Below are 72,089 nucleotides of genomic sequence, written 5' to 3'. Positions count from 1 at the left end.
GCACTTGAATCGGCCTGCTATCTGTTAAATAGGGTTCCAAGTAAGTCTTTAATTAAGACTCCATATGAGATATGGATGGGATGTAAGCCAGCACTTTCACACCTTAGGGTCTGGGGGTGCCCGACCTATGTCAAACGATTAGTCACAGACAAACTTGGACCCAGGTCTGACAAATGCTCATTCATAGGGTACCCCAAAGAGACAAAAAGATATTTTTTCTACCATGCTGATGAACAAAAGGTGTTCGTCAGCCTTAAGGCAATCTTTTTAGAAAAGGAGTTCCTTGGTGAAGGAACCGTTACCTCTAAGGTTGAACTTGATGAAGTTCAATAGGTAGAAGGACCGACACCAATAGCTAAACCTGAGTCAGATTTGATTAGATCAGATCTGGAGCCCAATATACCTGCATCATTAAGGAGATCTGATAGAGTACCGCATCAGTCAGATAGATACTACGGTTTCTTGGTCTGAGACGGTGATCCCATCAAACTTGATGAGAATAATGAGGATCCGATCACCTATATGGATGCAATGCAGAGACCTGATTCTGAAAAATGGCTTGAAGCCATGAAATCCAAAATGGAGTCCATGAAGGTCAACGATGTATGGACATTGGTTGACCCACCTAAAGGAGTTAAACCCATTGGGTGTAAATGGGTCTTCAAAAGGAAGAGGGGCACAGACGGAAAGGTGGAGACCTATAAAGCCCGTCTGATCGCCAAGGGGTATCATCAACGTTATGGTATTGACTATGACAAGATATTTTCCCCTGTGGCAATGCTCAAATCCATTCAGATAATGCTTGCAATAGCTGCCCATCTAGATTATGAGATCTGGCAGATGGATGTAAAGATAGCTTTCCTGAATGGAGAGCTGATCGAAGAGGTGTATATGATACAACCTGAGAAGTTTACATCCACAGATGAGTCCAAGGTGTGCAAGCTTCAGAGATCCATTTATGGATTGAAGCAAGCTTCTTGGAGTTGGAACATGCATTTTGATAAGGTGATCAAAACGTATGGCTTCATTAAGAATGGAGAAGAGCCCTGCATCTATAAATGGGCAAATGGTCCAGTTGTGGTATTTCTTATTTTGTACGTAGATGATATTCTCTTAATCGGGAATGACATCCCCGCATTATAGAGAATAAAAGTTTGGTCGTCATCACAGTTCTCCATGAAGGACTTGGGTGAAGCATCCTACATCCTAGGGATGAAGATCTATAGGGATAGATCTAAAATGATGCTTGGGTTGTCCCAGTCCATTTACATAGACACTGTGCTGAAGAGGTTCAGCAAGGAGAATTTCAAGAAGGGCTATCTACTGATAGGCCATGGAATTTCTCTCTCTAAGAAGGATTGTCCGACAGCTCCTGAAGAGAGAGAGCGTATGAGTAAAGTCCCATATGCTTCAGCCGTGGGATCTATCATGTACACCATGATATGTACAAGACCAGATGTGGCATACTCACTAGGAGTAGTGAGTAGATACCAATCTGATCCTGAAGAAAATCACTGAAAAGTGGTTAAAGCCATCCTTAAGTATTTGAGAAATACAAAGGACCAATGGTTGGTTTATGGTGAGTCAGATCTGAAACTTGTGGGGTTCACAGACTCTAGCTTTCAATCTGACCATGATGACAGCAGGAGCGTGTTGGGTTATATCTTTACTCTGAATGGTGGAGCCATCTACTGGAAGAGTTCCAAACAGCATACTGTGGCGGACTCTGTTTGTGAAGCGGAGTACATCGGAGCATCGGATGCCGCAAAGGAAGCTGTGTGGCTGAAAAAATTCATCAACGAGCTTGGAGTAGCACCCTCCCTCGATGGTCTGATCCTGCTCTACTGTGATAGCACTGGTACCATAGCTCAGGCGAAAAAACCTAAAGCACATCAGCGGACGAAGCACATCTTGCGCCACTTCCATCTGATCCAGGAGATCGTGGATCGAGGTGACGTCGACCTTCAGAAGATCGACGGAAAGGAGAACCTGGCCGACCCCTTCACTAAAGTCCTGGCGATAAAGGAGTTCGACAACCACAAGTCAAAGATGGGTATTAGATACTATGCCGAGTGGCTTTAGGACAAGTGGGAATTGTTGGGAAATGTGTCCCAAAAAGCCAATCGTCAAGCTGTTGACGGTTGAGCAATCAAGTATTGTAATTGATTTATTAATAAATAAAATATATTTGGCATTTTCATCATAAGCTTTCATCTTCTAATGAACTCTGTTGTTATGATGAAGTCCTTAGGACTATTTAGATTCGATAAAGAGAGGATTTATCGATTAGTCCTTAAAATAGTTCATGACCAAATGATAGGCTGTTGGATGACAGCTTCTATCGAGCATAGGTCGCTGTAGGCCATATGGGTTGGTTGTCCTCTTAACCAAAGAGTGTGGAGATACTGGTATGGCATACAGGTATGATGTACTGATACATCATCATTGAACGTGACCAACTCCAGAGTATTCTGCTGTCAAGAATGTCTCTGATGGGATATAGGTATAAGTGTCCCTTAGACCTGAGATCGCCTCAGTGACTTGCAAGCAACTCACTATGCTTTGGTACTGAACTAACTGAATTTTTAATTCAGAGATAGAAGGCTTCTGGGCACAGTCAAGTACTTGCGAAGTCAGAGTGTGATCGAGATTTGATTGACCACTCCAAGAGTTGGAGAAGAATGAGTCGCTGTATTTTAATTTAGCAAAACCTTGGCTAGGAAAATCCATCAGATGGATTTGATATTTTGAAATACAATGTAGACAACCTGATCAGAGTTAACAGTTGAGCTCTGGGATGTCCTATGATCATTTTGGTCGAGGGGATGAATTATATGAAAACTATATCCGCATGGGTTCTAAGGATGTTGTTCTACACATTCGACCTATCCGGTCGTCGGGTATCATTGCTAGATGGTCACTTCGATTGGTACAAAAATTTATTCCTGTGCTACTGACTTAGGTTCAGACCTATGAGGTCACACATATTAGAGTTCATGATCCGATCAGATGGTTGATCAACGATTAAGAGTCGTTCTAGGGTTAAATGATCAATACGATTGACATTTAACCTAGTGCAAGTGTTGCAGGAGGATCGATTAGCAATTCGATTGCTAATTAACTTAATTTGATTAAGCCAATGGGCTGAGATTAAGTCTAATTAAATATAATTTAATTAGATTTGGTTTGGGCTTGATTGGATCAAGTCCAATTGATTTATTGGATAAGCCAAGTGCAAGGAAAAACTAGTCCTAGTTCAACTAGGACTTGGGTCAATCTAATTTCTAATTTGATTAGAAAATTAAATCAGATTTAAATCTAATTTAATCTTATTAAATTAGATTTTTAATTGGATTAAAACCTATTTTAATTAGATTGATCTAATTTTGTTTTGATTTGGTTTGAGAAACCAAATTAAAACAAGTCATAAGATAGAATCCTAGTAAGACTAGGATTCCACCTTGCGCCACATAAGCCTTCCCCACGCCCTCTCTCTCATTCAACGCCAATCTCCTCTTATTTTGTGCGACAAAAGCCCTCTCCTAGGACTCTCCCACGTTCTCAAAAGGTTTTCTCTCTTCTTTCTTACATGGAAGGTGGTTTGGATCAAATCAAAAAGGAATAAATTTGGATTTCGAATTCTATGAGATAGAGTTTTAGAAATCCAAAACTCTTTCAATTTTGCACCAAATCTATCCAAATTTTTTTTGGAATTTTTATGGCTTTTATGGTACATATTGTGTACCCTTTGCTGATAATCTATGCATGAAAATAAAGAGGAGGTGCTCAAGAGTTGGGCGCCCCTTAACTTGCCATGTTTGGATAAACCTTGACTAGGTATTTGACCTAGATAAGGACTCTATCATATCTCTCTATATAAAATGAGTTTCTTCATAAAATTTTTGAAGAAGATAGAGATTTGAGAGCCTTTGGGCCATCTAAAAATTAGAGAGAAAGACCTTTGGGTCGTGGAGATATAATAGACACAAGTTAGGGTGTCTAGAGAGAAACGAGAAGAAGAAGAGGGTCTTCTTCTAGGGTTGTTTGTTTTCATATCTTTCCTCCCTCCATCTTGAGTTTCCTGAGAGCATCTCAGATCTGAAACTTATCCTCCTACTTTTCATCTTTGGAAGAGTCCAAATCAAGAAGAAGGAGGCACCTGATCAACCATCAAAGAAGGATCAGCGCAGTACTAGCATACTGTGCTGATTTTCTGAAGCAGGACTTCTGATCGAGATTCGTGGGCTCGTGTGGATGACTCCTAGAGGCTGGATACGTGTGTGGCTTACAACATCATCCTCAAGCCCAGATCAGCGAGGTTAAAATGTCTAACTTACAAGGTAATAGATCTGATCTATTGTTTAAAACATACATTAGATGTAGTATAGAAACTTGTTGATATGATCAACATGTAGTTCATGCTATATTTCTATATTTTAATTTTTGATTTAATGCTATGTAATAATCATGTAATAGGATCTTAGATCTAGGGATTCTCTGATTTTAAAAAATAAATTTTGATTTATTTTAGTCTTCCGCTGTATAATCTTGAAAAAGTTTCAAGATCTAACCCTGAAATCCTAGATCTGATTCCAACAAAAAATTCATTGAACCAAATCTATTGAGCTCAATTCTCATTTTTCTTAAGAGCTTAAAAGCTCAAAACTATCATTCACATAATCAATACTTGGGTAAACATCCTTCTCTCAGAGTTTCAAATTTTTTCGAAATTGTTCCTTCCTTCTTTTGAATTTTTCTGTGCCATGAGTCGACCCCCAGGGTCGATCCTAGGGCAAACTTACAATTTTGTCAAAATCCTTCTGGTGCTCTCTTCTTATTGAGAATTTTTCTTTGAGCTGACTCAGCCCTTCATCTTCTTCCTCCCACCAAACTAAAAGCTCTCTATCTCTTCTCCCTCAAACCAAATATTTCTCTCAGATATCTCCTCTCACCAATTTTCACTCTTCAAATCGCCCGTTTAGGAACCAAGTTCTTCTCCTCTTCCTTCTTCATTTGGGGCAGTTCGAGCTTGCCCTAGAATCATCCCCTCTTCTCCAAACTGGTGATTTAACTCCTTAAATTCTTGCCTTTTTCCTTCCAAAATCCTTTCCTCTCTACCTCACATTTAGTCTTTTAAGCTCCTTTCAAGTCTCTCTTGACCTAATGGCTCCCAAAACAAAGCTACCGCAAAGAAGAAAATCCGTTCGCGGGTTGGAAGATAGTGTGCGTAGAAAGAGATTAGCAACCGAGCCCTCTCCTACTCTAATCCCTGCTCCAGGTCCTGCTTCAGCTTCCACTCAGTCTCCAATCAGCCCAAGCAAGGTACCTCTCTCTGATCGAAAAGTAAAACCTGGAAAAAATATTGATTTCAAGTTTTTTGAAAAAGAAAGATTCACTATTGGATCGAAGATTAAGTATTAAGGATGAAAACTTTACTGCTCTTTAAAAGAAAATACTTATGTCGATCTAGTCAGAGAATTTTACTTAAATTTGAGCTATAGCAATGGAATAGTGAAATCTACAATAAAAGGTGTTGATGTTATTCTTGATCCAGTCCTTTTAGGATAGATATTGCATTTGCCTTATGAAGGCTATACCAATATAGAGCTCCCTATTAAAGAAGAAGGAATTAATGTTATCTTAGGGAGAAGCTATACTGAAAGTCTAAATAAATTGAAAGCAAAAATTCTTTCTGTTGAGATGAGGCTGTTACATCACTTGGTAACCAAACTGTTTGTCCCTAGGAGTGGTAGACACGACCTTCTATTTGGTAGAAATATTTGCATTATGTACCATATGATCACACAGACCCCTCTGAACCTTCCCGCATTGATGTTTGAGGCCATGAGAGAGACCCTGAACAGGTCCAAGGCTCACTTGCCTTTTGGTATGGTACTCACCTTAATTTTTAGGAAGTTCGGAGTCAGTTTTGAGGGGGAGACAGCTGCTAGACTATCTCATTCTGACACCATCAACTACCACACACTGCATCGCATGGGTTTCTCTAAGACTGATGGCGGTTGGACAAAGGGTGTTGAGGAGAGAGAGGAGGATAGAGTAGAGGAGGAGGGACCATCTTCACCACTTCATGATCATAGAGCATCCCCACATATTCAGTTCATATTTGATCACGAGGTTGGTCCTTCAGAGTCTGTGAGGAGGCATGCTTCAGTTTCACAGTCAGAGAGCAGGGCAGATCCTTCAGAGTTCAGACTAGTAGATGATCAGATTGAGATGATGTTCCAGCATGTTGCCGCCATTCTATCTCAGCAGTTTGCCACTTCAGTCTTTGCATAGAGATCGACATCCTAGGATGATTCAGACCAGACTCTGATTCCTCATATTTCTTCTATTTTTAAGATGCTTACTGATCAGTCGGTATGTATTGAGCAGCTTGAGAGATGTATTTTGATATTGACAGGCAGAGTATTAGACTTGTAGGGGCAAGTATTAGCTTTAGCCTATCCCCAACCGTATGAAGATATCACTGAGGTCTCAGACCTAACTACAGATGTGGCTAGACTTCGAGGAGTCTTAGAGAGTAGTTTTGACTTCTTGAGGAGAGAGATCAGGGGCTTCAGTGAGAATGCTTCTACTCAGTTCAGTGCCCTGATGCAGTATGTATTGAGAGCCTTGGATCTTTTGGACACCATCAGACTTTCTCTTATAGCACAGTCTGTAGCTTCTCAGGCTCCAGGATCCTCTCACCCCTCTACTCGTGCTGGTACCTCTACCCGTGGTCGAGGCAGACACGGTCGAGGTCATGCCCGTGGACTTGATCCTACATCTCCTCACCCTATCTCTGATTCTTTAGATTCTGATCCCTCTAGCCATGACATCTATTAGATCTAGATTAGTTTGTCTCCTATGTCTAGAATCTATCTTATGGGCCTTGTATTTGTTGACTAATTAACTTTTGGATAGTTTCTATCTATGACTTTTGTATTTTGAGTTGACTTATGTGTATTGGGACACCTTTTGTATTCAATCACTTTTGAATATATATATATATGTGCTTTGACTTTTAATGAATGTCTATGAATGTGATCAAATTGAATTATTTTAATTATAAGATATAAAAAATAACTCATATTAGTACTGAAAAATACTATGAATTGCAATATCTTCTAGATGAGAAAGTTGATATATCCTTTATGTTTTCTATGTTGAGGGGGAGTAGAGAAATAAGCAATTAAAGAAGGGGGATAAAGAAGTAAAATATGGTATCAAAAAGGAGTAAAAAAAATATATCCTTTTTGTCATCTTTCTTTTCTTTTCTCTATCCTTAAAATCCCTTAAGATCTTAATTGATGCTATCAAAAAGGGAGAGTAAAAAAAATTTATCCTTTCAAGATCCCTTAAAAGGAGGAGTAGAGAATCTTAATTGATGCTGTCAAAAAGGAGTAGAGAATCAAAATCGAATTTGAGCAATAAGCAATAAAGAAATGAGCAATAAGCAATAAAGAAAAATTGTTAAGCAAATGTGTCAAAGAACCAAAATCGCCAACTCCTTTTTTATCTAATTTTCAAAGAAATAAACTTATAAATAAATTTTAAATTGATCTTCAAACTGCTTATGATGTATTTCGTTCAAATATTTGGCTATGATATTGAAGTGATGCATCTTCATAAATTTAAAATTCATGTTCAATGCTTTATATATGCTTTTGCTCAAGTATTTTGTCATCATCAAAAAGGGGAAGATTGTTGCTCCTTGAATTAATTTTGATGATTACAAAATATTTGAGGGGGTTACTAATGATTTTGATTTGAAAAAAGATTTATTGTATTTCAGGGGCAAAATCATAATTTTACCAAGTTCTGATTTGGAAGCCTCAAGAGGAAGAACACAAGATTTATAATCTATTGGAGGTAATTTTAATATTTTTGAATATGTGTTTTAAAAGAAAATTATGTTTATATATTTGAATCGACCCCATGAGTCGACTCATGGCAAAAGAGGCTGAACGGCACGCTGAATTCTTTGGCTGGCACACTCTGTGAGTCGACCCTATGAGTCGATCCCTGAGTATGAGTCGACCCTATGAGTCGACCTCTACTGCTGTGTAGGCCAAAATTATAGAACAGTCATTTTTTGTTCTGTGCCACAGAAGTCGACCCCATGAGTCAACTCATGAGCATGAGTCGACCCTATGAGTCGACCCCTGTGATGGAAAAGTTTCGCAATTGCTAGTTTTCAGCTCATTTTGGCTGCATTTAATGCCCATTTAATGTGCTCCAATGGCTCTATTTCAATCCAGATTACTCTCCATCATTATTTGAAGTTATAAAAGGTACTTAAAGAAGGGAATCAATAAGGTTTTGAAGAGGTTCTTCAAGCATTCATTTCAACCCTAAGCAAGAGCCCTCTTAAAAGTTCAAGAAGCTTTTATTTAGGTTCACCAACCCCTCAAGAGCTCATTCAAGTCTTCAACCACCTTGAAGAAAATTGGAAGAGCTTCATTCTTATTGTGTAAAGTGTATTTAAAGCTTTTTTAGCTCATTAAAGGAGCTACATCTGTATTTTCATGTGATTAACTATTATACTCTATTGTTGAGTTGATTTTTTATTTTGGAAGGATTCAAAATATGAAAAGATTGATCCGAACCTTAAATCAGATTATATTGGGTTGGTTTGTACTCAGGAAATAAGTATTCTAGCTTGGAATAGCTAGAGTCAGAGGTTCCGACGTTATATTCGGTTTGAATACGATTTAGTGGATTTGAATTCCCAAGTAGGAGCTTGGGGAGTGGATGTAGGTGCAAGGTTGGTACCGAACCACTATAAATCTTTTTGTTTGTGTTGTGCTTACTTGCTCTCCTTTTAAATTTTCTTATCTTCTTGTATTCTTGCATCCAACTTCTACACCTTGCATAAATTTCGCTCTTCACATTTATCCTGCTCATTGTTAAATAATTCTCATAGTTGTAAGTTAATTTTAAATTTTTAAAAAAATTAATTCATCCCCCCTCTTAGGTTGCATAGCTGGGCAACAAAAGCATCATTCAAAAATCTATTGGCATATGGTTACCGTATAATTCATCTTTTTGATCCAAATGTTCAAGGTGACTTTGGGTTTAACTATCAACCCTGATATGATCATCCACATTATATTTCAATTTTTAAAATTCATCACATGGATTATCTCAATCGAGATTTTACTGAATTGAAATATATTGATACATTAACTCCTACTTATTTGAAAAGGTCAATTCTATCTTGACTCACACACTGACTTTTTAAGTACTTAACTGTGCCCAGAAATCTTTCATTACTAAATTAAAAATTTAGATACTCTCACACCAAAGCACAGTGAGTTGCTTGTAAATCACCGTGGTAATCTTAGATCGAAGGGATACTTATATCCATATCTTTCGTGAGCTACTCTTGACAGCAGAGTGCCCAGTAGTTGGTCATGTTTAGTAAGATATACTCCTACATCTCACTTGCATACCCTGCCAGTGTCTCCACACTCCTTAATTAAGAGGACAACCAATGTACATGGCATACAACGATCTATACTTGATATAGCTATCATCTTAATAATAGTATATCATTTGGTCATGAACTTAAGATTTAAAGACTAAATGATATATCTTTCTATATCAAATCAAATGATCTTAAGGACTTCATCACATAACAAGAGTTCAAAATAAGATGTACATAGTGATGAAAAAATTAAATAATATTTATTAATTTAATAATTTATATATAATTATAATAATAAGCTCAATCTTCAACAGACTGACGATTAGCTTTAGGACATAATTTTCAACAACTCTCACTTGGACTAAAGCCAATCGGTACAGTATCGTACACCCATCTTTGATTTATAGTCTTCGAACTCGTTGACATCAAGGGTTTTAGTAAATGGGTCGGTTAAGTTCTCATTTCCATCGATCTTCTGAAGCTCAACGTCATCTCGATCCACGATCTCTCAGACCAAGTGATAGTGGTGCAGAATGTGCTTGGTCCGCTGATGTAACTTCAGTTCCTTCGCTTGAGCAATGGCACCAGTGCTGTCACAGTACAACAAGATGAGGCCATCAAGGGAAAGTGCCACTCCAAGTTTGTTGATAAATTTTTATGACCACACAACTTTTTTCGTAGCATCGGATGTCATGATATATTTTACCTTACAAGTAAAGTTGGTCACAGTGTGCTACTTGGAACTCTTCCAGCAAATTGCTCCACCATTCAGGGTATAAATATATCCTGACACGCTCTTACTGTCATCATGATCTGACTGAAAATTAGAGTCTATAAATCTCATAAGTTTTAAGTCAGATTTTCATAGATAAGCCACTGATCCTTAGTATTTCTCAAATACTTAAGGATGGTCTTTACGACCTTCTAGTGGTTCTCATTTGGATCGAATTGGTATCAGCTCAGTACCCTTAGTGAGTATGCCACATCCCGTCGCGTACATATCATGACGTACATAATAGATCCCACTATCGAAGTGTTGTGTCATATTCTTAGGTGTGTGGAGTACCTTCCATCAGGAGATCAATAAAAAAAACTCACTGGAAGGGGATGAAACCGTTGAAGAAGAACAGCCTTCGTGGTATCAGCAGCCTTGTAAATCCTATCAGTAGGATTTTCTTCTTCGATTTGAACCCCTTCTCCATCAGATCTAAAATCCACCTTTTGAGACCTACAAGCACTCTTGATGAACCTCCAAAAAATAAAAAAGTAGGACCTGAAACTCTTCTTAGGCAGCTAAGAGGGGGCGCTCAAAATAGGGGCGTGCACAAAGGGGGTGCTGGTTTCTAGCTTCTCCTTTCTTTCCTTTTTGGGTGGCAGCCAAGAAATCCTAGCTTTCTTGGTTCTAGGGCATGGAGAAGACCATAGAGAGAGAGAGAGAAAGGAAGAGAAAGAAAGTTTAGAGAGAAAATGATTTGATTGATTGAACCATTCATATAAATCCTAAATACAAAGGTATTTATACAAGGTCAATGTGACCCAACCACAAAACTCCCTTGGCTAACTTGATATGAGATTTGTGCTAACCCAAACCCTTGTACACCCATGATTTGAACAAATCTCATTTACCTAGAATTCAAATCTAGCCCAAAATAAGTTAGCGCCTTGAGGCTCAAGTCTCCTAAACCTCAAGACCAGAAAGGCTGACAGCCTTTCATCCTAGGGCCCAAACTAGCCCAAGAAACCCTATGACTACCTCATGGACTTTGGACCTTGACCTTAGTCTTAGTCCCTTGAGCCTTGAGTGCATCACATAAGGCCCAACAATCTCCACCTTGGTGCCCCAAGGCCTCAGCCAACTCCGTCCTATCCATCAAGCACATCAGTGTCACACATCTTCGAAAGCTGTCCCGTGGAAGAACCTTCGTTAGTGCATCCATTGGATTCTCCTTAGTGTGAACCTTCACCAGCTCCACCTCACTTCATTCCATAAGCTCTCTGATCTGATGATATCTAATATCAATGTACTTCATCCTTGCATGGTAAATAGAGTTCTATGCAAGTAACAGTGCATTCTGACTATCACAGTGCACTTTGACGACCTCCTGTGCAAAACCCATCTCCAACGCCAAACCCTTCAGCCATAGGGCCTCCTTCGCTATCTCTGTAATGCCAATATATTCCACTTCAGTGGTCGATAAGGCCATGATGGACTGCAAACATGATCTCCATGAAACTGAACCTCCAAACAGGCTGAATACAAAACCTGTCGTCGATCATTGAGTGCCCACATCTCCACCAAAATCAGCATCTACAAACCCTCCTATCAGCCCCCGAGCCTCCTTGGACATGTTGGAGAGTCCTTCAAAACCTCCTCATTGTCTGTAGCAGATGCCAACTCCAACAGTACCCACCAAGTACCTGAAGATCTCCTTCAGTGCTCGCTTGTGCTCCCTGCCAGGCTGCGCTATGAACCTGCTGACCTGGCTCACTGCGTGGGCGATATCCGGCCTACAACACACTATGGCATATATAAGGCTTCCCACACTAGAGGCATACGGAACCTTCTTGAGATAAATGTAGCACCTTCTTGGCTTGATCTCTGAATATTTTTATGCCTAAGATCTTCCTCGCAGGCCCCAAATCTTTCATTTCGAGCTCCCGAGACAAGGCTGCCTCAGTTCCTGCACAACCTTCCTACTCTTGCATGCTATAAGCATGTCATCCACATATAAGAGTAGAAACATCCTAGACTCATCCTCCAAAGATCGAATATAAACACAAGAGTCATACTCGCACCTAGAAAGCCCGATGCTCCTCTCATAGAAATCAAATCGCTTGTACCATTGCCTCGACGACTGCTTCAGCCCATACAATGATTTCTGCAGCAAACAGACCTTCCTTTCTGCTCTTGGCTCTTGAAACCCTGGTGGCTGCTCCATATAGATGTTCTCTTCCAAATACCCATGGAGGAATTTCATCTTGACATCCATCTGCTCTAGCTCCAAATCCTAAGTTGTTACGATGCTCCACAACATCCTGATGGAAGTATATCTGACGACAAGAGAGAAAATCTCGCTGAAGTTGATGCTTTCCTTTTGGGAGTATCTTTTGACCACTAGCTCATCTTGTACCTGATACCTCCTTGCTCTGAAGGCCCCTCCTTACGTTAGTAAACTCATTTGCATCCAATGGGTTTCTTCTCCTGTGGCAACTGCACCAATCGCCACGTCTTATTCTTGTGGAGAAATTGCATCTCCTCAAATATTGCTTGGACCCACCTCTCTCTATCCTGGCACTCCATGGCCTCCTCATAGGTGTAGAAATCACCATTCACTATCACGAGGGCATGTGACAACGTCTTCTCAAAGCCATATCATTTCGATTGCCTGACGTTTTTTTGGGCTTGTACAGTGCAACCCCGATGTCCATCCTAGGTCCAGCTTGCTCCTACTGGACCTCTTGACTTCTATCACCCATCTGAGCTCTCTTCACTTGTGGAGACACATCTGAAGGGTGCTCCACCTGAATACCAAGTCCTCCAGATGCACCTGCAAGAGACAAAAGAGAATAGGATGTAAGTTGACTAGCACTGCCCTGCTGGACCTCCTGCTGCTCCTCCATGCCATCTCACCTTTGGAGAACTGAATTTTCATCAAAGGTGACATCCCTACTAATGATGACCTTCTTCTCCAAGGGATCCTATAGTCAGTATCTCTTAATTCCTCATGGATACCCCAAGAACACCATCTTCCGTGACCTGGCATCCAACTTGGTCCGCTCACCAGCACCGATGTGCACATATGCCGTGCACCCAATCACCCTTAGATGGCTCAGTCCAATCCTCCTTTTAGATCATTTCTCCTCTAGAATATCCCCATCTAATCTTGTGTGAGGTGATCGATTCACCAAATAGCAGGCTGCATCCACTGTATTAACCTAGAACACCTTAGGAAGCCCTACCTGTAGCCTCATGCACCGTGCCTTTTTCAAAAGGGTTTTGTTGATTTTCTCAGTCATCCCATTTTGTGTTGGAAAATATGTCTCAAAAGCCAATTGTCAATCTGTTGACGGTTGAGCAACCTTGTATTGTAATTGATTTGTTAATAAATAAAATATATTTTTGGCATTTTCATTATAAGTTTTCATCTTCTAATGAACTCCGTTGTTGTGATGAAGTCCTTAGGACTATTTAGGTTCGATAAAGAGAGAATTTATCGATTAGTTCTTAAAATTATTCATGACCAAATGATAGGCTGTTAATAAGGACGACAGCTTCTATCGAGCATAGGTCGCTGTAGGCCATATGGGTTGATTGTCCTCTTAACCAAAGAGTGTGGAGACACTGGTATGGCATACAGGTGAGATGTAAGGGTACATCATCATAGAACATGACCAACTCCAGAACATTCTGCTATCGAGAATGTCTCTGATGGGATATAGGTATAAGTGTCCCTTAGACCTGAGATCGCCTCAGTGACTTGCAAGCAACTCACTGTGCTTTGGTATTGGACTAACTGAATTTTTAATTCAGTGACGGAAGGCTTCTGGGCATAGTCAAGTACTTACGAAGTCGGAGTATGATCAAGATGGGATTGACCACTCCAAGAGTTAGAGAAGAATGAGTCGCTGTATTTTAATTTAGCAAAATCTTGATCAGGATAATCCATCAGATGGATTTGATATTTTGAAATACAATTTGGACAACCTGATCAGAGTTGACAGTTGAACTCTGAGGTGTCCTATAAGCATTTTGGTCAAGGAGATGAATTATATGGAAACTATATCTGCATGAGTTCTAAAGATGTTGTTCTACACATTCAACCAATCCGACCGTCGAGTACCATTGCTAGATGGTCACTTTGATTGGTACAAAAATTTATTTCTATGCTACCAACTTATGTTCAAACTTATGAGGTCACATACATTAGAGTTCACAATCCGATCAGATGGTTGATCAATGATTAAGAATCATTCTAGAGTTAAATGATCAATACGATTGACATTTAACCTAGTGCAAGTGTTGTAAGAGGATCGATTAGCAATTTGATTGCTAATTGACTTAATTTGATTAAGTCAATGGGCTGAGATTAAGTTTAATTGAATATAATTTAATTAGATTTGATTTAGACTTGATTAGATCAAGTTCAATTGGTTTATTGGATAAGCCAAGTGCAAGAAAAAATTAGTCCTAGTTCAATTAGGACTTGGGTTAACCTAATTTCTAATTCGATTAAAAAAATAAATCAGATTTAAATCTAATTTAATCTGATTAAATTAAATTTTTAATTGGGTTAAGACTTATTTTAATTAAATTGATTTGATTTTGATTTGATTTGGTTTGAGAAACCAAATTTGAATAAGTCATAGATTGAATCCAAGTAAGACTAGGATTCCACCTTGCGCCACCTTAGCCCCCCATGCCCACTCTCTCTTATTTTATGTGACAAAACCATCTCTCCCAGGCCCTCACGCATGCTCAAAGCTTTCCACTCTTTCTCTCTTACATGGTATGTGGTTGTGGACCAAGTCAAAGTAGGAATTAGCTTGGATTTTAAATTCTATGAGATAGAATTTTAGGAAACCAAAACTTTTTCCTTATGGTACTGATTTTACATAAATTTTTTTTGAGATATTTGTGGATTTCATGGCATATATTGTGCACTCTTTGCTGGTGGTCCATGGCAGAAAAAAAGGAGGGGCCGCCCAAGAGTTGGGCACCACTTGTCTTGCCCTGTTTGGATTTTTTTTGACTAGGTATTTGACCTAGATAAGGATGTTAGATGTGTGACCTAGATGCCAGATTGGCTGACACATTCCTATACAAATCTAAAGGTAAATTTATAATTTTGACTATAAATAAATAAAAAGATTATTCTACTATCACATTGTGTACATTATATCTGTGATACATCCGTTGAGTTAGTAGGAATGTTAATTCATATTTTCAAGAGTTGAAAATTAAGGCATGAATTTACATAGCTAACTCATAAACATCTCCTGACTATAGGATCATCATGAGGATGGTGATCGATCCAGAAGGTTAGTGTATGATCGCTTTCTTAGGGTAGATATGTTTTGAGTCTATGGTGTAGAGACCCAGAGTGAGAGTACAAGTATTCGTTGAGAACGAGAGTACTGAGCATGACCACCTCAAGCAGTCATAAAGAAATCTACCTTCTCGTCGATGACTAGCTCGATGCTGCAGGTGTGTGTCTAGTTCTTTGACTTGAGGTACATCGACAGTTCACTTTGAGTGTGTTATAGTTTGACTGTACCATAACTTGATCTTCTAGCCATTCGGAACCCTGAGGTGCATGTTGGCTGTAGCATATTCATTGTAGGAACCAGTTTGCACCAAGATGGGATCTATCAACCTCGGTAGATAAGAGAAGTAGTCCTATGATGATCGAAAGATTGAGTCCTTAAGCCCATGGCCATGGCAGAGTGAAATAATAGAAAAGAGTTTTCCATTAAGGTTTCACATCGGACTTGGATCGATCGATTGATTCATATGACTGATGTTAGGTTTGACGAGTTCACCTTAACCCTAATTCAGTCGGGACTCATGATAGAAGAACTCAATCACACAGGTAGCTGCATCGAGAGGTTCATCTTCATTTCTGATGGGTTGCCATCATATACTGCTAGGTGTCACTGGTAGATTTTGGGAGCAATTAGAATGATCTTGATGATTGATCATTTTAATTATCTGAATCAAAAGAGTTCTGGTCCATCGAAAGGAGTTTCGATGATGTCGATGATGAGATCACGACATGTCTCATTACCATAGGAAAATGAACCTAACTGGGTCACACACATAAGGGTTAGGGTTTGGATGTCATCAATTAAGCTAGCCCAGTTCGATTGATTTGGATTAGATCCAATTAGGTTCAAGAAAATCGTGCTAGCACACGATTGAACCTAACTTTCTCCTCGTATAATCTTTTCTATCTCGACTGAGCCAAATGTGATTTGACTCACTCAGAGAACCTTGAAAAAGTTTTTCTCAATCTAACTGGAGCTAGTCCAGCTCAAACAATTCTTGTCTTAATTCATGAGATGAATTTAAGACAACACCTGCTAATTCCTATCACCTGCCATTTTCGTTTTAGGACATTGGTCAAACGTTGACCCATGGGCCTTGGACTGAAGGCCACTTGGCAAGAGATCATTGGAGAATTTTAATGTAGTGTCCACCTACTAAATTAGCTCTCAAAGTGGGTGCCATAATCAGATATGGCATGCGCCCCAAGTGGATAAGGATAGAGTCCCATGAGATGAGGACTCTGATCCCTTGATCAACTTAGACTGCAGGGCGCCAATCTCACTGTGCTTGTCCAGTGTTGGCACCAAAAATAGAAGGAATTGTGGGGATTCTTATCTAATATGATTAGACAATATGACTCCATCAATCAAAATTTTTCTAGAATTAATTAGATTTTTTTGATTGGTCGAATGATGTGGCACTGCATGGCGCAGTAGGGTCTATTTAAACCCTGTCTGCTCCTAGGGTTTAGAGACTCTGCTCAATAACCAGCAAAAGCCTAAATCCTCTCTACTTCTCTATGCCCCCTCTACTCCTCTCCCTCCCCTCTTCACATTCAAGAGGTTGGGAATCCATCTGGTGCTTGTCCAAGGTGTGGTGGTATTTTGATTAGAAGGCTACAGAGATTTATCGAGAAGCTGCTGCTCCAACTTCAGAAGATCTTTTGAAGATCTTCCAGATCAGATCCAGATCTAATTTTTGGAGAAAAAATTTGTAAGAAAAAGATGATCCAGATCCTACTTGAGTGGATACCGATAGAGGTCAGATGATTGCATGGCTATTTTAGAACCTCGGGCATTGCTGCGAACATCTACAGGGTAATCTAGTTACTCTAGAGGTATTTTTCTATTCTTCATATTTTTAAATTTAATTTTAGATTTAATATTAGATAATAGAAATTAAATCTAATAGATCTTAGATCTAAAATATCATAAGATATATTTTTTAAAAAATATTTCATCCCAGATCTCATTAGATCTGGAAGATCCTACAAGAAAAAAGCCAGTTTTTTCCTTCAATTGGTATCAGAGCCAGGTTGATGGCTTTATTTCAGATCTAATTTAGATCTAATTTTTATTTTTATTTATCTGATATTAATAGATTTTAGATATCACATCAGATATGATAAGATCTAAAATAAAAAAAAATTAAAATTAAATCTAAGTAGATCTAACATGTATGAGATGCATGACTAGACTAGGAGTAGTTTGATCTATGAATAGTCTTATAGTTTTATGTTTTAATGTGATTAAAATATAAATTAGATCTAATTTATTTTCTATTTTTTTGATATTATAAATATTATATTCAGATCAAAAAATAAAAAATAAAAATTTAATTAATACATAAGATTGATCTGTTGCATGCCTAGACTAGTTGTAGAATTATTCTAGTAACTGTCTAGAATAGATTTTATATTGAATAGTTCAATTTAAATCATATTTTTGAGATATTATATGTGATGTATCAGATCTGAAAGCATGCTAATTAGATCAGATTTTAATACATGAGATGTATGCAAAGCATGTATAAGTTAGATCTGAAATTATATATGTGATATGTAACTTAAATCTAACTAGTTTTGTAGTTAAATCAATATTTCTGATTAAGGTGTTCCTCATGGCCATCCGGTCATAAGAACAAAGTAGGGTTTAAGACCCTCTCCTCTCATTCAATGGGGTGTTCTTATGGCGTGTAGGGGTGCTGCGCGTTCATCCTTAATTAGAAATCAAACTTACTTTTCTGCAAAACCCTAGATCCTGAAATCCTAGGATTTATTTTACATATTTTATTTATGAACCCAAGACTTAATTAATAACTTAAGCTTATAAAATTAAATTAGGTCTAAAATTAAGAATTTCAGATCTAAGTCATTTTCATAAAATTAGGTTCGGGCTTGGGTAGCTCAATTAGGTCTAGCGGTTGATCAAACCGAATCAAAAGTTGGTTAGGTGGGATCATGAAAGCTAATAATTGACCAGCCTAATAGGATTAAGTCTAGATCAAGGTCGAATCACATTCATATATGACTCGATCAAGTTAAGACCTAATTTGGCCCAGTGGTTGAGCCTAGATTGTAGACTAACCAAATTGGTTCTGGTTCGATAATTTGGTGTCTAAGGTAAGTTGGGCAGATGCTACCGAATGGTTTTTAATTGGGAGCTACTCGACTCGAATACATTCTTGTCAAGTTAATGGCATATCCCTTCCACTGGTCTCACTTACCTGGCCATATGTGTCGACCCAGTTCTGATTTGAGGTGACTAACAATTCGAGCTAACCCATGCCACTAGGTTAGTCATAATTATTTTGACTATGTCAAGTCAAGTTTAATGAGACCTAAATCAAATCTTCCTAAGAAAACATTAAGTCTAAAGTCTTCCACCATTGTGGATGTGCGGGCCCTTCCCGGGTTGATTATTCTTGGTTGGTTACAGTGGCTCAGTTGCACTGGGAAGACGCAACCATGTCCATTAGGTATTGGATGCTACGGATTAGAGAATGAGTTGTGCTCAATATTCTGGATACGGTGAAGGATCCAATCAGGAATCTAATTCATGCAAATGGTGGGTCTGACTTAACTAAGGATTGGAGCAATATTCCAGGCACGGTGAGCTTCATGAATTAGAGACCAAGTTTTGGGTGCACCATGATTAGAGAATCATTAGACAAGAGTTGTCCACTCATTGGTTGACCCATCACTAATAACTATTAGGTGAGGTGGTGAGCCAGTTGGTGAGATCGCACCATCCACTAGAAATCACTAATCATGGAGATTTTCACATCTCTACCTAGGGAGTGAAGGGATTTGAAGAAATAGTAGGAGCCTGATTTATTTAAAAATGAAACTCCTAAATAAATTGGTTAAGTCTGATTACAAAATCTAACTAGAAACTTGTTGGTGCAGAATTCCATCGACGTCGGAGAAGCTGGAATCGAGGGGATTGCATCCGCCGTCGGGACCTGCAAGGAAAGTCTAAACCGGAGTTGGGGGTGCTCCGGCAAGACCCTCCGATGCTCAAGTCAGTACTCTACCTCAATAGAAATGGAGCACCCAAATGGAATTTTAGCAAAGTTTCGAGATAGAGTTTTTAGCTTAGAGAAAAACATAATTGGGGGTCTCTTTTTATAGATGGAGAGCATAACTGATCGACAGTGACATCTGTAACCGCCTGGTAGTGGGCCGTTGGTGGCCATACGGAGTTTGTTGCGGAGAGTAGTGGCATCAGTGGGCCGTTCAGGGCCACGTGGAGTTTGTTATGGAGAGTGGAGTGGTGTCCGTTGTCGTAACTTGTCAGAGAGTGATGGGGCCATGTGGAATCTGTTATAGAGAGTGGAGTGGGGTAGTGGCTATTTTCGTGACTTGCTAGAGAGTTTGGGCCTGACGACTGAAGCTCGGTTGGGACGTCTGATGGAGCGGAATGGCTCTCTGTCACTGCAATCTAAGAGAGGCTTGGATGTTTTCGAGGTTGCTGATGAGTCCACTGTTGTCGGGTGCCTAAAGTGCTGATGCTGCAGGCAGAAGTCATCTGCTGTAGAAGCTCGGATAGAGATTTTCTATTGAAGAAGTCTGGTTTCATGAGGAATCAGACAGAGGGTCGACCGATAGTGGAGTTCGGATGGTGTTGTGGAGGTTCGTCTGCTGGAGGAGTCTTGAGGGTACTGTGGAAGGTCGAATATTGAAGGAGTCCAGATTCAATTCTATTGTAGAAGTTCAGATGAAGATCAGTTATCATGGAAGTTCAGATGGAGACTTCTTATTGTAGAAGCTCAGACGAAGACCGGCCGTCATGGAAGCTTGGATGGAGACTTCTTGTTGTAAAAGTCCCACTGCTAGAGAAGCTCGGTCATTGACGAAGTTCAAAAGAAGTTTGGAGTAGAGATCTGACTGGTGGAGCCCGTACGTTATAGGAGTTCGTTTGGAATCCATTCGCTATAGAAGTTCGGCTGGGATCCGACTCTTGTTGGAGCTCGAATGAAATTCGAAAGGCGATCGACCATCGTAGAAACTTGGATGGTGTCTGATTACTGTAGAAATCCTGCTATTGGAGAAGCTCGGACATTGACGAAGTCTGAAAGAAGTTCGGAGTAAAGTTATTCATGACCGGAAGAAGTCTGGAAGAGATTAGAGAATAGTCGATCACTGTAGAAAATCGACTGATAGTGAAGCTCAGAGAGCATTTGGAGCAGTCTGGTAGATGAATGGAGGAGCCTATTATTGGAGAAGTCTAGATGGTATTATGGAAGCTCGGACAGTCGGGGGAGTTTGGAAAGACGCCACACAAGGTCGGAAGCCGGAAGAGCCCTGGAAGGGTCGGCCTTTTACGAACTTCAGCTGGGGTTATTTTATACCCAACACCAGTCCCTCTACTTTCGAGTTTGGATTTCGAATGAAGGAAGTACAGAGAAATTATCACAACCGAAGTTGTCTCCCTCGATTTTCGTACTCGATTGCTTTCAAATATTTTGGCATTTGACACGCTGGTGCTGGTGCCTTTTCAGATCGAGGTGATCTGAAAAGATTTTTTTGAAATTTTCGCTAGAGCATTGCTCTAGGTATGGCGCAATAATGGTTCTGTCAGTTGTCAGTCGCCTTTAGCCGCCTGCCACGATGAGTGGGCCACGTGACGGTTATAGATCAGCCAGAAAAAATCTGCGATCATTATTGCGTCGGACCCCATCGCCTATTTAAACCCGCCTCCCTTCTTCAGGGATGTCACTTTGCTTGGGAGTTTCTTCGGTCCCTCCTTCTTCCTGAGAGTTCCGTTCTTCCCCAGCATCTTTCTCGACCTTAGGCATTCTTCGAGTCGTCTCCATCTCTGCATCTCTGTATCCTTCAGACCAACCTAGGTTAGTTCCAGAACTCCCCCTTTTTTCATGGCTCTGTTTCTAAGCTGTGCCGATCTTCTTTCATTGCAGATATGGATGCAGATGCGGCTTGGATGTTAGCCAACAGTCTCAAGGCCCACAAGAAGAAAGGCGCCGCAACTTCTGGATCGGCGAAGAAGGCGAGGGCAGAAGAGACAGATCCGACCGTGCTTCACCTTGATCGCCCAGAGCCCACGCTTGTGGTACATCTTCGACCGTGAGTACTTCCCGATCTCGCAGAAGGGGGAAGCAAAAGGGGGACTGGAAGAAGAGGTTAAGTACTTAAAGCAATCCTCGATGATGGCTGGAACCGAGAGTTCAAAGTCTGAAGAAGTCGAGCTTCCTTAGAGCTTTTTTACCTTTTATTCTATGTATTCCTTTCTTTTCTTGTTGCTCTTTTTTTTTTGGCCTTCAAAGGCTTTGTAACGCGCACTTTACTAATAAAATGAAAAGAAAAATTTTTATTACCTTGTCCATTCTTGCATTTAGTTGTCGTTTATCGAACTTCTTTTGTCTTCTGTCTTATTCGATGTCGACGTTGTTTAAAGATTCTTGATCATCGCCGTAATGATTCGCCCTTAGGGACTGGAGATTTTTGATAAGGGTTTTCTTCCTCGTTGAGATGAGGTTCCTTGAACCTTGGATGTAGTTCATTTTTTTTTATCTCTGGTGTACCTCGTCGCTTTTTCTTCTTTTTTTTTATGTTAGGGCGAGGGTTTTCCTTTTGCTCCTAACGAGATTGTAGGGGTGTAGAGGAGTTGCTGAGGGGCTTTTCCCTTCATCCGATCTTAAACGACTAGATCTTCATTTATGTCAGGATGAGATTCTCCTCCTGTTCCCGACACAATCAATTTCAGCTCATGTTAGGATGAGGTCTTCCTCCTGCTCCTAACAGGACTGCGAGGGCACATAAGGGCCGTTGCAAGGGCCTCTTCCCCCATCCGATCTCTAAATAATCGAGCCTTCGACTTTGCTCATGTTAGGATGAGGTTCTCCTCCTATTCCTAACAAGGTTGTGGGGGTGCATAAGGGCCGTTGCAAGGGCCTCTCCCCCCATCTGGTCTCTAAATAATCAGGCCTTCGACTTTGCTCATGTTAGGACGAGATTCTCCTCCTGTTTCTAACATGGCTGTGGGGGCATATAAGGGCCGTTGCAAGGGCCTCTTCCCCCATCCGGTCTCTAAATAATCAGACCTTTGACTTTGCTCATGTTAGGACGAGGTTCTCCTCCTGTTCCTAACATGGCTGTGGGGGCACATAAGGGCCATTGCAAAGGCCTCTCCCCCCATCCGGTCTCTAAATAATCGGGCCTTCGACTTTGCCCATGTTAGGATGAGGTTCTCCTCCTGTTCCTAACATGGCTGTGGGGGCACATAAGGGCCGTTGCAAGGGCCTCTCCCCCATTGCAAGGGCCTCTCCCCCCATCCGGTCTCTAAATAATCGGACCTTCGTTCGTGTCAGGATGAGGTTTTCCTCTTGTTCCTGACATGCTTAATTTTGATTGTCTGAAGGAGCTACTTCCTGTCATCATAAGCTCATACCAAAAGAAAAGACATGCGAATATGAAAAAAACTTTTATTTAAGGCAAAGTTATCGGTAATACATTCGTAGATTTTCTGAATTCCATGATCGCGGAAGGTTTGCTCCTCTGAGCTCTTTTAAATAGTATGTTTCGGGCTGAACCACCTCCCTGACTTCATACGGACTTTTCCAGTTAGGGGCAAATTTTCCTTGATTCTGAGGTTGTGAAACAGCGGCTCGCCGAAGTACTAAGTCCCCCGCTCTGAGTGCCTTGCTTTTGACTCGGGAGTTGTAGTAGCGGGCCACTTTCTGCTTGTAGGCGGCCATCCAAACTTGAGCTGTCTCTCGCTTTTCTTTTAACAAGTCGAGATTGGCCTTGAGATCTTGTGAGTTGTGCTGCTCATCGAATGCCATAACTCGCACCGACGTAAGCTTGAGTTTGATCAGGATCACGACTTCTGTTTTGAAGGCTAAGGCAAAAGGGGTCTCCCCCGTGGGCAGTCTCTGGATAGTTCGGTATGCCCATAATATATGATAAAGCTTGTCTGTCCAAGTTTTCTTTGCTCTTTCAAGTCTCATCTTGATTCCTTGCAGCAGAGTCCTGTTAGTAACCTCAGCTTCACCATTTGCTTGCGGATGGGCTACTGACGTGAAGTTATGAGAGATGTTTAAGTCCTCATAAAATTCAGCAAATCTTGCCCCAGCAAATTATCGCCCATTATCAGTAATGAGAGTTCTGGGTAGGCCAAACCTACAGATAATTGACTTCCAAACGAAGTCCTGCACCTTAGCTTCTGTAATTTTCACCAAAGGTTCAGCTTCGACCCACTTGGTGAAGAAGTCAATTGCCACCAGGAGGAACTTTCGCTGTCTGGATGCTATAGGAAAAGGTCTGAGAATATCCATCCCCCATTGTGCAAACGGCCATGGGGCACTCAAGGGTGTAAGTTCGGAGGTGGGTTGCCTTTGGATATTTGCATATCTCTAACACCGATCACACCTTCTGACATATTCGATGGAGTCGTGGTACATGGTAGGCCAATAATAGCCTTGTCGGAGCAGCTTGTGGGATAAAAATCTGGCCCCCAAGTGACTTCCGCAGACTCCCTCATGTACCTCCCATAAGGCGAAGTCGGATTCAGAAGGTCAGAGATATTTCAGAAGGGGCAAAGAGTATGACCTCTTGTACAGCTTGCCTTCATAAAGAATATATCAGGAGGCCTGGTTCCTAAGCTTCTGAGCTTCTTTTGCATCAGGAGGAAGAACCCCGTCCTTGAGGTACGCAACCAGTGGGTCAATCCAGCTGGGTTCATGGTTGATCTCCATCACAAGCTATGGCTCTTCTGTACTTGGGTACTTCAGAACTTCGAAGAAGACTTCCTTGGGTAGTTCAGTCAGAGCCAGTGTAGCCAACTTGGAGAGAAGGTCGGCCTTGGTATTTTCTGCTCTTGGAATCTGCTTGATGTCAAAGCTACCAAAAGCAGGGGCGATCTCTTTTATCTTTTCGAGATACTTGGCCATACTGTCCTCTCGAGCTTCATAGTTTTCGTTGACTTGTCCCACCATCAATTTGGAGTCACTGTAGACTTGGAGCCGATCTACTTCTAACTCTTTGGTGATCCTCGATCTTGCAATCAGAGCTTCATATTTTGCTCCGTTATTCATCACAGGAAATTCGAAGTGCAGCGTGTACTCCACAATAATTCCTTCTGGATTGACCAAGATCAGGCCCGCGCCTGCGCCTGACATGTTGGAGGAACCGTCCATGCAGAGGGCCCAAAAACCATTAGGGAGATCTGTTCTTTCTTCAAGGGAATTCGACTGGAGCCCTAAGTTGTCGGCTTCACCTTGTTCAAGCTCGATCTCTTTTGGAATAGTGCACTCCACTATGAAGTCTGCTAATATCTGGGCTTTAATCGTCGATCGAGGTTGATAGTTGATATCGAATTTCGTGAGCTCGACTGTCCATTTCGCTATCCTTTCAGAAGCATCCGCTCGATGCAGAACCGTCTTGATCGGCTGGTCAGTGAGCAGTGTTATGGTGTGCCCTTGAAGTAAGGTCGGAGCCTTCGAGCTGCAATCAATAAGGCGTAAGTTAGTTTCTCTAACTTAGTATACCTAATTTTGGCATCTCTCAACACTCGGCTAATGTAGTAGATCGGTCATTGAATTTTTGCTTCTTCCTTAACCAGAACTGCTGCGAGAGCCATAGGGGAGACCGCCAGGTATAGGAACAACTCCTCTCCGGGTTCGAGCTTTGCCAATAGCGGAGGTGAGCCATGGTAGCTCTTCAATTTTTTGAATGCTTGCTGGCATTCAGTGGTCCAACAAAAGTTCTTCGACTGCTTGAGGGTCTGAAAGAAAGGTAGGCATCGTTCGACCGACCTTGAGACGAAGCGATTCAGAGCTGCTACTCTTCCAGTAAGGCGCTGAACTTTCTTTATTGATTTCAGGGTGGTCATTTTTTGGATGGCACGAATCTTTTCTGGATTTGCTTTGATCCTACACCCCGATACCATGAAGCCCAAAAATTTTTCTGAGGTTACTCCAAAAGCGCACTTGGCCGGGTTCAGCTTCATCTTATATTTTCGAAGGATGTTGAAGGACTCCTCAAGGTCGGCGACGTGGTTCTTTGTGGATTTACTTTTTACAAGCATATCGTTCATGTAGACCTCAATATTGCGGCCGATCTGCTCTTTGAAGATCTTGTTCACCAGCCGTTGATAGGTCGCTCTTGTATTTTTGAGGCCAAAAGGCATGACCCTGTAACAATAAAGACCATAGTTAGTAATAAAAGTAATTTTTTCTTCATCCTCTGGTGCCATCCTGATTTGATTGTAGCCGAAAAATGCATCCATGAAAGTGAGAAGCTTGTGGCCCGAGGTTGTATCCACTAATTGGTCAATTCTAGACAAAGGGTAACTATCCTTCGGGCAGGCTTTGTTTAGCTTTTTGAAGTCTATACACATCCTCCACTTGCCATTTGCCTTCTTGATGAGAACCACATTGGAGACCCAGTTCGGATAGTTGACTTCTCTGATGAACCTAGTTTTGAGGAGTTTATCAACTTCCTCAGCTATTGCCACTTGCTTTCTGGTGCATGACTTCGGAGTTTTTCTTTCGTCGGTCGATGTTTGGGATCAATAGCCAGGTAGTGTTCCATGACTCCCGCATCAATCCCTGGCATGTCCGTCGAAACCCAAGCGAAAACATTTGCATTCTTTTGTAGGAAATTGATGAGCTGTGTCCGTACCTCTCTCCTAGGTTAGAGCCGATCTTTACCACATGCTCCTCATTCTCATCGTTCAAAGGAATTGAGACAAGATCTTCAATTGGCTCACCCCATTCTTCAGCAAGGTCGTTGTGGGTGTCCAATCCATCAACCGGACAGGGGTCAGACTAACCATTTCTTTGAAGGCTATGTTGTAGCAGTGTCTTGCCAGGGCTTGATCTCCTCTGACCTCTCTGACTCCTTGGCTAGTAGGAAATTTCAGCTTCAAGTGGTAGGTCGATACCACAGCTCGAAGGGCGTTGAGGCCAGGTCGGCCGAGTATTGCATTGTAGGCAGACGGGCCCTTACTACTAGAAAATCCACTTGCGCTCTTGATTGCTTTTGGTACCGACTTGCAACCATGGTTAAAGTTATTACCCCTTCCACTGGCACAGCATCGCCAGTGAACCCTACCAACGAAAAGTTTATCGGCCTAATCGACCATCCGGAATAGATATTTTCGAGAATGCATCATAAAACAGAATGTCGGCTGAGCTTCCACTATCAACAAGAATGCGGCGTACATCATAGTCAGCAATGTTTAAAGAAACTACAACCGCATCATTATGGGGGAATTGAATCTCTCGGGCATCTTCTTCAGTAAAGGTTATAGACTCTTCAGTCCTCTACCACTTGGGCGGTATGATCGATCCACTGGCTACTCCCCGCTAGGGTCCTCCAGAGATGGTGTCGACAATCCCGGTTGGAGGCCGATCTTTAGGCTATTCCTCCTTCTTTGGCAACTTTGGCTATGGTAGGGCCCTCGACCGATCCTCCCTACCTTCAGGTCGGTGTCGGATGAATCTATCGAGCCAACCTCGTCTGATGAGCTCCTCGATCCGTCGGTTCATCTCTTGGAACCTTTGATCCTGAAGATCTTCTCGACTGTAAGTCTCGAGGGTCTCCTGGTGGAATGGAGGTAGGGACCCTCCGAGGGTGGAATTGTGATTGGACGGAGGGCTCTCCGCCTTCTGCTTCCCTTTTTCAGGGAAGACAGGGCGACTGGCCCAAGTGGCCTGCCCGATCGCTGGATTTTGAAACTCCGATGATGCTCTTTCCAGCCACACTGATGCCCGCGACTATTGCGGCTGTTGCTACATGGCCTACACTGCTTCGGTGAGGCCCCTGACCTGCTGAACCAGCAAGTCGAACTTGTCCATACCGACTACCGTTGCCGGAGGAGGAGGAGCCTGGAAAACTGGAGATGAGGTCGGAGCTTGCAGGTCTTGCTGAGATCTGGCCGCGGAGGTCGTGGATCTCCTGGTGGATGCCTTTCGGAGAGGCATCAGGTGGAGATCTGGTGGGAGAAGAAGGAGAAAATATCGAAGAAGATGATCGAAGATAATCCCACTGAGTACTCCTTTAAGAACAAGGGTACTGCGAAGACACAGTCCCTTCCTCTAGTGCCAATTCTGTTGGTGCAGAATTCCATCGATGTCAGAGAAACTGGAGTCGAAGGGATCGCATCCACTGTCGGGACCTGCAAAAAAAGTCTAAACTGAAGTTGGGGGTGCTCCAGCAAGACCCTCCGATGCTCAAGTCAGTACTCTGCCTCAACAGAAATGGAGCACTCAAATAAAAGTTTAGCAGAGTTTCGAGATAGAATTTTTAGCTTAGAGAAAAACATATCTGGGGGTCCCTTTTTATAGATGGAGAGCGTAACTGATCGACAGCGACGTCTGTAATCACCTGGTAGTGGGCCGTTCGTGGCCACGCGGAGTTTGTTGTAGAGAGTAGTGGCATCAGTGGGCCATTCAGGGCCATATGGAGTTTGTTATGGAGAGTGGAGTGGTGTCCATTATCGCGACTTGCCAGAGAGTGGTGGGGCCATGTGAAATCTGTTACAGAGAGTGGAGTGGGGTAGTGGCCATTGTCGTGACTTGCCAGAGAGTTCGGGCCTGATAGCTGAAGCTCGACTGGGACGTCTAATGGAGCAGAATGGCTCTCTGTCTCTGCAATCTAAGAGAGGCTCGGATGTTTTCGAGGTTGCTGACGAGTCCACTGTTGTCAGGTGCCTAGAGCGCTGATGCTGTAGGTGGAAGTCATCTGCTGTAGAAGCTCGGACATGGACTTTCTGTTGGAGAAGTCCGATTTCATGAGGAATCCGATAGAGGGTCGATCGACAATGAAGTTTGGATGGCGTTATGGAGGTTCGTCCGCTGGAGAAGTCTTAAGGGCACTGTGGAAGCTCGAATATTGGAGGAGTCTGGGATTCAATTCTGTTGTAGAAGTTTGGATGAAGATTAGTTATCGTGGAAGTTTAGATAGAGACTTCTTACTGTAGAAGCTCGGATGAAGATCGGCTGCCGTGGAAGCTCGGATGGAGACTTCTTATTGTAGAAGTCCCCTGTAGAGAAGCTCGATCATTGACAAAGTCTGGAAGAAGTTCGAAATAGAGATCCAGCTAGTGGAGCCCATCCATTATAGGAGTTCGTCTGAAATCCATCCATTATAGAAGTTTGACTGGGATCTGGCTCTTATTGGAGCTCGGATGAAATTCGGAAGGCGGTCGACCATCGTAGAAACTTGGATGGAGTCTGATTACTGTAGAAGTCCTGCTATTGGAGAAGCTCGGACATTGACAAAGTTCGAAAGAAGTTCGGAGTAAAGTCGTTTGTGGCCAGAAGAAGTCTGGAAGAGATTCGAAGAATAGTTGATCACTGTAGAAAATCGACTGATAGTGAAGCTCAAAGAGTGTTTGGAGCAGTCCGTAGATGAATGGAAGAGTCTATTATTGGAGAAGTCTGGATGGTATTATGGAAGCTCGGACGGTCGAGGAGTTCAGAAAGACGCCACACAAGGTCGGAAGCCGGAAGAGCCCTGGAAGGGTTGGCCTTTTTCGAACTTCGACTGGGGTTATTTTATACCCAACAAAACTTTTGACTCTGTAAAGGAAACATGTCTGCGTCCAACCTCCTAACCAAAATACTAGACACCCACAGATTAACTGGATCAAATTTCAAGGACTGGTTGAGGAACTACAGAATTATTTTGGATTTTGAGAAACTAACTCATGTCTTGGACCAGGACCCACTGCCATGCCAGCCGTCCGACTGCTGAACAGAGAGCGTCTCTGAAAAAGTGGATGGATGACGATAACAAAGCCAGTACTACATGTTAGGTGCCATGTCTGATGACTTGGAGTGCCACATGAGAATATTATGACTACCCGTCAAATGTTGGCTCACCTACAAGAGTTGTTTGGTGAACAAAGTCGCGCAGCCAAATATCAAGTATGCCAAAAACTTTTTAAGGCTAAAATGCATGATGGGCAGTCATTCCAAGATCATTGTTTGACAATGATCAAGGACCTTGAGGAGCTTGAGAAGCTCGATGTCATCTTAGACAGAAATTTTCAGATTGATGTGATCTTTCAATCCTTGTCTGATGCATATGGTTAGTTCATCATGAACTTTCATATGCATAAGATGCAGTGTACCTTGGCTGAGTTAATGAACATGTTGGTTATGGCTGAGCTTTCTTTGAAGGGTTCAAAAGGCTCAGTCCTTACTGTGGAGTAAACTTCTTCCAAGAGAAAATCATTTAGAAAGAAGAAGAAGTCTGCGAAGAAGCAGAAGATGGATGGGAAGAAGAAGAAGACGGAACCGTAGAAGAAGGCTGCTGAAAAGGAAAAATATTTTTACTGCAATTCAGACGGCCATTGAAAGTAGAACTGTCCTCAGTACCTGGCCACCCTGAAGAACAAGAAGGATGGTCCTTCTGGTGGTATGCTCGTTATAGAATCTAATCTTACGGTTTCCTCTGCATCCAGTTGGATACTTGACTCTGGTTTTAGTGCTCATTTGTGCACTTCTATGTAGGATCTTGAGGAGAGCAGGAGGCTGAGGGATGGGGATATGATCTTACGTATCGAGAACGGAGCAAGAGTTGCTGCTGTGACCGTGGGAACCTACCCTCTGTGATTATCGTTAGGATTAGATTTAGTTCTTAGAGATTTTATTATGTGCCTACAGCAAGCAGAAATTTGATTTCTGTTTCATATTTAGCACAAGAAGGCTATGTGATTAGCTTTCATAAGAACCATTATAACATATTTTATGAAAATAATAAAGTTGCAAATGGTTTTCTTATTAATGGTCTCTATCAGCTACATATTGATGTATCTGTATTTCATATCGAGCAAAATGTGAATGCCATGGGAATTAAAAGGCCTAGAGATAGTCTAAATGATAGGTATCTGTGGCACCTAAGGCTAGGTCATATAGCGGAAGATCGGATTACCAAATTGGAGAAATTCAGACTATTGAGTCCGTTGACTTTCGAGTCATATCCAGTTTGTGAATCATGCCTTCAAGGCAAAATGACCAAGCTCCCTTTTATAGGACATGGGGAAAGAGCCACAGACCTACTTGCCCTAGTACATACAGATGTGTGCGGCCCATTTGATGTGCCAACTAGAGGCAACTATGTCTACTTCATTACCTTCACCGATGATATGTCTAGGTATGGGTATGTGTTTCTAATGAAACACAAGTCTGAAGCCTTTGAAAAGTTCAATGAATTCAGACATGAGGTAGAAAAACAAATAGGAAAGCTCATTAAGGTTCTTTGATCAGATCAAGAAGGTGAATACCTTAGTCGGGAGTTCCTAGACTATCTTAAGGACAATGGCATAGTCTCTCAATGGACTCCACCTGAACGCCATAACTCAACGGGGTTTCAGAACGGAGGAACCGGATCCTATTAGATATGGTCCGTTCCATGATGAGCTTCACGGACCTCCCTGAGTTTTTTTGGAGATATTATCTCATGACAGCAATATATGTATTGAATAGGGTTCCCTCTAAAACTGTTTCTACCACACCGTATGAGATATGGCATGGTAAGAAGCCAAGTCTGAGTCATCTCAGAATTTGGGGTTGTCCGGCTCATGTCAAGAAACAGCAGGCGGACAAGTTAGAGTTCAGATCTTTTAGAGCTCGGTTCATAGGATATCTTAAAGAGTCATTAGGATACTATTTGTATATTTCGAAAGATCACAATGTGATTGTAAATTGACATACTATTTTTTTTTAAAAATAGTTTATTCAAGATGGTGGCATCGAAAGAATAATTAAGCTCAAGGAGAATATCTCCCAAGAGCAACGAGCTAAAGAACTTGAGGAAACAAATCATTTAGAACTAGTCCTAACACACCTCTTCCACCTCATAGATCGACTAGGGTTTCTCATCCTCCTGAAACATACTTAGGTACTATACAAGAGGAAGTAGAAGAAATATTCCTCACGAGAAATGGGGCTCATGGTGATGACCCCAAGACCTATGATGAGGCGATATCAGATATTGACTTCGAGAAATGGTTAGAGGCAATGAGATCAGAAATTGACTCGATGCACTCAAATTAAGTCTGGACCTTGGTAGATCACCTGAAGGTATTGTACCTATTAGATATAAATGGATCTTCAAGAGAAAGATAAGTGCAGATGAGAATGTGGAGACATTCAAGGCTAGGCTCGTAGCGAAAGGTTATAGTCAGCACGAAGGCATTGACTATCAGGATACCTTTTGTCCGTAGCCATACTAAAATCCATCCGCATATTGCTTGCTGTTGCAGCCTATTTCGATTATGAAATCTGGCAGATGGATGTGAAAACGGTATTCTTAAATGGATATCTTGAGGAAGATATCTATATAGAACAGCCACTTGGTTTCACATCCAGTGATGATGATCACAAGATCTGCAAGCTGCAAAGGTTCATTTATGGACTTAAGTAAGCATCTCAGAGCTAGAATACTCGTTTCAATGATGTGTTCAAAATGTTTGGTTTCATCAAGAACGAGGAGGAACCATGTGTGTTCAAGAAGGTCAGTGGGAGCGCAGTTGTCTTCCTCGTACTGTACGTAGATGACATCCTCCTAATTGAGAATGATATTTTCATGTTGACCTCAGTCAAAATATGGTTGTCTAAAGAGTTCTCTATGAAAGACTAGGAGAGGCATCTTTTATACTAGGTATTAAGGTATATAGAGATAGACCAAATAGGATGCTGGGACTTTCACAGAAGATGTACGTAGAGGAGGTGCTAAAAAGATTTAGCATGGAAAACTCCAAAAGAGGTTTAGTACCTTTTAGACATGGCATTCATCTCTTCAAGAAGATGTGCCCTAGCACACCTGAGGAGATTGAACGCATGAGCAAAATCTCTTATGCTTCGATAATAGGAAGCCTCATATATGCCATGCTGTACATGACCTGATATAGCCCATGCTGTGAGTGTCACAAGCAGATATCAGTCGAATCCAAGTGAAGAGCACTGGACTTCTGTGAAATGTATCCTTAAGTACTTGAGAAGGACTAAGGATATGTTTCTAGTCTTTGGGAATGGAGAACTCCAGATTTTGAGATTTACAGATTCAGACTTTATGTCTGATATAAATGATTGAAAGTCAACATCTGGAAGTTTGTTCATTTGCAATGGTGGTGTAGTTAGTTGGAAGAGTTTCAAGCAGACGGTGATTGCTGATTCCACCATGGAGGCAGAGTATATTGCTGCATCGAAAGCTACGAAGGAGGTATTCTGATACAAGAAGTTTGTCGCAGAGCTTGGAGTAATGTCATCAGATGCCATCCCTCTTTACTGCGACAATAATGGCGCCATAGCCCTAGCTAAGAGCCAAGGTCTCGCCAGAAGTCCAAACATATCAAGCGGCAATTCCATCTGATCCGTGATTACCTCGAAAAGGGTTATGTCGAGGTTAAAAGAGTCAACTCCACGACAATGTGGCAGACCCGCTGACAAAGCCATTAGGCCAGCAGAAGATCGAAGCCCACTTTGAGAAGATGGGACTTAGATATGCAGCCAATTGGCATTAGGTCAAGTGGGAGTTTGTTAGATGTGTGCCCTAGATGCCAGATTGGCTGACACATTCCTATACAAATTTAAGGACAAATTTATAATTTTGACTATAAATAAATAAAAGGGTTATTCTACTATCATATTATGTACATTGTGTCTGTGATACATCCTTTAGTTAGTAGGAATGTTAATTCATATTTTCAAGAGTTAAAAATTTAAGGCATGAATTTACATAACTAACTTATAAATAGCTCCTGACCATACGATCATCATGAGGATGATGATCGATTCGGAAGGTTGGTGTACGATCGCTTTCTTAGGGTGGATGTGTCTTGAGTCTATGGTATGGAGACACCAGAGTGAGAGTACAGATATTCATTGAGAATGAGAGTACTAAGCATGACCACCTCGAGTAGTCATAAGGAAATCTACCTTCTCGTCGATGACTAGCTCGATGCTGCAGCTGTGTGTCTAGTTCTTTGACTTGAGGTACATCGACAGTTCACCTTGAGTGTGTTATAATTTGATTGTACCATAACTCGGTCTCTTAGCCATTCAAATCCTGAGGTGTATGTTGGCTGCAGCATATTCATTGTAGGAACCAGATTGCACCAAGATGGGGGTGGTCTTTGTTGGGAAATGTGTCCCAAAAAGCCAATCATCAAACTGTTGACGGTTGAGCAACCAAGTATTATAATTGATTTGTTAATAAATAAAATATATTTGGCATCTTCATCATAAGCTTTCATCTTCTAATGAACTCCGTTGTTATGATGAAGTCCTTAGGACTATTTAAGTTCGATAAAGAGAGATTTATCAATTAGTTCTTAAAACTGTTTACGACCAAATGATAAGCTATTAATAAGGGCGACAGCTTCTATCGAGCATAGGTCGCTGTAGGCCATATGGGTTGGTTGTCCTCTTAACCAAGGAGTGTGGAGACACTGGTATGGCATACAGTGAGATGTAAGTTTACATCATCATTGAACGTGACCAATTCCAGAGCATTCTGCTGTCGAGAATGTCTCTGATGGGATATAGGTATAAGTGTCCCTTAGACTTGAGATCGCCTCAGTGACTTGCAAGCAACTCACTGTGCTTTGGTACTGGACTAACTGAATTTCTAATTCAGGGAGGGAAGGCTTCTGGGCACAGTCAAGTACTTGCGAAGTCAGAGTGTGATCGAGATGGGATTGACCACTCCAAGAGTTGGAGAAGAATGAGTCGCTGTATTTCAATTTAGCAAAACCTTGGCCAGGGTAATCCATCAGATGGATTTGATATTTTGAAATACAATGTGGACAACCTGATCAGAGTTGACAGTTAAACTCTGGGGTGTCCTATGATCATTTTGGTCAAGGAGATGAATTATATGAAAACTATATCCGCATGGGTTCTAAGGATGTTGTTCTACACATTCGACCTATCCGATCGTCGGGTACCATTGCTAGATGGTCACTTCGATTGGTATAGGAATTTGTTCCTATGCTACCAGCTTAGGTTCGGACCTATGAGGTCACACACATTAGAGTTCATGATCTAATCAGATGGTTGATCAACGATTAAGAATCGTTCTAGGGTTAAATGATCAATACGATTGACATTTAACCCAGTGCAAGTGTTGTAGGAGGATTGATTAGCAATTCGATTGCTAATTGGATTAATTTGATTAAGCCAATGGGCTGAGATTAAGTTTAATTAAATATGATTTAATTAGATTTATTTTGGGCTTGATTGGATCAAGTCCAATTGGTTTATTGGATAAGTCAAGTGCAAGGAAAAACTAGTCCTAGTTCAATTAGGACTTGGGTCAATCTAATTTCTAATTTGATTAGAAAATTAAATCAGATTTAAATCTAATTTAATCTGATTAAATTAGGTTCTTAATTGGGTTAAGACCTATTTTAATTGGGTTGATCTAATTTTGATTTGATTTGTTTGGAAAATCAAATTAAAACAAGTCATAAGACAGAATCCTAGTAAGACTAGGATTTCACCTTGTGCCACATAAGCCTTCTCCACGCCCTCTCTCTTATTCAATGCCAATCTCCACTTATTTTGTGCGACAAAAGCCCTCTCTCAGATCTCTCCCACGTTCACAAAAGGTTTCCTCTCTTCTTTCTTACATGGAAGGTGGTTTGGATCAAATCTAAAAGGAATAAGTTTGGATTTCGAATTCTATGAGATAGAGTTTTAGAAATCCAAAACTCTTTCAATTTTGCACCGAATTTATCCAAATTTTTTTTTGAAATTTTTATGGCTTTTAGATATACATTGTGCACCCTTTTCTGGTAATCCATGCACAAAAATATGAAGGAGGTGCTCAAGAGTTGGGCGTCCCTTAACTTGCCATGTTTGGATAAGCCTTGACTAGGTGTTTGACCTAGACAAGGACTCTATCATATCTCTCTATATAAGATGAGTTTCTTTGTGAAATTTTGGGAGAAATTAGAAATTTGAGAGACCTTTGTGCCATCCAAAAATTAGAGAGAAATACCTTTGGATCATAGAGATATAAAAGATGCAAGTTTGGGTGTCTAGAGAGAAAAACATGAAGAAGAAGAGGGTCTTCTCTTGGGTTTTTGTTTTCATATCTTTCCTCCCTCCATCTTGAGTTTCTTGAGAGTGTCTCAGATCTAAAACTCCTCCTTTTACTTTTCATCTTTGGAAGAGTTCAAATCAAGAAGAAGGAGGCACCTGATCAACCATCAAAGAAGGATCAGCGCAGTACTAGCATACTGTGCTGATTTTCTGAAGCAGGACTTCTGATCGAGATTCGTGGGCTCGTGTGGATGACTCCTAGAGGTTGGATGCATTTGCGGCTTGTAACATCATCCTCAAGCCTAGATCAACAAGGTTAGAACATCTAACTTGCAAAGTAATAGATCTGATCTATTGTTTAATACATACATTAGATGTAGCTAGTATAGAAACATGTTGATATGATCAACATGTAGTTCATACTATATTTATATATATTTTAATTTCTGATTTAATGCTATGTAATAATCATGTAATAGGATCTTAGATCTAGGGATTTTCTGATTTTAAAAAATAAATTTTAATTTATTTTAGTCTTCCGCTGTATGATCTTGAAAAAGTTTCAAGATCTAACCCTGAAACCCTAGATCTGGTTCCTACAATTGGTATCAGAGCCTAGGTTCTTTATTACATGATTATTTATACATGCTTAGATTATTTTTAGATTAGATCTAATTTATAATTTGATTATTAAATCTAAAATTAAAATTTTAGATCAATCACAAACTGCAAGGTTGTCCTGCTGTAAGGTTTACCCCTTATAGTGCAAAGGTTGTCCTAGTTTGTGTAGATCTATCTTTAATCATAAATTTATTAAATATGATTAGATTAAATTTATGATTTATTAGATTTAAAAGATGTTTAAATCTGAAATAAAATCTCTTTGTTAATAATTTTTGTGCAAAAAAATTGTTTAAAGTTGAAATTGTTTCAATTACATGAACCTGTTTAGATTAGATCTAAAGTAGTTTCATGTTTATTTCACTTGCATCTTGATTATGAATCAAACATGCAATATGGTTGGTAGAATCATATTGTAAAATTATTTTATAAATATGAAAATTATTTTTTGAAAAGCCGAACCCAACCCTCAGCCCAAAACTTAATTAAGAATTAAGAAGTTGTTTGATTAGGTTCTAGGATTGTGAATTGAAGAACCTAAGACACAAATCATAACACATTGGGTTAATGGGTTAGTGGGAATTAGGTCCATTAATTGGTTAGACCTATGGTTAGATTAAAGATGGACTTAATTAGAGAATTGACTAAATCTAATCAATTGTTGTCTTAGATTAGGTCAAGGATTCTCTAGATCAATTACAATAGTTGTAGTTGGTCAAGTCCATGTCTTTAACGAGAACCAAATGGACTTGATTCTTGGCTAAGCGGTCTAGCATGAACTGTTAGGTTGATCTAATCGAAACTAATTAAACCAGTTGGTGTCTAAGGTAAACCAGATCGGTGGTTTTTAATTAGGAGCCCGCTTACCTGGCCATTTCTGATGGTGTCTAAGGCAAGCTTTGGCAGACCCTCCCACTGATCGAACTTACCTGGCCTCTTGGTGAAATTATATTTTGATCGGATCACTTGACTATTCGAGCTGACCCATGTCAGCCAGGTAAATTAGTGTGACTGATTTAGGTGCTTCTAGACCAGCCCTGGTCTCCCTTAAGCTGACTTGGTGAAGCCAGTGGGAGGATCATGATAAGCTGGTTCATCTGACTTCATCCTCTATATTATTTAAATCCTCTAAAATTATTAGGTCCTTAAAATGATAAAGTTATGGAGATAACTGAGTCATAGCCTCCCATTAAGGTGTTTGATAATGAGTCCATTAACTCAATAATCATTGCAGACCCAAAGGCCTGGTGATTGTTGACTAATGGAATTATCACTCATCATATGATGACTTGGAAGTGTCTCTCTAATGGTGGTTAGGTGAGCCAACCAAAGTTGGGCTTAATCATTCGTTGGTTAGATACACCAAGTATGATCATGTTAATGGTTGGACCTAACCGGATCCTTACAGTGGAGGCCAAAGCCTACTGATTAGGTTTCTGGGGCAAAATTAAAATTACTAGAAATTATTTAGAGAAATAATTATTATGAACCTACCCTTAGATGTACATGGGTTGACCAACCAAAGTTGGGCTTGTGTGCAGTCTAAGTGGATTCTAGTACCTGCTAAGAAATTAGGGTAATTCCTCGAGTTGGAGGTAGAGGCTACCAATTTGAATAAAATAGTGGAAGAAACCTTTTGATTAAAGTCCAAATCTTTAGGTTTAATGAATCAATTACTAATTAGGTTATGGTTCTCCTTTGTGCAAATATGGCCACTTCTCTATCGCTCCGATCATTGTTGGACAATGATAAGTTGGTGGGACCCAACTTCGGTAGCTGGTATCGAAAGTTGAAGATAGTCCTAGAGCATAAACTGATCCTATATGTGATAATGGATCCTGCACCTGAGGAGCCAGCTGTCAATGCACGTGGAACAGTCAGAGACATTTACTAGAAGTGGCTCAGTGATCGGACCACGGTGCGCTGTATCATGCTGGCTGCTATGAGCGATGAGTTCAGTCGCAGATTCGAGACGGCTCAGCCAAAGGACATGCTTCAAGTGTTGGAGGATGCCTTTGACACACCCGATGATGTAGAGAGGCACAAGACTAGTTGTGCCATCTTCAACGCCAAAATACGGGATGGTGCCTCTGTCACTGATCATGTATTGTACATGATCGAGCTGATGGAATGATTGAGCAAGCTCGGCTTTCCTTGCATCAGTAGCTTGGGAAAGATGCAATACTGAACTCGCTGCCCAAGTCTTATCTCCCATTCCTCACTCATTATAGAATGACAAAGCCTGAAGAGAACTACCACGGGTTACTGGAGTTGCTTCAGAACTTTGAGAAGAATCACCAACTTCATAAGGAGTCGGTGAACTTAGTGGGAGGTTCGTCTTCTGGTTCTCGACCCTTTAAGAAAGGGAAGAAGAACAAGAAGAAGAAAGTGAAGAAGGTGCAAGTTCAGGCTGGGACATCTATGCAGTGTCAGACCAAAAAGATCAAACCCGATAAGAGTCAAGCTGAATGCTTCTTTTGCAAGAAGCGGGGGCACTGGAAGAGGAACTGTCCCCAGTACATTGCCTCCCTAGACCCGAACAGGCAGAGAAAGCAGCAAGTTGTTGCTGGGCAAGGTATTTATATGATAACTCCTTGCAATTTCTCTATTTGTGATATAACTGACTGGGTATTGGATACCGGTAGCCCTTACCATATTTGCAATTCGTTGCAGGGATTGCAGGTCAGTAGGAGATTCGAGCAAGGTGAGAGGTTCCTGAACGTTGGAGATGGAAGACCAGTTCCAGTTCTAGCATTAGGAATCTTGAAACTTGTATTTGAATCCCATATCGTTGTTCTTAATGATTGTCATTTCTGTCCCAATTTCTTTTTAAATGTCATTTCTGTAGGCCTTCTGGCCAAAAATGATTATGAAATTTCAATAAAGAAACAAATTTGTAATATCATTGAGAATGGTGTTACTACTTTTTGTGGACATTTGAACAATGGTGTGTATATGTTATCACAACCTATTAATGTAGTCTATTCAACTGGCAAGCACCCTAGATTAGATAGTGTGTCAGATATCTACTTATGGCACTGTAGGCTAGGTCATATAAATAAGAACAGAATAAACAGGTTGACTCATGAGGGAATCCTCGAAGTTAGTGATTGTGAATCACTTCCAACCTGTGAGTCCTGTCTTCTTGGTAAAATGACCAAGTCACCTTTTACTGAAAAAGGTGAGAGAGCTATTGAGCTCTTGGGCCTAGTACATACTGATGTATGCGGGCCCATGAGCACCAGTGCTAGAGGTGGATATTTCTACTTCATAACTTTCACGGATGACCTATCCCGATATGGATATGTCTATCTGATGAAACATAAGTCGGATTCATTTGAAATGTTCAAACAATTCCGAAGTGAAGTAGAAAAACAAACTGGGAAGAGTATTAAAATTCTTCGATCTGATCAAGGAGGAGAGTACCTTTCTAGTGAATTTCTCACATATCTAGGAGAGAATGGGATTCTCTCCCAATGGACTCCTCCAGGAACACCACAGCATAATGGTGTGTCTGAAAGGAGGAATCGGACTCTGTTAGACATGGTCTGATCCATGATGGGTTTTGCTAGCTTGCCGATATCCTTCTGGGGATATGCACTCGAATCGGCCTGTTATCTGTTAAATAGGGTTCCAAGTAAGTCTGTAATTAAGACTCCATATGAGATATGGACGGGACGTAAGCCAGCACTTTCACACCTTAGGGTCTGGGGGTGCCCGACCTATGTCAAACGATTAGTCACAAACAAACTTGGACCTAAGTCTGACAAATGCTCATTCATAGGGTACCCCAAAGAGATAAAAGGATATTTTTTCTACCATGCTGATAACAAAAGGTGTTCGTCAGCCTTAAGGCAATCTTTTTAGAAAAGGAGTTCCTTGGTGAAGGAACCGTTGCCTCTAAGGTTGAACTTGATGAAGTTCAACAGGTAGAAGGACCGACACCAATAGCTGAACCTGAGTCAGATATGATTAGATCAGATCCAGAGCCCAATATACCTGTACCATTAAGGCGATCCGATAGAGTACCGCGTCAGCCGGACAGATACTACGGTTTCTTGGTCTGGGATGGTGATCCCATCGAACTTGATGAGAATAATGAGGATCGATCACCTATATGGATGCTATGCAGAGACCTGATTCCGAGAAATGGCTTGAAGCCATGAAATTCGAAATGGAGTCCATGAAGGTCAATGATGTATGGACATTAGTTGACCCACCTGAAGGGGTTAAACCCATTGGGTGTAAATGGGTCTTCAAAAGGAAGAGGGGCGCAGACGGAAAGGTGGAGACCTATAAAGCTCATCTGGTTGCCAAGGGGTATCGTCAACGTTATGGTATTGACTATGACGAGACGTTTTCCCCTGTGGCAATGCTCAAATCTATTCGGATAATGCTTGCAATAGCTGTCCATCTGGATTATGAGATCTGGCAGATGGATGTAAAGATAGCTTTTCTGAATGGAGAGCTGACTGAAGAGGTGTATATAATACAACATGAAGGGTTTACATCCACAGATGAGTCCAAGGTGTGCAAGCTTCAGAGATCCATTTATGGACTGAAGCAAGCTTCTCGGAGTTGGAACATGCATTTTGATAAGGTGATCAAAACGTATGGCTTCATTAAGAATGGAGAAGAGCCCTGCATCTATAAATGGGCAAATGGTCCAGTTGTGATATTCCTTGTCTTGTACGTGGATGATATTTTCTTAATCGGGAATGACATCCCCGCACTACAGAGAATAAAAATTTGGTTGTCATCATAGTTCTCCATGAAGGACTTGGGTGAAGCATCCTACATCCTAGGGATGAAGATCTATAGGGATAGATCTAAAAGGATGCTTGGGTTATCCCAGTCCATGTACATAGATACTGTGCTGAAGAGGTTCAGCATGGAGAATTCCAAGAAGGGCTATCTACCGATAGGCCAAGGAATTTCTCTCTCTAAGAAGGATTGTCCGACAACTCCTGAAGAGAGAGAGCGTATGAGTAGAGTCCCATATGCTTCAGCCGTGGGATCTATCATGTACGCCATCATATGTACAAAACCAGATGTGGCATACTCACTAGGAGTAGTGAGTAGATACCAATCTGATCCTGGAGAAATCACTGGAAAGTGTTTAAAGCCATCCTTAAGTATTTGAGAAATACTAAGGACCAATGGTTGGTTTATGGCAAGTCAGATCTGAAACTTGTGGGGTTCATAGACTCTAGCTTTCAATCTGACCATGATGACAGCAGGAGCGTGTCGGGTTATATCTTTACTCTGAATGATGGAGCCATCTGCTGGAAGAGTTTCAAGCAGCATACTGTGGCAGACTCTGTTTGTGAAGCAGAGTATATCGCAGCATCAGATGCCGCGAAGGAAGCTGTATGGCTGAGGAAATTCATCAACGAGCTCGGAGTAGCACCCTCCCTCGATGGTCCGATCCTGCTCTATTGCCACAGCACTGGTGCCATAGCTCAGACGAAGGAACCCAAAGCACATCAGTGGATGAAGCACATCTTGCGCCGCTTCCACCTGGTCTGGGAGATCGTGGATCGAGGTGACGTCGACCTTCAGAAGATCGACGGAAAAGAGAACCTAACCGACCCCTTCACTAAAGCCCTGGCAATAAAGGAGTTCGACAACCACAAGTCAAAGATGGGTATTAGATACTGTGCCGAGTGGCTTTAGGACAAGTGGGAGTTGTTGGGAAATGTGTCCCAAAAAGCCAATCATCAAGCTGTTGACGGTTGAGCAACCAAGTATTATAATTGATTTGTTAATAAATAAAATATATTTGGCATCTTCATCATAAGCTTTCATCTTCTAATGAACTCCGTTGTTATGATGAAGTCCTTAGGACTATTTAAGTTCGATAAAGAGAGAGGATTTATCGATTAGTCCTTAAAACTGTTCACGACCAAATGATAAGCTGTTAATAAGGGCGACAGCTTCTATCGAGCATAGGTCACTATAGGCCATATGGGTTGGTTGTCCTCTTAACCAAGGAGTGTGGAGACACTGGTATGGCATACAGGTGAGATGTAAGGGTACATCATCATTGAACGTGACCAACTCCAGAGCATTCTGCTGTCGAGAATGTCTCTGATGGGATATAGGTATAAGTGTCCCTTAGACTTGAGATCGCCTCAGTGACTTGCAAGCAACTCACTGTGCTTTGGTACTGGACTAACTGAATTTCTAATAGGACGGAAGGCTTCTGGGCACAGTCAAGTACTTGCGAAGTCAGAGTGTGATCGAGATGGGATTGACCACTCCAAGAGTTGGAGAAGAATGAGTCGCTATATTTCAATTTAGTAAAACCTCGGCCAGGGTAATCCATCAGATGGATTTGATATTTTGAAATACAATGTGGACAACCTGATCAGAGTTGACAGTTAAACTCTAGGGTGTCCTATGATCATTTTGGTCAAGGGGATGAATTATATGAAAACTATATCTGCATGGGTTCTAAGGATGTTGTTCTACACATTCGACCTATCCGGTCGTCGGGTACCATTGCTAGATGGTCACTTTGATTGGTATAGGAATTTGTTCCTATGCTACTGGCTTAGGTTCGGACCTATGAGGTCACACACATTAGAGTTCATGATCCGATCAGATGGTTGATCAACGATTAAGAATCGTTCTAGGGTTAAATGATCAATACGATTGACATTTAACCCAGTGCAAGTGTTGCAGGAGGATCGATTTGCAATTCGATTGCTAATTGGCTTAATTTGATTAAGCCAATGGGCTGATATTAAGTCTAATTAAATATGATTTAATTAGATTTATTTTGGGCTTGATTGGATCAAGTCCAATTGGTTTATTGGATAAGCCAAGTGCAAGGAAAAACTAGTCCTAGTTCAACTAGGACTTGGGTCAATCTAATTTCTAATTTGATTAAAAAATTAAATCAGATTTAAATCTAATTTAATCTGATTAAATTAGGTTCTTAATTGGGTTAAGACTATTTTAATTGGGTTGATCTAATTTTGATTTGATTTGGTTTGGGAAACCAAATTAAAACAAGTCATAAGACAGAATCCTAGTAAGACTAGGATTTCACCTTGTGCCACATAAGCCTTCTCCACGCCCTCTCTCTTATTCAACGCCAATCTCCACTTATTTTGTGCGACAAAAGCCCTCTCTCAGATCTCTCCCACGTTCACAAAAGGTTTTCTCTCTTCTTTCTTACATGGAAGGTGGTTTGGATCAAATCTAAAAGGAATAAGTTTGGATTTCGAATTCTATGAGATAGAGTTTTAGAAATCCAAAACTCTTTCAATTTTGCACCGAATTTATCCAAATTTTTTTTTAAAATTTTTGTGGCTTTTAGGGTATATATTGTGTATCCTTTTCTAGTAATCCATGTATGAAAATATGAAGGAGGTGCTCAAGAGTTGGGCATCCCTTAACTTGCCATGTTTGGATAAGCCTTGACTAGGTGTTTGACCTAGACAAGGACTCTATCATATCTCTCTATATAAGATGAGTTTCTTCATGAAATTTTATGAGAAATTATAAATTTGAGAGACCTTTGTGCCATCCAAAAATCAGAGAAATACCTTTGGGTCGTGGAGATATAAAAGATGCTAGTTTGGGTGTCTAGAGAGAAAAACGTGAAGAAGAAGAGGGTCTTCTTCTTGGGTTTTTGTTTTCATATCTTTCCTCCCTCCATCTTGAGTTTCCTGAGAGTGTCTCAGATCTAAAACTCCTCCTTTTACTTTCCATCTTTGGAAGAGTCCAAATCAAGAAGAAGGAGGCACCTGATCAACCATTAAAGAAGGATCAGCGCAGTACTAGCATACTGTGCTGATTTCCTGAAGCAGGACTTCTGATCGAGATTCGTGGGCTCGTGTGGACGACTCCTAGAGGCCGGATGCATGTGTGGCTTGCAACATTATCCTCAAGCCCAGATCAACAAGGTTAGAATATCTAACTTGTAAGGTAATAGATCTGATCTATTGTTTAATACATACATTAGATGTAGCTAGTATAGAAACATGTTGATATGATCAACATGTAGTTCATACTATATTTATATATATTTTAATTTTTGATTTAATGCTATTAATAATCATGTAATAGGATCTTAAATCTAGAAATTTTCTAATTTTAGAAAATAAATTTTGATTTATTTTAGTCTTCCGCTGTATGATCTTGAAAAGGTTTCAAGATCTAACCCTGAAACCCTAGATCTGGTTCCTACAGTCTTATGATGATCAAAAGATTGAGTCCTTAAGCCCATGGCCATGGTAGAGTAAAATAATGAAAAAGAGTTTTTCATTAAGGTTTCACATCAGACTTGGATCGATCGATTGATTCATATGACTGATGTTGGGTTTGACGAGTTCACCTTAACCCTAATTCAGTCGGGACTCATGATAGAAGAACTCAATCACATAGGTAGCTACACCGAGAGGTTCATCTTCATTTTTGATGGGTTGCCACCATATACTGCTAGGTGTCACTGATGGATTTTGGGAGCAATTAGAATAATCTTGATGATCGATCATTCTAATTGTCTGAATCAGAAGAGTTCTGATCCATCGAAAGGAGTTTCGATGATGTCGATGATGAGATCATGACATGTCTCATTACCATACAGAAATGAACCTAACTGGATCACACAAACAAGAGTTAGGGTTTGGATGTCATCAATTGAGCTAGTCCAGTTTGATTGATTTGGATTAGATCCAATTAGGTTAAAAAAAATCATGCTAGCACACGATTGAGCCTAACTTTCTCCTTGTGTAATCTTTTCTATCTCGACTGAGCCAAATGTGATTTGACTCACCCAGAGAACCTTGAGAAGATTTTTCTCAGTCTGACTAGAACTAGTCCAGCTCAAAAAAATCTTGTCTTAATTCATGAGATAAATTTAAGATAACACCTGCTAATTCCTGTCACCTGCCATTTTCGTTTTAGGACATTGGTCACACATTGACCCATGGACCTTGGACTGAAGGCCACTTGGCAAGAGGTCATTGGAGAGTTTTAGTGGAGTGTCCACCTACTAAATTAGCCCTCAAAGTGGGTGCCATAATCAGATATGGCGTGCACCCCAAGTGGATAAGGATAGAGTCCCATGAGATGAGGACTCTGATCCCTTGATCAACTTGGACTGTGGGGCGCCAATCTCACTGTGCTTATCTAGTGTTGGCACCAACAGTAGGAGGGATTGTGGGGATTCTTATTTATATGATCAAATGACATCACTCCATCAATCAAATTTTTTCATAATTAATTGAAATTTTTTGATTGGTCGAATGATGTGGCACTGCATGGCACAGCAGGGTCTATTTAAACCCTATCTACGCCTAGGGTTTAGAGACTCTGCTCAATAACCAGCAAAAACCTGAATTATCTCCACTTCTTTATAACCCCTCTACTCCTCTCCCTCCTCTCTTCACGTCCAAGAGGTTGGGCATCCATCTGGTGCTTGTCTAAGGTGTGGTGGCTTCCTAATTAGAAGGCTGCAGAGATTTATCGAGAAGCTGCTGCTCCAGCTTCAGATGATCTTTTTAAGATCTTCCAGATCAGATCCAGATTTAATTTTTGGAGCAAAGATTTGTGAGGAGAAGATGATCTAGATCCTACTTAAGTGGATACTAGTAGAGGCCAGGCGACTGCGTGGCTATTTTAGAATCTCGGGCATTGCTGCGATCATCTACAGGGTAATCTAGTTACCCTAGAGGTATTTCTCTATTCCTCATGTTTTTAGATTTAATTTTATATTTAATATTAGATAATAAAAATCAGATATATTAGATCTTATATTTGAAATATCATAGGATAATTTTTTTTTGAAATATTCCATCCCAGATCTCATTAGATCTGGAAGATCCTACAAGAAAAAAGCTGGTTTTTTCCTTCAAAGGATTCTTCATATCTCTTTATTTAAGATGAATTTCTTCTGAAAATTTTTTATAAATTATAGAGCATTGAGAGACCTTTGGGGTATGTAAAAATCATAGAGAAAGAGTTTTAGAGCATGGAGATATAATAGACACAAAACTAGGTGTCTAGGTGAGAGCAAAGAGAAGAAGAAGAGGGTCTTCTTCTAGGGTTGCTGAGTTCACCTCTTTTCTTCCTCCATCTGTGAGTTTTCTGAGAGTTTCTCATATCTAAAACTCTTTCTCCTACTTTTCATCTTTGAAAGAGTCCAAATCAAGAAGAAGGAGGTATTTGATCGTGTGGGAAAAATCAGTGCAGGGGTAAAATGGTAATTTTAAAACTTTTCAAAATCACTATTTTACAGTGAAAATTATTAATTAATCTAATTAATTAATAAAAATTTATCCTATACTAAAATCTAAATATGATATATAGCATGCATGCATTTAAATTTGAAATTTGAATTTGAACAGTAAACACTTTACTGTAATGTGTTCAGAACACAATATCTTTGTGCGGGTAGTAGATCACCGCAATCTGATCACCATCGAGAGAGTCTAATTATCATGATACAGTCACACAGTATGTCTGACCTCTGCAGATCATCCACACGAAGCTTCCGGTCTGATCGACTCCTCACGAGTGCTAGCTCGTTGTAGAGCCCTTTCGACGGTCGATGCTGATCGAACTCTTTCGATCGATGTCTATCAATTTTTTGGATGCTCCAGATCATCAACAGACATGTTTGAGAGGATGTTGAAGATCTTCCTAAAATTTAGTGGGCTCACGACACTCGTAGCTCACCTTCTCACTTTCCGAACTCCAGGCTGAAACCCTGAAGAACTCATTGAAACCCTGCGCACATTTTTTCTTTCTTTTCTTTCTTTTTGTCTCGGAAGGATATAGACCTTCACCTTGCACACAAGATTTCTCACGCCTAGATTTTCTCACCAAAAATTTTCTTGCACACGCCCCACTCTTCTCCTCCTTTTGAAACAATGTCAAACGTCTTATCCACGTGAGAGGATAAAGATGAGTAATTACACATTTGAATTCAAATCAAATTTTGAATTCAAATAGAAATCAATTTATCCCTATCCACTAAGGGCATGAGAAGATGAGGGCATGGCTTAATTTGTGCATGAGTGATTTTATGAGAAACATTTTCTCGTGTAATAAATGGGGCATTAAAAGAGGATAAGGTCAAGGTGCTAAGATTGGTTGCTCATTCAAATTCAAACTTTGTTTTGAATTTGAATGGCCAACCAATCATCCTTATGTACTCATATGGTGCATTAAAGTAGGGTGTGAGGAGGGCTATGCGTGAGGAAAAATTCATGAGAACTTCCTTCTCGTGAATTCAAAAGGGTGCAGTGGAAGTGAGGTGGCACAGGGAGAATGGGTCAAGGTGGTTTCATTATTTAAACCAACCTAATTGAACCAAATAAGTTAGGCCCAATTAGACTAATTTAAACCCAACTTAATTAGGCTAATTAGGCTCAATAAAATCTTAATCAAATCAAAAATTGATTAAGCACAACCCCTGATCATATCAGGGACCAAACCATCTCGACGATTAGGTCAACTCTTAACCTAATCGGGTCAAACCCAACTGAATCCAATTCAATTGGACTTAATCCAAAATTAATTACTCAATCAAATTGAGTTAATTAGTGATCAAATCACTAATTAAACCTCTCATAAATATTGAGTCCAAATTCGATGGGTAATCAGGCATCAGAATTCATCGATATGTAACCCTGATCGAAGAGTCCTAAACCAGTGGGACTCTTGACCCCAGTACCCAAAATGTGTGGAATTCATGATCAGAGAATCTGATTCTTGATCACAGAATTCCAGACATGAAGAACTCTTCACCAGCTATCAGATCAGATAAGAACCTCTAATGTGTGTGACCCCGCAAGTTCGAACCTAAGCCAGTAGCACAGGAACCAATTCCTGTACTAATCGAAGTGACCATCTAGCAATGGTACCCGATGACCGGATAGGTCGAATGGTCACAATCACAACACTCAGAACCTATGTGAATATGGTTACTGTATAATTCATCCTTTTGACCTCTATGTTTAGGATGACTTAGAGTTAAACTGTCAACCCTGATTAGATCATCCGAATCGTGCTCAACTCAAACAGTCTTGTAACTCCTTACAAAGACTGCCCTAGCCAAGGTTTTGCTAAATTGAAACACGATTATGCACAGCTCCTAAACTGGAGTGGTCAATCCCATCTTGACACATGCACCGACAAGTCAAGTACTTGACTACACCCAGCAGCCTTCCGTCACTGAATTAGAAATTCAGGTGGTCCAGTGCCTAAGTGCAGTGAGTTGCTTGCAAGTCACCGTGGCGGTCTCAGGTCGGAGGGACATTTATACCCATATTCCATTGGAGCAAATCTTGACAGCAGAAATAGCTCCAGAGTCGGTCACGTTCAGTGTAGATGTACCCTTACATCTCACCTGTATGCCATACCAGTGTCTCCACACTCATTGGTTAAGAGGACAACCAACCTATATGGCACACAATGACCTATGCTTGATAAACGTTGTCATCCTTGGTAACAACGTATCATTTGATTGCGAACAGATTTAAGGACTAAACGATAAATCCTCCTTTGTCGAGTCTAAATAGTCCTAAGGACTTCACCACAACATAGGAGTTCATTAGAAGATGAAATATTTTGTGATGAAAAATACCAAAATAATTTTTATTAATTCATAATTCATGTACATATACAAAAATGAGTACAACCATCAACAGACTGACGATTGGCTTTGGGACACTATTCCCAACAATCTCCAACTTGGCCAAAAGCCAATCGGTGCAGTATCTAATACCCATCTTCGACTTGTAGTCATCGAACTCCTTCACCACAACGGCTTTAGTGAATGGGTCAGCCAGGTTCTCCTTCCCATCGATCTTCTGAAGGTCGATGTCACCTCGATCCATAATTTCTCGAATGAGATGGTAGCAGCGTAGAATATGCTTCGTCCGCTGGTGTGCCTTCGGTTCCTTCGCCTGAGCAATGGCTCCAGAGCTGTCACAGTAGAGCAGAACTAGACCAACAAGGGAGGGTGCTACTCCGAGCTCGGTGATGAACTTCCTCAGCCACACCGCTTCTTTGGCAGCATCTGATGTAGTGACATACTCCACCTCGCAAACTGAATCAGCCACTGTGTGCTGCTTGGAACTCTTCCAGCAGATAGCCCCATCATAAAGGGTAAAAATAAATCCCGACATACTTTTGCTGTCATCATGATCAGATTGAAAACTAGAGTCTGTAAATCCTATAAGTCTCAAGTCTAATTTACCATAAATAAGCCACTGGTCCTTAGTATTTCTTAAATACCTCAGGATGGTTTTAACAACCTTCTAGTGATTCTCCCCTGGATCAGATTGGTATCTACTCATTACCCCTAGTGAGTATGCCACATCTGGTCGTGTATATGTCATGGCATATATGATAGATCCCACTGTCGAAGCATATGGAATCCTACCCATACGCTCTCTTTCTTGAGGTGTTGTCAGACAATCCCTCTTCGAGAGAGAAATTTCATGGCCTATCGGTAGATAGCCTTTCTTGGAATTCTCCATGCTGAACCTCTTCAGCATAGTATCTATGTGCTAGACTGGGATAAATCAAGCAACCTTTTAAATTTATCCCTATAGATCCTCATCCCTAGAATGTAGGAAGCTTCTCCCAGATCCTTCATAGAGAACTGTGACGACAGCCAAATCTTTATTCCCTGTAATGCAGGGATATCATTCCTCATTAAGAGAATGTCATCCACATACAATACAAGAAATACTACTACTGGACCATTAGCCCACTTATAAATGCAGGACTCTTCTCTATTTTTAACGAAGCCATACGTCTTGATCGTCCTATCAAAACGTATGTTCCAACTTCGAGATGCCTGCTTAAGTCCATAAATGGACCTCTGTAGTCTGCACACCTTAGACTCATTTGTGGATGTGAATCCTTCAGGTTGTATCATATACACCTCTTCGTCCAGCTCTCCATTTAGGAAAGCTGTCTTCACATCCATCTGCCAGATTTCATAGTCCAGATGGACGGCTGTCGCAAGCATAATCCGAATGGATTTGAGCATTGCCACAGGAGAAAATGTCTCGTCATAGTCTACACCATAACATTGACGATATCCCTTGGCAACCAGACGGGCTTTATAGGTTTCCACCTTTCCGTCTGCGCCCCTCTTCCTCTTGAAGACCCACTTACACCCTATGGGTTTTACTCCTTCGGATGGGTTAACCAATGTCCACACATCGTTGACCTTCATGGACTCCATTTCGGATTTCATGGCCTCTAGCCATTTTTCAGAGTCGGGTCTCTGCATTGCATCCATGTAGGTGATCGAATCCTCATCATTTTCATCAAGTTCGATAGGATCGTCGTCTCAGACCAAGAAACCATAGTATCTATCCGGTTGACGTGGTACTCTACCAGATCGCCTTAAGGGTGCTTGAACAATGGGCTCCGGATCTGATCTAATCAAATCTGGTTCAGGTTCAGCAACTTGTGTCGATTTTTCCACCTGTCGAACTTCATCAAGTTCGACCTTAGAGGCAACAGCCCCTTCATCAAGGAACTCTTTTTCCAAAAAGATTGCCTTAAGTCTGACAAACACCTTTTGCTCATCAGTCAGGTAGAAATAATATCCTTTGATCTCTTTTGGGTATCCTATAAAATTATACTTGTCAGACCTAGATCCTAGCTTGTCCGTAATTAAACGTTTAACATAAGCTGGACACCCCCAAACCCTAAGGTGCGAGAGTACTGGCTTACGTCCTATCCATATCTCATATGGCGTTTTGGTTACAGACTTACTTGAAACTCTATTTAGAAGGTAACAAACCGATTCAAGTGCATATCCCCAGAGGGAGATCGACAGACCAGCAAACTCCATCATAGATCGAACCATGTCCAACAAGGTCCGATTCCTCCTTTCAGATACACCATTATGCTGTGGTGTTCTAGGAGGAGTCCATTGATAGAGAATCTCATTCTCTCCAAGATATGTTAGAAACTCATTGGAAAGGTATTCACCTCCTCGATCAGATCGAAGAGTTTTAATATACTTTTCAGTTTATTTTTTTACCTCATTTCGGAATAGTTTGAACATTTCAAATGACTCCGACTTATACTTCATTAAATAACATACCCATACCTCGATAGGTCGTCTGTGAAGGTTATGAAGTAGAAATATCCACCTCTTGCACTTGAGCTCATGGGTCCACATACATCAGAATGAACAAGACCCAAGAGTTTACTGGCTTGCTCACCTTTTTCAGTAAAAGGTGACTTGGTCATTTTATCAAGAAGACAGGACTCACAGGTTGGAAGTGATTCACAATCACCTACTTTAAGAATTCTTTCTTGAGCCAACCTGTTTATCTTGTTCTTATTGATATGACCTAGCCTACAGTGCCAAAGGTAGACTTCTGACATATTATCTATTCTAGGATATTTACCGAAGATTTGAATCACATTAACAGGTTGTGATAGAAAGTAAATTCTATTATAAAGTTGTCCAATAAATATTGTAACACCATTCAAAATGATATTGCAAATATTTTTTTTTATTAAAATTTGATAACCGTTCATGGCAAAAAGGCCTACAAAAATAATATTTAATAAAAAGCTTGGACAATAGTGACATTCACTCAAAATTATATTTCGAGAATTGATTACAAGGTTCATGATTCCTAATGCTAGAACTGGAACTTTGCTTCCATCTCCAACGTTCAGGAACCTCTCATCTTCATCAAATCTCCTACTGACCTGCAGACCCTGCATCGAATTGCAAATATGATAAGGGCTTCCGGTATCAAATACCCAGGCAGTAGTATCACAAATGGAAAAGTTGCAAGGTATTATCATATAAGTACCTTGCTTCTTCTTTGGCCTGTTCAGGTCTAGTGAGGCAATGTATAGAGGATAGTTCCTCTTCCAGTGCCCCTGCTTCTTGCAAAAGAAGCACTCCGTCTGGCTCTGGTCGGGCTTGCGCTTCTTGGTCTGACTCTGTGCAGACGTCCCAGCATGCAGCTGCACCTTCTTATTCTTCTTCTTCTTGTTCTTCTTCCCTTTCTTAAGGGGTCGACGACCAGAAGAAGACCCTCCCACAATATTCACCGACTCCTTATGGAGCTGGTGATTCTTCTCAAAGTTCTGCAGCAACCCCAACAAGCCGCGGTAGTTCACTGCAGGCTTTGTCATTCGAAAATGAGTAAGAAAGGGAAGGAAGGACTTGGGTAGAGAATTAAGGATCGCATCCTTACCGAGCTGCTCATGCAGAGAAAAACCCAGTTTACTTAGGCGTTCAATCATTTCGATCATGTACAGTACATGATCAGTGACTGAGGCTCCATCCCTCATCCGAGCATTGAAAATGGCACAACTAGTTTTGTGCCTTTCAACATCGTCAGGCCTGCCAAAAGAGTCGTTCAATATTTGAAGCATCTCCTGTGGCTGGGCGTTCTCGAACCTGCGACTGAACTCATCATTCATTGCCGCCAGCATTATGATCGGACGTTGGTGCGGTCGTTGATCCACTTCTGGTAAGTGTCTCAGACCGTCCCTTTAGCATTTAGTGCTGGCTCCTCATGTGTCGGATCCGTTACTACATAAAGGATCGCTCATGCTCAAGGATGATTTTTAATTTTCGATACCAGCTATCGAAATTAGGTCCCATGAGCTTGTCATTATCTAATAATGACGGAGCGACAGGGTAGTGGCCATAGCTACATAAAAGAAAACCAGACCTATATTAGTACATAAATTATTAATACTAAGGACTTGGACTTTAGTCTAAAGTTTCTCCCAGTATTTTTACGAATTGGTAGCCTCAACCTCCAATTCGAGGAATTACTTTAATTCCTTAGTGGGTACTAGAATCCACATAGACTACACACGAGCCCAACTTTGGTTGGTCAACCCATGTGCATCTATGGGTAGGTTCATAACCAGTTATTTCTCTAAACAACTTCTAGTAATTAATTTTGCCCCAGAACCTAATCAGTAGGCTTTGGCTCCACTGAAAAAATTGGTTAGGTCCAACCATTAACATGATTTGATTTGGTGAATCGGATCAATAAGTGATCAAGCTCGACTTTGGTCGGCCAACCTAACCACCATTAGAAAGACTCAAACTAAATTATCATACTATGAATGATAATTTCATTAGTCAATAAGCACCAGGCCTTTGGGCCTCCAATAATTATTAAACTAATGGACTCATTATCACTCACTTAATAGGAGGCTATAACTTAGTTATCAATATAACTTAATCATTTTTAGGACCTAATAATTTTTTTGAAGATTTTATTAAAGAATAGATGAGAAGAAAATATCCAGCTAATTTCAATCCTCCCACTGACTTCACCAAGTCAGATTAAAAAGGATTTACTTAAAGCTGGCATTAGGAGCACCTAAATCAGTCAAACTGATTTACCTAATGATATGGGTGAGCCCTAATCACCAAGTGATCTAATCAAAACCTAATTCACCAGGTTGGCCAAGTAAGTGAGATCAGTGGTGGGGATAAGTCATTAACTCGTCAGAGATCGAATCACTGCGAGTAGCTCCCGCTTAAAAACCACTGGTCAAACTGCCAAACTTACCTTAGACACTAACCGATTCATTAGTTTTAATTTGATCAACTTAGTAAATAGGGTTCTACCGCGTAGCCATGAATTAAGTCCATCTTGGTCTAGTTAAAGATATGGACCCATTCAACTACAACTATTGGAGTTGAGTCTAGAGTATCCTTGACCTAATCTAATTCAATTTTTGATTAGATTTGACCAATTACTCTAATTTAGTCCATTTCTTTAAGCTAACCTTAGGTCTAACCCAATTATGGACCTAATCCATCTAACCCATTGACCCACAAGTTTATGCAATTATCTTAGATCATTCACAATTTTAGACCTACTAGACAACACTTAATTCTTTTAATTAAGTATTTGGACTGATGGGTCAGGGTTTGGCATTTTGAAAATAATTTTCAAATTTGAAAAGTTTTATTTTCTGTTCACCAAATATGTTGACTCATTACACAAATAGATCAGCACATTTCATAAATAGAAATCCTATTGCTAATTACATAACAGAAAATAACTCAATCAAAATAAATCATGAATATTCCTTTCGCTACTTCATCTGTATGGGATATAATTACATCGGCACCCCTACCACCATAGGAGACCCCATCGAATGGGAAGAGAGGGCTTTTAAACCCTACTTTTCTCCTATGACTGGACGGCCATGGCAACCAACCCAATTCGATTACTTGCTACTTGGATCAATATATCTAAATATACCAATTTCAAAATTTAAATTTTAAATTTTGAATTTCAAATTTTAAACAAATTTCAAATTTTAAATTTCAAAATTTTGAATTTCAAATTTTAAATTTTAAATTTTGAATTTTAAATTTAAAATTTCAACCAAATTTTAAATTTCAAATTTCAAAATTTTGAATTTAAATTTTTGAATTTTGAATTTCAAATTTTAAAATTCAAATTTTAAATTTTGAATTTCAAATTTTTGAATTTTGAATTTCGAACAACTTTCAAAATTCAAATTTTAAATTTTAAATTTCAAATTTAAACATTTAGATTATAACTTAATCTATGCATGCAAATATATATATCATATCTAAGAACCCGCTCTGATACCAATTACGGAGAAAATCAGTGCAGGGGTAAAATGGTAATTTTAAAACTTTTTCAAAATCACTATTTTACAGTAGAAATTATTAATTAATCTAATTAATTAATAAAAATTTATCCTACACTAGGATCTAAATATGATATATAGTATGCATGCATTTAAATTTAAAATTCAAATTTGAACAGTAAACACTTTACTGTAATATGTTCAGAACATAATACCTTTATGTGAGTAGTAGATCGTCACAATCTGATCACCATCGAAAGAGTCTGATCATCATGATGTAGCCACACAGTATGTCTGGCCTCTGTGGATCATCCATATGAAGCTTCCGGTCTGATCGACTCCTCACGAGTCTAGCTCATTGTAGAGCCCTTTCGATGGCCGATGCTGATCGAACTCCTTCGATCGATGTTTGCTGATTCTTTGGATGCTCCAGATCATCAGTAGATATGCTTGAGAGGATATTGAAGATCTTCTTAAAATTTGGTGGGCTCATGACACTCGTAGCTCACCTTCTCACTTCCCGAACTCCAGGCTGAAACCCTGAAGAACTCACTGAAACCCTGCGCACACTTTTTCTTTTTTTCTTTCTTTTTCTCTCGGAAGGATATAGACCTTCACCTTGCACACAAGGATTTCTCATGCCTAGATTTTCTCACCAAAAATTTTCTTGCACACGCCCCACTCTTCTCCTCCTTTTAAAACAATGTCAAACGTCTTATCCACGTGAGAGGATAAAGATGAGTAATTGCACATTTGAATTCAAATAGAAACTAATTTATCTCTATCCACTATGGGCATGAGAAGAGGAGGGCATGGCTTAATTTGTGCATGAGTGATTTCATGAGAAATATTTTCTCATATAATAAATGGGGTGTTAAAAGAGGATAAGGTCAAGGCGCTAAGATTGGTTGCTCATTCAAATTCAAACTTTGTTTTGAATTTAAATGGCCAACCAATCATCCTTATCCACTCATATGGTGCATTAAAGTAGGGCATGAGGAGGGCTTTGCATGAGAAAAAATTCATGAGAACTTTCTTCTCGTGAATTCAAAAGGGCGCAGTGGAAGTGAGGTGGTGCAGGGAGAATGGGTCAAGGTGGTTTCATTATTTAAACCAACCTAATTGAACCAAATAAGTTAGACCCAATTAGACTAATTTAAACCCAACTTAATTAGGCTTAATTAGGCTCAATAAAATCTTAATCAAATTAGAAATTGATTAAGTTCAACTCCTGATCATATCAGGGACCAAACCATCCCGACGATTAGGTCAACTCTTAACCTAATCGGGTCAAACCCAACTGAATCCAATTCAATTGGACTTGATCCAAAATTAGTTACTCAATCAAATTGAGTTAATTAGTGATCAAATCACTAATTAAACTTCTCATAAATATTGAGTCCAAATTCGATGGGTAATCGGGCATCAGAATTCATCGATATGTAACCCTGATCGAAGAGTCCTAAACCAGTGGGACTCTTGACCCAGGTACCCAAAATGTGTGGAATTCATGATCAGAGAATCTTGATTCTCGATCACAGAATCTCAGATATGAAGAACTCTTCATCAGCTATCAGATCAGATAGAAACTTCTAATGTGTGTGACCCCGCAGGTTCGAACCTAAGCCGGTAGCATAGGAATCAATTTCTGTACTAATCGAAGTGACCATCTAGCAATGGTATCCGACGATCGGATAGGTCGAATGGTCGCAATTGCAACACTCAGAACCTACGTGAATATGGTTACTGTATAATTTATCCTTTTGACCTCTGTGTTTAGGATAACTCAGGGTTAAACTGTCAACCCTGATTAGATCATCCGAATCGTGCTCAACTCAAACAGTCCTGTAACTCCTCACAAAGACTGCCCTGGCCAAGGTTTTGCTAAATTGAAACATGACTGTGCACAGCTCCTAAACTGGAGTGGTCAATCCCATCTTGACACACGCACCGACAAGTCAAGTACTTGACTACACCCAGCAGCCTTCCGTCACTGAATTAAAAATTCAGATAGTCCAATGCCTAAGTACAGTGAGTTGCTTGCAAATCACTATGGCGATCTCAAGTCGGAGGGACATTTATGCCCATATTTCATCAGAGCAAATCTTGATAGCAGAAATAGCTCTGGAGTCGGTCACGTTCAGTGTAGATGTACCCTTATATCTCACCTGTATGCCACACTCATTGGTTAAGAGACAACCAACCTATATGGCACACAACGACCTATGCTTGATAAATATTGTCATCCTTGACAACAACGTATCATTTGGTCGCGAACAGATTTAAGGACTAAATGACAAATCCTCCTTTGTCGAGTCTAAATAGTCCTAAGAACTTCACCACAACATAGGAGTTCATTAGAAGATGAAATATTTTGTGATGAAAAATGTCAAAATAATTTTTATTAATTTATAGTTCATGTATATATACAAAAATGGGCACAACCGTCAATAGACTAACGATTGACTTTGGGACACTATTCCCAACAGATCGACCCTAAAAGAAGGATCAGCACAGTACTAGCATATGTGCTGATTTCCTGGATCAAGACTTCTGATTGTGATTCGTGGGCTCATGTGGATGACTCCTAGAAGCTGAATGCATGTGCAGCTCACAATATCATCCTTAAGCCCAAATCAGCCAAGTTAGAATGTCTAACTTGCAAGGTAATAGATTTGATTTATTATATTTTACATACATTAGATGTAGTATAGAAACATGTTGATATAATCAACATGTAGTTCTTGCTCTTTATATTTTAATTTTTGATTTAATGCTATATAATAATCATGTAATAAAATTTTAGATCTAGAGATTCTCTAATTTTATAAGATAAATTTTAAATTATTTTAGTCTTTCACTGCCTGATCTTGAAAAGGTTTCAAGATTTAACCCTGAAACCCAAGATCTGGTTCCTTCAATTGGTATAAGAGCCTAAATTATTTATTACATGATTATTTATACATGCTTAGATTATTTTTTAGATTAGATCTAATGTATAATCTAATTGTTAAATCTAAAATTAAAATTTTTAGATCAATCACGAACTGTAGGTTGTCCTGCTGTAAGGTTTACCCCTTACAGTGCAAAGGTTGTCCTAGTTCATGTAGATCTATCTTTAATTATAAATTTGTTAGATATGATCTAGATTAAATTTATGATTTATTAGATTTAAAAAATATTTAAATCTAAAATAAAATCTCTTTATTAATAATTTTCACGTAAAGAACCATCATATATTTGTCTGAAAAATTTACGCAGTTTAGAGTTGAAATTATTTCAATTACATGAACCTATTTAGATTAGATCTAAAGTAGTTTCATGCTTATTTCACTTGCATTTTGATTATGAATCAAACATGCAACTTGGTTGGTAGAACCATGTTGTAAAAATATTTTACAAACATAAAAATTATTTTTAAAAAACCGAACCCCAACCCTCAGCCCAAAACTTAATTGAGAATTAAGTTGTTTGATTAGGTTCTACGATTATGAATTGAAGAACTTAAGACACAAACCATAACACATTGGGTTAATGGGAGTAAGAATTAGGTCCATTAATTGGGTTAGACCTAAGGTTAGATTAAAGATGGACTTAACTAGAGAATTGACTAAATCTAATCAATTGTTGTCTTAGATTAGGTCAAGGATTCTCTAGATCAATTACAATAGTTGTAGTTGGTCAAGTCCATGTCTTTAACAAGAACCAAATGGATTTGATTCTTGGCTAAGTGGTCTAGCAGAACTGTTAGGTTGATCTAATTGAAATAAATTAAACCAGTTGATGTCTAAGGTAAATCAGACCGATGATTTTTAATTGGGAGCCCACTTATCTGACCATTTCTGATGGTGTCTAAGGCAAGCTTTGGCAGACTCTCCCACCGATCGAACTTACCTGGCTTCTTGATGAAATTATATTTTGATCTGATCACTTGACTATTCGAGCTAACCCATGTCAGCTAGGTAAATCAGTGCGACTGACTTAGGTGCTCCTGGACCAGCCCTTTTAATGGTCTCCTTTAAGCTGACTTGGTGAAGCCAGTGGGAAGATCATGATAAGCTGGTTCATTTGACCTCCTCCTTTAAATCAATTAAATCCTCTAAAATTATTTGGTCCTTAAAATAAAATATTATGGTGATAACTAGATCATAGCCTCCCATTAAGTGGATGATAATGGGTCCATCAGTTGGATAATCATTAGAGGCCCAAAGACCTGGTGATTATCAGCTGATGGAATTATCATTCATAATATGATTTCTTGACTGCATCTTCTAAATGGTGGTTAGGTTAGCCAACCAAAGTTGGGCCTAATCATTCATTGGCTAGATGGGTCAAGTATGGTCATGTTAATGGTTGGACCTAACCAGACCTTTTCAATAGAGGCCAAAGCCTACTGATTAGGGACTGGGGCAAAATTAAAATTATTAAAAATTATTTAGAGAAATAATTGGTTATGAAACTACCCTTAGATATACATGGGTTGGCTAACCAAAATTGGGCTTGTGTGCAGTCTAAGTGGATTCTAGTAGCCACTAAGGAATTAGGATAATTCCTCGAATTGGAGGTAGAGGCTACCGATTCAAATAAAATAATGAGAAAAATCTTTTATTAAAGTCTAAATCTTTAGGTTTAATGAATCAATTATTAATTAGGTTATGATTTTCTTTGTGCAGATATGGCAACTTCGCTATCGCTCTGATCATTATTGGACAATGAAAATTTGGTAAGACCCAACTTTGATAGCTGGTACCGAAAGTTGAAGATAATCCTGGAGTATGAATGGATCCTGCACCTGTGGAGCCAGCTACCAATGCACGTGGAACAGTCAGAGATACTTACCAGAAGTGGCTCAGTGATCAGACCACGGTGCGCTGTATTATGCTAGCTATCATGAGCAACGAGTTCAATCATAGATTTGAGATGGCTTAGCCAAAGGACATGCTTCAAGTGTTGGAGGATGTTTTTGGCACACCCGATGATGTGGAGAGGCACAAGACTAGTTGTGCCATCTTCAACGCCAAAATGTAGGATGGTGCCTCTGTCACTGATCATGTATTGTACATGATAGAGTTGATGGAGCATTTGAGCAAACTCGGCTTTCTTTTGTATGAGCAACTTGGGAAAGATGCAATACTGAACTCGCTGCCCAAGTCTTATCTCCCATTCCTCACTCATTATATAATGACAAAGCCTGAAGTAAACTACCACGGGTTATTGGGGTTGCTTCAGAACTTTGAGAAGGATTACCAACTCCACAATAAGTCGGTGAATTTTGTGGGAGGTTGTCTTCTGGTTCTCGATCCTTTAAGAAAGGAAAGAAGAACAAGAAGAAGGTGCAAGTTCAGGCTGGGACATCAGTGCAGTGCCAGACCAGAAAGATCAAGCCAGATAAGAGTCAAACTGAATGCTTTTTTGTAAGAAGTGGAGGCACTGGAAGAGGAACTGTTCTCAGTACATTGCCTCCCTAGACCCGAACAGGTAGAGAAAGAAGCAAGCTGTTGCTGGGCAAGGTATTTATATGATAACTCCTTGCAATTTCTCTATTTATGATATAACTGATGGGTATTGGATACCGGTAGCCCATACCATATTTGTAATTCATTGCAGGGGTTGCAGGTCTGTAGGAGATTCGAGCAAGATGAGAGGTTTCTGAATGTTGGAGATGGAAGACCAGTTCCATTCTAGCATTAGGAATCTTGAAACTTGTATTTGAGTCCCATACCGTTGTTCTTAATAATTATCATTTCTGTCCCAATTTCTTTTTAATTATTATTTCTATAGGCCTTCTGGCTAAAAATGATTATAAAATTTCAATAAAGAAACAAGTTTATAATATCATTATGAATGGTGTTATAATTTTTTGTGGATATTTGAACAATAATGTATATATGTCATCACAACCTGTTAACGTAGTCTATTCTACAGGCAAGCACCCTAGATTAGATAGTGTATCAGATATCTATTATGGCACTGTAGGCTAGGTCATATAAACAAGAACAGGATAAACAAGTTGAAAGGAATATGCCCTATAAGCCAATCAAAATGAATAAATTGAAGGATATTCTTTTTGTCTCCTGACAACTCATGTACTGATGTTTTAAATAAATAAAGGCATTTTGTTCATCATATGCTGCATCTTATTTTTTATTATGATGAACCCCATAAATTAGGGCTATGGTTTTAGGGTTATGATTGCGATCATACCAGTGAGACCTAAAATCTTAAAACCCTAATTTTAAATATTCCTAGTCGATGGAACATTAAGTAGGGGATCAATATTTTCGGTAAGAGGGTACATCCTGTGTATGCTCAGTTAAGAGGGTAATTGATCTCACAATTACTTGTGTATGACACTAATATAAGGATGTAAGTGTTCATTAGAGAATGAATTCACTAAATTGATCCAATTAAAGAACATCTGATGGAGTCTTATCTACATGTCAACAGATTTTTTTTATAGTGGGAATTGTGCATCTAAATCTTTTGACCTGAGACTGCCATAGAACCTTATAAGCATGAATCCATATTTTGGATCATACTCATTCATGATTTAATCATGTACGGGGTGTTCTGGATATGATGGATTGCTTATGAAGGTTGTGAGTAGGTCAATATGGAAACGATCACTCTTAGTAAGAGGAGATCGCATCCTATCTGCTTCAATCAAATAATGATTCGGGAAGACTTTGATCAGAGCATTATAAAAAATTAGAAATAGTTTTTAATGTTTCATAAATTGAATCATTATTATTTGATCGAGAGAAATGTGAATATAAAATTGGGTTTGATATTTTTTCATACCCAAACTTATATTCGGGATGCAGGATGATCGTAAGATCAAGTTGCACGATAATTTTCCACTAAAGGGTATTTTTGGTATTTCTATCAAAATTTTATATCTTTTAGATAGACATGATATGTTGCTAGACGTCAATCATATCTTGTGAGTTTGATTGAATTAAAGAGTTTAATTTGATCATTAATTAAAAGCTGTTCTGATTGATCAAAACGGTTCAGCTTGATTTGACCTAAATCAGCTAGATTGTGTTCTAACCAAATTAGTTTAAATTGCACCTGGACTCACAGCTGGCTAGATGTGGAACCCAATGGGTCACACACAAAAGAAATTGATCATGGGTTTAATTTGATTAAACCATGTTTGCAAGTTGAACATGCTAGCACATGTTGCAAACCCTAGCATTTAGATTCGAATCGAATTCGAATCGGGTTCTAATTTGGGCTAATTTAGAACCAATTTAAGCCAAATTGGATTTGGTCTTAAAATGGGTTTGAAGTGTTTTAATTGGGCTTGTTGTTGGGTGCCAAAAACTAGGGAACCACATGCCTAAGAGTCTCTCTCTTGGCGTGTGGATTTAAATCCATGCACATGAGCCACATGGCGCATGGATAGAGTTGGCACCACCTTAAATTTGGTCTTATCTATTTTTTCTCCATAGTTTTTATTCTACAAATAATTTTTAGATGTTTTAGGAGGAACCTAAGAGTCCTTCTGAGTATTAAACTCCTCGTAGAAAAATTAGGAGAAGTAGATAAGGATTAAATCCATGCGCATGTGTCACATGGCGCATGGATGGGAGATGGCGCCCCTTAACTTGGTCTTTCCTATTTTTCTCCGTGACTTTTATTGTATGAATGATTTTTAGATGTCTTAGGAGGTGCTTAAGAGTCCTTCTGAGTATTAAACTCATCATAAAAAAATTAGGAGAAGAGATAAGGATTAAATCCATGCGCCACCTCTTGGAAGCGCCCCTTGGAAATTTCAAATGGGGAGATAAGTTTTAACTTATCCACGCCCCTTAATCTCTTGCGCCCTTCCTGAAGTTGGCACCCTCTATCTTGGCCATTGGATGGGATTTCTTTCAGATCCAAAGGCAAGGGTTGATGGCGCCAATAAGAGAAGCTTTGTGACTTCTCATGTGAACACCGTAAGTTAAGATCGAAGAGTCCTTCTGAAATAAGGCTCCTCTTCAACCCAACTTTGATGTACACATGGCATTTTACAATTTATGGGGTGTGAGAAATAGAAAGGGGGCATGAGATAAAGTGTGAGTGGGTGTGAGATGTTTTGGTTTGCACCCCTACGTGCAATATAAATAGGGGTGCACGCCGAGGAGTCTTCGTGCATTCAGAATTCTTCCTTCTTTCTTACAAGAGGCTTTTCTTATCCAATTTTCTTTATTCTTTCTCTCTAGCCTAGATAAGGTCCTGATAAAGGATAAGAAGTCTTCCAAAAGGCTTAGAGAATTGGAATAAAAATTAAGTAGACAAGGAGCAAGAAAGGAAGGCAAGAAAAGGTCCAACAGTGTGACAGCAAAGCCAAGAAAGGAGGTTCTGCCCAAATTGCATTTAAATTTTGATAAATTAGAATTTAATTATAGAAATATTTAAATAGGTGCTAGTGGGTTGATCAAGTTCCTGTGTGGATCAACGTTGGAGGGTGAACACGTGGGCACCTGGTGGAAACCCAGACGGATTGCTACCGACAGCTAAGCACAAATTAGGGTCTAGCAATAAGAGGTATGTTTCTATATCTTTTATTTTGATATTAATACATATTATATGGTTTAATTTTTGATAAGGTGATCTTGGAGTTAGGTTTTGGTTTTTATGATTTCATAATAATTGCTTTGAAATCCATGCTTCCACCATTGTCACAAAATCTTTCAGTGGTATCAGAGCAACCTTGTTAGAATTAAATCATATGATGATATGTTAATGATTTAATGGCAATATTATAAATATGATATGATCATTATTTATGTTTTAATATGATATTAATATGATGAGATCATATTCATTATTTCATAATTAAATTATGATGTATATAATTATGAAATGTCACTCTGTCATATTGAATTGTGTTCATTATGATGCTAATTTTTTTATTCATGTATTTAGTATGATATAGAAATTAAATGTGCATTGAGACTTGAAAAGCCTCTGTAAAATGATATTAAGTTGTAGTGTAATTAACCAATAGCAGAACCAGTCTACGATGTCTAATTGATCAATCGGTGTCTAGAAAAGTGGTTCATGATTGGTAAAGAGAACATGGTTTCTAATTGGTTCTGTTATCTTACCTGACCAAATTTATTGGTATCTAAGGAAAGCAACGGGGGGACCCCCACCTCTCTCCCACTTACTTGGCTAATTAGATTAATTTAATTCTTGGCTGGGATGCTCGGTGTTATATTCACTACATTATGGCCTTCCTTCATGCTAGGATATTATTATGTCACGAACCATATTAGGTTTGTTGTATAACCACAAGACCAATTATGGAAACTGACATAATATTGTTCTGATGCATCGAGATGCTTACAGCAATTTTTGAGTATAATGCTTTGTTGTGTAACCACAAAAGCATTTATATTCTATTTTGACTGTATTAAATGAAGGGTCTTACTTAACTAAAATATTATGGTTTGTTGTGTAAACACAAGGCTATTAATATTTTAGAGGCCAAGATTTTTTGAGAATTGCATGAGATGTAATTGGAAAGAGTTTCCTACCTTTAAACTTATAAAAGGTTTGTTGTGCAACCACAAGATCTTTTATAAGGAATTAGGGTCTCGATCCCACTAAGAAAATCAATCAGGGTTTTCTCGAACATCATACTAGAGGGTTATAATGTCTGATAAAATAGTGAGAGACATAATAAAATTAAAGTCCTAATTTAATTATGTATATCATCTTAAGTTGTTCGCTTATGTAATGTTCTTTATTATGTAGATTAATGGCTTCTTCACTTTCACTTCGCTTCATTTTTGATACAAATAAATTGACTGGTACCAACTATGTGGACTGGTTGAGAAATCTTAAAATAGTACTTAGTCAAGAGAAGCTTTCTTACATCCTCGATACCCCTGATATTGAGCCAGTTGGGGAAGATGCCACAGAGGAAGAAAAAGCCAAATATAGGATGTGGCAAAATGATTCTTTAACTGTCAAGTGTATCATACTTGCCTCTATGACAAATGAGTTACAGAGGCAGCATGATAGCATGGACAATCATTCCATATTGCTCAATTTAAAAGAGCTTTATGGAGAACAGAGTAGGACTGCTAGATATGAGATATCTAAGTAGTTATTCCATGCCAGAATGATAGAGGGGTCATCCGTACAAAACCATGTTTTGATGGTTATTGACCTGATCACTCGATTAGGTCAATTAGATTTTGTTATGGATGGAGAGTTGAGTCAGGATCTAATCCTGCAATCACTTCCAGAATTATTTTTTTAGTTTGTCATGAACTATCACATGAACAAATTAAATTCTTCCTTGCCTGAGCTGTTAAATATGCTCAAGACAGTAGAGAGCCGTTGCCCAGCTATGCAACCCAAGAGGGGGGGGGTGAATTGGGTTTCTAAAAATTTTGAACTTAACTAATGACTTATGAAAAATATTTGTCAATAGCTAAATGAATGAGGAGAATAACTTTAATTCAAGATTAATTGCCAAAAGCAAGAATGCAAGGAAATAATGAAGAGTTAAAGAGAAGCAATTATGCACACCACAAACAAAAGGATTTATAGTGGTTCAGTGCCAATCTTGCACCTACATCCATCCCCAAGCTCCTACTTGGGAATTCAATCCACTAAACTTGTATTCAACCTGAATACAAATGTCGGAAACTCCGACACTGGCTATCCCAAGCTAGTCCACTTGTTTTCCGGGTACAAGCCAACCCAATACACTCCGATTCTAGGTTCGGATCAACCTTCTCTTGTTTTGGAACCCCTCCAAAATAAAAACAATCACTCAAACTGAGTAAAATAATTTATAGCAAAATAAGTACAAGAAAAGCTCCTTTAATGAGCGAATATAAATTTAAATACACTTTACTCAAGAGAAGAAGCCCCTTTTTGGATTTCCTCAAGGTGGATGGAGAATTGATTGAGCGCTTGAGGAGTTGGTAAGCTTGGATTGATGGCTTCTTGAAGGCTTTAAATGAGCTCTTGATTAGGGCTGAAAAGTTGGCTCGAAAAACCCTTTTTCAAATTCTCTCTTTTGAATGCTCTTGAATGCTCTTCTTTTTCTCTTTCAATCTCTTCTTATCTCTTGCTTGTTTCCCACCTTTTGAATCCTTTTATAGCTTTAAGAAATAGAGAAAAATATTTTAGGTTGAAAAAGAGCCGTTAGACCACATTAAATGAGCATTAAAAGCACTTAAAACGGGTTAAAAACTAGCCGTTGCAGAAAAATCCATCACAGGGGTCGACTCATGAGTCGACTCATGCCTCAGGGGTTGACTCATGAGTCGACCTCTGTTGAAGAAACCAGAAAACAGGGTTCTATAATTTTTGGCCTAAAACTACAGAGGTCGACTCATGGATCGACTCATGCCTTGAGGGTCGACTCATGGGTCGACTCACAGGTTGTGCCAAGCCAAAAATTTTGCATGCCAAACAGCTCATTGTGCCATGAGCTGACTCATGGGTCGACTCATGGATTTCAAACATGCATAACTTTCAAAATACAAGTCCAAAAATAATAAAATTTTCGTCAATAGATCATAAATCTTTTGTTCTATCATTTGATACTATCAAATCAGGATTTTAATAAAATTATGATTTTGCCCCTGAAGAGCAAAAAGACTTTTTCAAATGAAAATTATTGGTACCCCTTCAACTGCTTTATAATCATCAAAATCAATCTAAGGAGCAACAATCTCTCCCTTTTTGATGATGACAAAACACTTGAACAAAAGTAACTATGTGAATCATGAATTTCAAAAGGATGCATTATAAGAGCATTTGCTTGAAAAGAAGATTGATTCTTTTGGCATGTGATACAAATGGTCATATGCATAAATAGTTTGCCCATTTGCTTAAAGATTTGAAGATCTGCTCATTGGATTATGTGATTTTGGTGTTAGAGTAGAAAATTTATTTTTGTTATCAGAGCAAGTTGTATCTTAAAATTTGCTCATTCTCATTTGATTATTTAGTTTTAGTATCAGAGCAAAAATAATTAAGTGTACCAATGCATGTTTAAGAATTAATTGTAAAGTATATCAGAGCATGTCAAATTTAAGATGTATCAGAGCAAGTTAAATTTTAAAGCATATCAGAGCATGTTTAAGGAGTAATGTTAAAGGTTGCTCATTTGCATTGTACTTAGCAATTTACTCATTGTATTTTTGAGCATGTTTAATAATTTTGCTTTTGATATTGTTCTTTAATTTCTTCCCAATTCATTCATTTTATTTTCAAGTCTTTTAATAATTTATAATTTTGCTTTTGATATGTTTCTTTTTCTTTAATTTCTTTAATTTCTCCCCCTTTTTGACATCATCAAACATTGTTAACTCCCCCTCTTTTTCTGAATACGTTTTCTCTTTAGTGTTTCTTCAAACTTCTTGTGCTAATCATTAATGTTTGCTCCCCCTGAATACAGCAATCATTAACCAAAATATGCCATAGATTACCATAGATATGAATTATCAACAAAGAGAAGATATATAACCAAGAGATGATAGACACCATTACAAAGAGTAGATATATAATTAAAAGATGATTAAAAATATAGTTGTTTCAATACATATTTCATATCATAAAAGTCAGCTAGCTAATATCATTACATGGCCCAAAATACAGATCCTAGAAAGAATAAGAGACTAACACCTAGGACCTAGTAAAGCTCATGACTAGATGGATCGGAGTCATCAGAGATAGGGTGAGGAGATGAGGGATCTCGACCAAGAGCATGTCCTCTACCCCGTCTGCCTCTGCCATGAGTGGAGGTGCTGGCACGAGCAGGTGAGCGAGATGAACTAGGAGGCTGAGAACGTTGAGAGGCCAAAGACTGGACTGAAAGAGTGAGTCTAATGGAATCAAGAATGTTCAGTGCTCTCGAAACAGACTGAAGCAGAATAGTGAACTGAGTAGATGCATGCTCACTCGAGCCTCTGATCTCTCTCCTCAATAACTCATAACCACCCTCCAATGCACCTCTAAACCTGCCAGCCTCTGCAGTAAGGTCTGTGACCTCAATAGAGCTCTCCTGTGGTTGAGGATGGGCCAAAGCTAAGACTTGCCCCTGCAAGTCAAGAACTCTCCCAGTCAGTCTCCAAATGCTGTCCTCGAGCTGCTGAATCCGAATAGACTGATCTGAGATCAACTGAAATACAGTGGAGATATGGGGGATCAAGGTCTGATCAGATGAATCTAATGAAGTGGATCCCGGTGCAAATGTAGAAGTGCTCCACTGTCGAGAAAGCAAGGAAGCCACACGCTGAGAAATCTGCTCGATCTGATCATCAGCTAATCTGAACTCTGAAGGTGGTGCTCTGCTCTCTGGCTGATGTACTGGTGTGTGCCTCCTGGTGAACTCTGAAGGGCCAGCCTCTGGGTCTGGAACAAACTGGATATCTGGAGATGCTGCCCTGAAATCATGGAGAGGAGATGAGGGACCTTCTTCTTCAGCTCTGTCTTCTACTCTGTCCTCAGCTCTCTCCTCAGAACCCTTGATCCAACAACCATCAATTTTAGTAAATCCCATGCGGTGCAGAGTGTGTTGGTTGATGATGTCTGCGTGAGAAAGCTTAGTAGATGCCTCCCCTTCAAAACTGACTCCAAACCTCCTAAAAACTACTGTGAGAGCCATACCAAAAGGCAGATGTGCCTTGGATCTGTTCAGTGTCTCTCTCATGGCCTCAATCATTAAAGCAGAGAGGTTTAATGGGGTTTGAGTGATCACATGAAACATTATACAAATATCTCTGCCAGAAAGGAGGTCATGCCTACCAATCCTAGGGAAGAAGAGCTTTGTCACTAATTGATGTAAGATCCTCATTTCAATTGACAAAATTTTGGCTTCCAATTTATTCAAACTTCCCGAGTAGGTTCCTCCTAGAATTACATTGATCCCCTCTTCCTTCACTGGGAGTTCCATGTAAGAATATCCCTCACAGGGCAAATGAAGTATCTCTCCCAAAATAATAGGGTCCAGACAGATATCAACTCCCTTAACTGTAGAAGTCACTGTTCCATTGCCATAATGCAGATTTTGATAAAATTCTCTAACCAGGTCTACAAAAGTTACTTCCTTGAGAGAGCAGTAAAAACCCCAACCTTGGTTTTTTATCTTTGTTCCAAAGGTGAAACCTTCTTTTTCAAAGAATCTAAAATCCACATTCTTTTCGGTTTCAACCTTCCTATCAGATAAAGGGATTTTGCTAGGGCTAAGGGGAGACTGAGAGGGACCTTGAGCTGACACAGAAGCCGGAATGGGAGCAGTGGAGGATGAGCAGCTTGCCTTTTCCTGCGGACGTTTTCTTCCAGCTCACGGACCGATTTTCTTCTTTGAGGGAGCTTCATCTTTGGAGCCATTCTCACCACAACAGCAGGCAGGGAGACTCGGAGGATCAAGTGGATGAGTAGAAGAAGGGTTACAAAAGGATGGAGAGGGATTTTGGCGGAGAGAAGATGCGGTTTTGAGAGAACGATGGAGGCTAGGGCACACTCCAACCGCTTCAATCAAAGGAGAAAGATGCGAAAATCTCCTTTCCCAGGCGGTGATTTGTGGTGGAGAGGAGAAGGGAGAATGTTCTTGAGCTAAATCCTTGGTTTTGGAGAGAATGAGGATGAAGATGAGGGTCTTGGAGGGAGGAAGACGAAGAGAATGAGTCGGCTCATGAACAGGCTTCAAGTTAAAAGGAAAGAGCCCGTGGGAAGTTGGCAATAATTTCAAGTATGCCATAGGGTCGACCCTAGGGGGTCGACTCATGAATCACAAAAATTCAGAAAAAATATGAATAAATTTTAAAAAAATTTAAAATTTTGGGAGAAGATATTTTGCTCAATGACAAGTTGTGAGAATGATAATCTTGAGCATTTAGGTCCAAGAGAGATGATGAAAATTGATCTCAAGTCAATTCCTTGGAAATGGAGAAACACTTAGGCATAAGGATCAAGAATTCCTAGATTTCTCCTAATTTCACAGAATCTATCCTCGCTAAGGGCCTTTGTAAAGATATCAGCTAATTGATTTTCAGTGCAAACATATTCAAAATTATATTTTTGTTTTGAACATGTTCTCTTATAAAATGATGTCTTATTTGAATATGTTTGGACCTTGAGTGTTGATTTGGATTTTTAGATAGATTTATGGTACTTGTGTTGTCACATCTTATTGGTGTTTCATTAAGTTTGATTCTAAAGTCTTCGAGTTGTTGCTTAATCCATAAGATTTGAGCACAACAACTTCCGACTGCAATGTATTCGGCCTCAGCCGTAGATAGTGCTACCGAATTTTGTTTCTTGCTAAACCAGGAGATTAGGTTAACTCCAAGAAATTGGCAAGTTCCACTTGTGCTTTTTTTATCTAATCTACATCCAGCAAAATCAGCATCTGAATATCCTAATAAATCAATTAGTGAGTCCTTAGAGTACCATAACCTTAGAGTTTGAGTACCATTCAAGTATCTAAGGATTCTTTTAACGGTATTCAAATGAGATTCTTTAGGATTAGATTGATATCTAGCACACAAACAAACACTAAACATGATATCAGGCCTACTTGCAGTTAAATATAATAGAGAGCCAATCATACCTCTATAGTATTTTAAGTCTATACATTTACCTTCATCATCCTTGTCAAGCTTACATGAGGGGCTCATGGGTGTGCCAATTGGTTTGGAGTTCTCCATTCCAAATCTTTTGAGTAGTTCCGTGGTGTACTTGCTTTGGGTGATGGAGATTCTCTCTTTTATTTGTTTGATTTGGAGTCTGAGGAAGAAGGTAAGTTCTCCCATCATGCTCATCTCAAACTCTCCCTGCATGAGCTTAGCAAAGTCTTGACAAAGAGATTCATTAGTAGACCCAAAAATTATGTCATCAACATAAATTTGTATTACTAACATATCATTTTGATTTCTTTTAATAAAGAGGGTTGTGTCTACATTACCTCTTGAAAACCATTATTTAGTAAAAATTTGCTTAGCCTATCATACCAAGCCCTAGGTGCTTGTTTTTAATCCATATAAAGCTTTATTTAATTTAAAAACATGATTAGGAAAAGCATGATTTTCAAATTCTGGGGGTTGTTCTACATAGACTTCTTCAGCAATATATCCATTCAAAAATGCACTTTTGACATCCATTTGAAATAATTTGAATTTCATAAAGCAAGCATATGCAAGTAGAAGTCTAATGGCTTCTAATCTAGCAACAGGTGCAAAGGTCTCATCAAAATCAATTCCTTCTTCTTGATTATATCCTTTAGCAACCAATCTTGCTTTATTTCTAATTACATTACCATGTTCATCTAGTTTGTTCCTAAAGACCCATTTTGTGCCAATTATTGAATAATTTTTAGGTCTTGATACTAAAGTCCAAACATTATTTCTTTCAAATTGATTAAGTTCCTCTTGCATTGCATTAATCCAATTATGATCATTTTCAGCTTCTTCAATAGTTTTTGGTTCAAGATGAGATACAAAAGCACAATGATTAAATACATCTCTAAGTGAAGAACGAGTTTTTACCCCATGCATAGGATCACCAATAATCAACTCCTTAGGGTGATTGTGAACATACCTCCATTCCTTGGGTAGGTCATTTGTACCTTGAGGTTGTTTTTGAATTTCTTCACCTCTCTCATCTTGTTTGTCTTCTTGTTCCTCGTCCTCTTGAGTTGTTGAATCTTTCAGAGTGATCTCCTTTATTCCTTCTATTAGAGGATCTGCATCATCAACACCCTCATTCTTCCTTGAAGGAAGATCGTTAGATTCATCAAAAACAACATGTATGGACTCCTCTACTACTAAAGTTCTTTTGTTAAAAACTCTAAAAGCTTTATTAGTGGAGGAGTAACCAAGAAAGATCGCTTCATCTGATTTTGCATCAAATTTACCAAGTCTTTCTTTACCATTATTTAACACAAAACATCGGCAACCAAAAACATGAAAGTATGCAATATTTGGTTTTCTTTCTTTCCAAAGTTCATAGGGGGTTTTCTTTAAAATTTGTCTAATCAAAGTACGATTTAAAATGTAACATGCTGTGTTAATTGCTTCCGCCCAAAAATATCTTGGAAGGTTGCTTTCACAAAGCATGGTACGGGCCATTTCTTCTAAGGTTCTGTTTTTCCTTTCAACTACCCCATTTTGTTGGGGTATCCTAGGAGCAGAGAAGTTATGACCAATTTCATTTTCATCACAAAAATTTTCAAAGTCTTGATTTTCAAATTCAGTTCCATGATCGCTTCGAATATTTTGAATTAAAAATCTTTTTTCATTAGTGATTTTTGATAAAATTTAGTGAATATATGAAAAGTTTCATCTTTGTGAGCTAAAAAAAAAACCCAAGTAAAATGAGAGTAGTCATCTATAATTACAA

This window comes from Elaeis guineensis, chromosome 11, assembly GCF_000442705.2.
Source record: "Elaeis guineensis isolate ETL-2024a chromosome 11, EG11, whole genome shotgun sequence".
NCBI lineage: Eukaryota > Viridiplantae > Streptophyta > Magnoliopsida > Arecales > Arecaceae > Elaeis > Elaeis guineensis.
This window is presented reverse-complemented; position numbering follows the sequence as displayed.